Raw genomic sequence first — 72,089 nt, 5'->3', positions numbered from 1 at the left:
TATCTTAAGTCGATAGAAACGATGCACATAAACAATTTGACCTCACAGCTCAAGACCTTAGAAAAGGATCAACAGAAAGAGCCTAAATCAGGCAGAAGGAAAGAGATCATAAAACTTAGAGCAGAAATCAACGACATGGAAAACAAAGAAACAATCCGAAAGATCAATGAAACCAAGAGCTGGTTCTTTGAGAAAATAAATAAGATAGATAAACCACTAGCAACACTCACAAAGAAACAGAGAGAGAGAACCCTAATAAATCGAATCAGAAATAAGAATGGGGATACACAACAGAAACTAAAGAAATTCAAGAGATCATCAGAGACTACTTTGAAAGTCTGTATGCCACAAAACACGAGAACCTGGAAGAAATGGATAAATTCCTGGATTCCTACCATCTCCCAAAGCTGAATCAAGAAGATATAGAGTACCTGAATAGACCTATTCACATCAAGGAAATTGAAACTGTAATCAAAAGTCTTCCCAAAAACAAAAGCCCAGGCCCAGACGGATTTACTAGCGAATTTTTCCAAACATTTAAAGAGGACCTATTGCCAATTCTTCTCAAGCTTTTCCAGGAAATTGAAAAAACAGAAACTCTCCCAAACAGCTTCTATGAAGCCCATATCTCTCTAATACCAAAAGGAAACAAAGACACCACAAGAAAAGAAAACTACAGGTCAATATCCCTGATGAACACGGATGCGAAGATTCTCAACAAAATACTAGCCAATAGAATACAACAACTCATCAAAAAGATCATACATCATGACCAAGTGGGATTCATCCCAGGGATGCAAGGATGGTTCAACATTCGGAAATCAATCAACATAATCCATCATATCAACAAAAGAAAAGATAAAAATCATATGATCATATCAATAGACGCAGAGAAAGCTTTTGACAAGATCCAGCACCTATTCATGATGAAAACCCTTGCCAAAATGGGGATAGAGGGGACTTTCCTCAATATAGTTAAAGCCATCTACCACAAACCTACAGCAAACATCATCCTCAATGGGGAAAAACTGAGACCCTTCCCCCTAAGGTCAGGGACGAGACAAGGATGCCCACTCTCTCCACTACTGTTCAATATAGTACTGGAAGTACTTGCAATAGCGATTAGGTAAGAAAAAGATATTAAGGGCATCCAGATAGGGAAAGAAGAAATTAAGCTCTCACTATTCGCAGATGACATGATACTATACTTAGAGAACCCTAAAACCTCTACCAAGAAACTCCTAGAAACAATAGGCTTGTATAGTAAAGTGGCAGGCTATAAAATCAATACCCAAAAATCCATGGCATTCCTATACGCAAATAGTGAAAGAGAAGCAAGTGACATCAAGAAAACAATCCCATTCACAATTGTGCCCCAGAAAATCAAGTATCTAGGAATCAGCTTAACTAAGGAAGTAAAGGACCTGTACAAAGAAAACTACAAAACGCTACTTCAGGAAATAAAAGAGGACACGAGGAAATGGAAAAATATCCCCTGTTCATGGATGGGGAGAATCAACATCATCAAAATGGCAATACTCCCCAAAGCACTGTACAAATTCAATGCAATCCCTATAAGGATACCCATGACATTCTTCAAAGAAATGGAGCAAACACTCCTGAAATTTATATGGAACAATAAGCCCCCACGAATAGCTAAAGCAATTCTTGGGAAAAAGAAAATGGGAGGAATCAACCTCCCTAACTTCAAACTCTACTACAAGGCAGTAATAATTAAAACAGCATGGTACTGGAACAAAAGCAGAGCTGCAGACCAATGGAACAGAGTTGAATATACTGACATTTCCTCCCAAACATATAATCATCTAATTTTTGATAAGGGGGCAAGAAAAGTGAAATGGAGCAGGGAAAGCCTCTTCAATAAACTGTGCTGGCAAAATTGGACGGCTACATGCAAAAAAGTGGGCTCAGATCTCTGCCTAACACCATGCACAAAAGTAAGATCAAAATGGATTTATGACCTCAACATCAGACCAGAATCCATAATGTTTATTGAAGACAAAGTCGGCAAAACTCTCCATGATATTGAAGCTAATGGTATCTTCAAAGATGTCACGCCACTGGCCGAGCAAGTGAAAACAGAGATAGACAAATGGGACTATCTTAAACTAAGAAGCTTCTGCACCTCAAAAGAAACATTGACCAAAATACAAAGACAGCCTACAGAATGGGAAAGGATATTCACCAAGTACACATCCGACAAGGGGTTGATATCAAGGATATACAAGGTACTGGTTAAACTCCACAAGAAGAAATCACCCAACCCCATCAAAAAATGGGGTGAGGAAATGAACAGAAACTTTCGCAAAGAAGAAATTCGAATGGCAAAAAGGCACATGAGAAAATGCTCTACATCACTAATCATCAGAGAGATGCAGATCAAAACAACAATGAGATATCATTTCACACCACAGAGACTGGCCCACATCCACAAGAACAAAAGCAACAGGTGCTGGCGCGGATGTGGCGAGAAAGGGACCCTCCTTCACTGCTGGTGGGAATGCTGGCTGGTCCAACCCTTTTGGAAAACAGTATGGACGACTCTCAAAAAATTAGAATTTGATCTGCCATTTGACCCAGCTATAGCACTCCTGGGAATATATCCCAGAGAGGCAAAAAGGTATAGTCGAAGTGACATCTGCAATTGTTTGTTCACTGCAGCACTCTTTACAATAGCCAGAATCTGGAAAAAACCTGAGTGCCCAAGAACAGATGACTGGTTAAAGAAACTTTGGTACATTTACACAATGGAGTACTATGTAGCTGTTAGAAAAGATGAAGTTATGAAGTTTACATACAAGTGGTACTACATGGAAAGTATCACGTTAAGCGAAATGAGTCAGAAAGAGCGGGATAGACACAGAAAGATTGCATTCATCTGGGGAACATAAAGCAACAAAAAGGGAGAGTAACACCCAGGAATGGCTGAGATTAGTACCAGGAATTTTGCTCCATGAATGGAAGGCCAGCCACAGGCTCTAGGTGAAAAGGAAGCTCAGATAGAGAAGAGAGTACCAAATGAAGGGTGTTGTGAGGGCCCTCCCAGGGTGGGAGAAGCATGCTAAAAGTAGTCGATAGACCAAACATGATTGCCACTCAAAGCCTCTGTTGCAAAACACAGTACCCAAAAGAAGAGAGAGAGAACAAGGGGGAATACCCTGCCACAGAGGCAGGATGGGACGGGGGGGGGGGATTAGGGTTGGGGGGGGGATGCTGGGACCCGTGGGGATGGATGACGGGCACTGGTGGAGGGATGGGCACTTGATCATTGTATAACTGAAACCCAAGCACAAAATTTGTAAGCCTATAACTGTACCTCATGGTTTTTCACTAATAAAAAAAGAAAAATAAATAAAAAAAGAAAAAAAAGAAAAAGAAAAAAAATAAAGGCACCATTAGGCTGCTGATGCACTTGCCCCACTGGTACAGGTTGACCTGCTGGTGGCACCATACTCCCTTCAACCTACATTTTCTATGAAAGTGACTTCAAATATAAGAAGTTTATTGATCCTCTCTTTCTTTATCTTTCATATCAAAGTGAGAATGAACTAGATAAATTCCAAAGTCATTGCCCATTCCACATGAAAAAAAAATTGTATACTTAGAGAAACATATCTGAGAATCAGGTTGCCAATTCTCCATTAAGTACTTATATTGACTATATATCAAATCATTTTAAAGGTTATTTTAGTTTTGATAATGTAATTTTATGTGTTAAAATATTTTTATTGTGGAATATTGGTTTCTAGAGTATAAATGTATCTTTGGGGGGTCTATGTAGGCCTTTGAGAAAAGTGTGGCTAAGTGTCTGTATCCATTAAGAATATAAATAAACACTTACAAAGGAGCTCCACAAGAAAGTGTATATTCCAGCACAAAAACATACAGAAGCTTTGCCACGAGGTCACCTTTCGCTTATCTCTGCCAAGTCGGTAGAATATACACATGTCAGAATTTTTCTCTCAGAACTCCATGAGTCAGCCAGAAGTCAAGTAATAACTAGGTTCACAATTAACCCAAGACCTAGGTGCCTTTGCTTTCTTATCTCCCAATGACTTCATTTTTCTGTTGATGTGAAAGTGAATATTTACTGTGAAAAGTAAAAACCTCTAAAGGAGGTTCTACCAAGAGCAGAATGAATAAAAATGAACCAATTTCTTTCTTTCTGGTGGAGAAAAAGGAAGAAGTTACAACCTTTGTGTGAACTGCCAAATAGAGAAGTGACAGCACCCCATCATGACACTTACTAAGTAAAAGTAATTTCCAGGATGTTCCTTAAAAATATTCTAGAATTTTATTTTCAGAGACCATTATGAAGCTCATAGACTTCAGAATCCCATTTTTTGGTGGACTTTCATTGCCAGTAGATAGAGTTATTGTGTGCCAATCCTATTGGGATTGGGCTTAGGGAAAATTATTTTATTTTATTTTATTTTGAATGGATATTAGGAGCATTCCTTGGGAACTCTTTGCTGAAGCCAGTCAGCCAAGATTTTAAAATTGTGTATCTCAGATTATAATCCACCATCATTGTTCACTTAGAAGTATATAAAAATAAGCTTGATCATTTTTAGCTTGTGGAAACAGAACGGTAAAATGATTTTTCTGACAAAAGATCAAAGATGGCCCAAGATTTTCAGTAAAGAGAGTGGGGTTTCTTGTCTTTGATTAGTAATGATATTTGTTGACATTTATTTTCCTTACAAATTGGTGTGCAATGAGTGATTCAAATACTTCATATTTGTTTTAATATTTTAATCTTCTTAGAACATCTATAAAGTAGGGGCTTTCATTCTTCTTACTTGACAAAAGAGTGAACTTGGGCCTGGAGAGGATAAGTAACTTTCTGACATAAAAAGTAAGTGGCAAAACCGAGGTTCAAATAAAGGTGGGCCAACTTCACCATTCAGACTTAAAACCACCAAATTGACCTGTGCTTTGAGAAGCAGACAGGAGGCAGAACAAACTGTGGAATACTCACAAGACTAACAAATTCCCTGAAGTCTATAATCTAGGGAGAACTAATCCCCCAGCCCCCACCCAACACATCTCTGATAAAATGTGCAAATAGATATGCAAAGCACTTTCAATTTTGTCAATTATGAAAGATTCCAAGAACCTTTAATTTATAAGAACCTGGCCAGGACAATGAGATTGTTCTCCCTGCTCTAGCTCTTCAAACTTCGTGACTTTCTGTGTCGCTAGACCAATGCAGCCAAAAACATTTGCTCAAATCAAAGTATTTAAGAATATCCACCGCATATAAATATATGTCTATACATAAGCACACAGAGCAAAAAGAAGTTCAAAGTACATTAAATTGTTTTTAAAATTGTCTCCTTAGTCTCTCATTTTCCCCATTTTTACCGAGGTACCATGATTTACAATACTGCTAATGATAGTGTCTCTCATGCATATATTATTCCAACATTATTCCCATCATGAGAGCCTGTTTCCTTCTACTCATGCTCCCACAAATCTCTCCCATCCACCACCAGGTAAACTCAGTTCTCCAGACCAACTGTCCAGTTGCTTTTGGCCATTTGTTACTCCTTTACTCTGTATTGTTATATCCCACATATGAGAGAGATCATTCTTTTATCACAGAATCTGCTTCAATATAAAGGCAATCTAAAGTTCACTTAGGGGGTATGGTGCTGCCAGCAGGTCAATCTGTACCTGTGAGGTGAGTGCATCAGCAGCCTGATGGCACCGTCAGACTTCCAGATACCCCAAAATTGTTGCTGTGCCTTTCCCAGACCCCAAAAACTTGGGGCAATGTTTACCAAGAAAGTAAATGGCCAAAAGTTAGGTGTCTGGGAGACACATCCACAAACCACCTTGGGCTCAGCTATATAATTGGAGGCATGGCCTCTCTGGATCCTGATCAAACTGCTTGATGGCCATGATCACAGAGACTCAGAAACAAATCTCGAAACCCAACGGCTTTTGGCAAAAATGCTTCTGGTCCCTGCAGCAGATTACTGGCTCTGGGCCTCCCCAGGTGGGAATAGGTTTTGTGCCTTGATCTGTACTCCCTGGCAGCCCAGTGGTCACCATCCTTCAGAGGCCACTGGACAGTCAGGTTTTGGCCCCCAGTGACAAGACATGCGGGACCTCACAGGATGGGAGTGGAGCCGGCCCTTTCCTCCCTACCCCAACAAGACCCCGAGTCGCTGCCCACAAATGGCCTCTCTGGCTCCTGATCCACCTGCTTAATGGCCATGATCCCAGAGACTCAGAAACAAATCTTAAAACTCAGCAGCTTTTGGCAGAAATGTGTCTGGACCCTGCAGTAGGTTACTGTCGCTGGGCCATCCCAGGGGGGAAAGGGTGCTGTCCCTCTGCCTGCTTCCCCTTGGTGACTTGGTGGCTGCCATCTGCAAGAGACCATTGGACAGTGAGGTTTGGGCCCCCAGTGACGAGACACACGGGGCTTCACAGAATGGGGTTGGAGACGGCCCTTTCCTCCCCACCCCAACAAGACCCCGAGTCACCCCCATGAGCTCCTGATCAAGCTGCTTAATGGCCATGATCCCAGGGACTCAGAAACAAATCTCAAAACCCAGTGGCTTCGTCCTTCATGCCCTACCAAGGTCATGAGTTGCCCCCCACAAGAGACTCTCTGGCAAGGCCATGGCTCCAGAGGCAAAAGGACTTAGTCCAGAGCCCAGCTGCTTGCAGAAGAAAAGTGAATGAACCATGCGTTAAGCTACGGCACCATGCTTCCCCAGGAGGGAAAGGGTGTTGCTCCCTTCCGCCTCCCCCCCCCCCGCCCCCGGCAGCAAGGTGGGGCCACCTCAGAGCTTATAGGAAAGCCAGGTACGAGCTGGCAGTGACGGGGCAACTGCAGCCTCATGAGAAGGGGGTTGGTACCGGCACGTCCTTCACTCCCTACCGAGGTCATGAGTTACCCCCCCATGAGCAGCTATCTGGCACGGCCATAACACTAGACACACAGAAACCAATCTCGTAATTATCTGGCTCTTTGCAGAAATCCAAAATCGTGGCCGCATGACATTATATGATTCTCATAACCAGCTATAGAAAACAAAGTATTTCAACATGCCTTTTCAGCCATTCTGATTGTTTGGGGGGAAATTCTAAACAATAATGGTGCATCTTTTATCAAAATAATGAATGTAATCAATGTAGAGAAGAGTTAAGTCGAAATCATCTGCCTCACAGGCATTTGGAGGGGTGGGAAGGGGGTATACTGGGGTTCTTGGGGGTGAAAAATGAGTACTGGTGAAGGGAAAGATGTTTGATCATTGTATGACTGAGACTTAAACCTGAAAACTTAGTAACTTTTCCCACAGTGATTCAATAAATAAATATAAAAAGAAAATAAATTTAAAAAATTAAGATGGAGTTCATGCCCAATTCAATCAGCTAATCAGTGGCTGAATAAATAGCAGTACTCCTACATAAAAATAAATAAATAAAAATTAAAAAAAATAAAGTTCACTTAGCCCAACTGGTCTCAAGTGAGGTAATGTCACCATTGAAAAGATTCTCTTGAGAACAAAAATAAATGCCCTGCCACAGAGGCAGGGTGGGATGGAGGGGATGGGGGGTGGGAGGGATACTGGGATCCATGGTGGTGGGAATGGTCACTGGTGGAGGAATGGGTATTTGATCATTGTATAATTGAAACCCAAGCACAAAAATTTGTAAGTCTACAACTGTAGATGTCTCACTAATAAAAATTAAAAAAAAAAACTTTCATGAAAAACACACAAGAAAGAAAAAAAAAACAGATTCTCTTAAGAGCTCTGGGTGGTGGAGCTGAGGTGCAGCTCCTCTCTGTGGTGAAGTAAGGAACATTTTAAATCCTTTGCTCTATCTATAATGCCCAAAAGGGGAGGAGAGAGAGAGAGAGAGAGAGAGAGAGAGAGAGAGAGAGAGAGAGAGAGAATAAAAGTGCCTGCCATATAGAGGCAGGCAGGGGGTGGGAAAGGAGGGTGATGAGAGGGAACCTGGGGACACTGGTGCTGGGAAATGTACACTGGTGGAGGGATGGGTGTTGGAACACTGTATGACTGAAATTCAATCATGAACAGCTTTATAATGGTCTATCTCACAGTGATTCAATAAAAAAAGTAAAAAAAAATCCTGTGCTCTGAGGGACAGTCTCTCACAAAAACACGTTTTTTTTCTGCCTTCATTGCTGATGGTGACCCATTGATAAACACTGGTTTGAGTCCCAAACTTCTATTTTGTAGTTGAGAAACTGAGCCACTGAAAAGTGAGGAAACTTCCTTAAGGTCACATACCTAGTTAGTAGCCCAGTCAGAGGTGTATTTCAAATAGATATATATGTAGGAAAAGGCTTTTTTGTGCTAAATCGGGGAATCCATGAAAATTAAAGCTATTTTCATATAATGTAAGATATTGGCTTTTATTGCTTTCATTTTCTCAGGGGAGTATAATGAAGTTTTTCAAAAGCTGTAAGATATATGATACTGTTTAGTGAAATGTGCCAACATTCACAACTGTGAACAAATATTTTTAAGATAAAAATGTCTTTCATTCTTGGGTGAAAGATCTAATAAATGATTAGGGTATAAATGGAAATAAGTGTAAGAATGTATTAATATGATTTAAGATTTCACCTTGTAACATTTAAAGACCTATAGCTTTTTTTATGTTGGAGTATTGCTATTTATTCAGCCACTGATTAGCTGATTGAATTGGGCATGAACTCCACCTTACTTTTTTTTCATAATTTTATTTATTTATTTATTTCTTCTTATATTTATTTATTGAATCACTGTGGGAAAAGTTACTACGCTTTCAGACTTAAGTCTTGGCCATACAATGATCAAACACCTCTCCCTTAACTAGTACTTATTTTTCACCACCAAGAACCCCAATATGCCCCCCCTCCCACCTCTCCCAATGCATGTGAGGCAGATGATTTCCACTTAACTCCTCTCTACATTGATTACATTCATTATTTCAACAAAAGATGCATCATTATTGTTTAGAATTTCCCCCTAAACAATCAGAATTGCTGAAAAGGCATTGTGAAATACTTTGTTTTCTATAGCTGGTTATGAGAATCATATAATCTCGCGTGGTTGCAATAGCGGCCTCACGATTTTGGATTTCTGCAAAGAGCCAGATAATTACGAGATTGGTGTCTGTGCATCTGGTGTTATGGCTGTGCCGGAGAGCCGCTCGTGGCTCGTGGGGGGCAACCCGTGGCCTTGGTAGGGCGTCAAGGACGAGCCAGTACCACCTCCCTTCCCATGAGATTGCAGTTGCCCCGTCACCGCCAGCTCAAACCTGGCTTTCCTATAAGCCCTGAGGTTGCAGCCATCTTGCTGCGGGGTAGGGGGGAGGCTGAAGGGAGCAACACCCTTTCCCTCCCAGGGAGACAGAGCGCTGTAATTTAACTCATGGTCCATTCACTTTTCTGCCAAAAGCTGCTGGGCTCTGGACTAAGTCCTTTTGCCTCTTGAGCCATGGCCATGCCGAAGAGCCACTCATGGGGGACAACTCATGACCTCGGTAGGGCATGAAGGACGAGCCAGTACCACTTCCCTTCCCATGAGACTGCAGTTGCCCCGTTACCGCCAGCTCATACCTGGCTTTCCAATAAGCGCTGAGGTGGTGGCCACCTTGTATGCGGTCCAGATGCATTTCTGTCAAAAGCCGCTGGGTTTCAAGATTTGTTTCTGAGTCTCTGGGATCATGGCCGTTAATTAGTTTGATCAGGAGCCAGTGAGGCCATTTGTAGGCAGCGACTCGGGTTCTCTCTGGGATGGGGAGGAAAGGGTTGGTTCCACCCCCATTTGGTGAGGCCCCGCGTGACTCGTCACTGCAGGCCCAAACCTGACTGCCCAGTGTCCTCTGGAGGATGGTGGTCACTGGGTCACCAAGGGGAACAGGCCAAGACACGAAACCTATTCCCACCTGGAGTGGCCCAGCACCAGTAACCTACTGCAGGAACAGGATGCATTTCTGCCAAAAGCCTTTGGGTTCCAAGATTCATTTCTGAGTCTCTGGGATCATGGTCATTAAGCAGTTTGATCAGGAACCAGAGAGGCCATGCCTCCAATTATATAGCTGATCTGGAGGTGGTTTGTGGATGTGTTTCCCACATACCTAACTTTTGGCCTTTTACTTTCTTGGTAAACTTTGCCCCAAGTTTTTGGGGTCCGGCCAAGGGCACAGCAGCAATTTTGGGGTATATGAAAGTCTGACGGTGCCATCAGGCTGCTGATGCACTGGCCTCACAGGTACAGATTGACCTGCTGGTGGCACCATACCCCCAAGGCCTATAGCTTTTTGAGGCTTCAGATATGGCTCAAATAATAAAACACCTGTCTTTCATATTTGGGGTGCTGGTTTTGGTACCCCTGGATGATGACAAACTGAGCTCAGAAAAGTACAAATTGAAAATTTCTCAAAATGTGACCATTATCCAGAACCAGATGAAATTAAATGGGAAATTTTTAAAAGTTCAAGTTCAGATTTCTAATTTCTTTTAAAAATGGGAGTATTTGACACAGAATCTTCACAGATTCTGCTGCCAATAGTCAAAGTATGAGCTCTCCAGTGGTCCAGACTACAGGCCCTCACTTTTTTGTTACTTGCCTGGTCCCCTGATCTTCCATCCTTATTCCAGATGGCACACAGAGAATGGTGGATCCCTTAACGGTTTAAGGAGATGACAGGAACTAGGGTTGTGTGAGTGGATCAGAGGGCCTTGCAGGTTCAGAATGGCATGACAGAGACTATAATATGAAAATAGGATTTCAGGTTGGTCTAATCAGCCTTAAACTCAAGGGTCGAATCAAAGAACTTGATCTACAAATTATCTTTTCAATTTTTGTACTACTAACAGTTCTAGTAATAGCTTTAAAGGGCTCAGATTTGCAGAGTTCAGATAAACTAGTATTACCCATTTAGAGACTTTGATTTCATGTGTGATATCATGAAAACAATAATTATAACAACGCCTTTATTTTCCTCCACATAGAAATATTTTGTGTCATTGCTAAATTTTCATATTTGTTCTTTATTTGTCAAGTCAGTTAAGGAAAGTCACTTCCTCAAGCGTCAGCTGTGGATCTAAAAACATCTACCAAAGATAATCAGTTGTCATGACAAAAACAACAAACCGAAAGGTGATGGATCATGGGACTTGGTTACTGTACTTGCCGTGTGAATCCACACTGCTTTCAACCTTTACTTAACTCCACACGTAACTTTTCAACACCATGTCCTGGGTTGTCTCAAAAGCACTTTACTTCTCACTTTGCATGTCCTCAAGCCAGCAGTATTCAACCACATTATATAGATCTCTACTTGCTAAATAATGGCTTAGCAGATTTTATTATTAAAATGAGTCTTTTGTTCAAATAAATTCATGAAAGTTTGGAAAAATTCAGAATGCAGTCTTGGAGGATCTGAACTTTTTGGTTTGTTTTCTTGTTTGCTTACTGGTCATAAAAAATAAAAATAGCATGAAAGCAAATTTTCAGATAAAACTTCACTAAAAACATCATGGTCTTATAAGGTTGGATCCTAATACAGAAAACTGTGGTATCTGTGCTTGTGGTTAATTCCTTCACTGGCTAAATGAATGACTTTTGAGAATTTTCTCCGATTCATTTTTGCAGAACATGAAACTCAAATTAAACCTTAAAATCAAATGAATTAGGTAAGGTGAAGATGGCAGAGAAGAAAGCCTTGTGAGATAGTGCCAAGTCCAAACTGCAACAGAACATAAAGGTGGAAGAGGGAAAATAGATTAGAAAACTGAACCCAACTTTTTGCTGCTTACAAGAGACACAACTGAGCTGTCATGATAAATACAGGCTCAAAATAAAAGACTGGGAAATGATCTTACAGGCAGAATGCTAAGATGCTCAGGACAGTAAAATAGAATTGAGAGCTCAGAGGAAAATGCTGAGGTGTATGAAAATAAATCTGTGACAGAGATGTTGGATGTGTGAAGTTCAGCAAGGAAAACCTCTTCTACAAATGGAGTTGGGAAAAGTGATTAACCAAAGGCAAAAAGTAAATCTGAACCCTAACTCACAGCATACACAAAACTTAACTCAAAATAGGTCAAAGACATTTATATTAGACTTGAATTTATAAAGTGCATCAAGAAAAATATAGTTAGGATTCACCATATTATTGACATAAGAGGTGTCTTCAATGATTTGATTGGCATAAAAATAGAAGGGAAAATTAACAAATGGGGATTGCATCAAACTAGAAAGTATCTGCACCATGAAAGAGAAGATAACTAAAATTTTTAAAGGTGACTGAGTGGGAAGAAATATACGCTCATTATATATCTTACATAAAACTAATACCCAAGATATATAAAGCACTTGAAAAACTTAACAATAAATAATCTCATTTTTAAAAACTGAAGATGAATAAATACTTCTCCAAAAAAGACATAAAGAGAAAGTGTCCCTTATCATGATTATAAGAGCCATTATATGTTTCCTATATTAGTGGTGGCATCAAGGCATCAAGTCTGAGCACCCCCTTCCACAAGAAACCTAAGTGTAAGAAAGTGGCTAGTACCTAGCTCTAGTGGAAGAATAAAGAAGAGTGATTACTCTTGAGCAGGGACCAGTTTGCACTTTCAGATTTTAGGAAGAGCAAGCAATGCATTTATAATTCAGTGATCTCAAGTGAGAATCACCTTGCAGATTTTTTAGATACTCTCTACAAAGATTTAAAGAGATACTTGAAATTTCATCAGCGCTACTCCCTTTGAAAGAACAGAGTCTAATTCCTATATGTTTGGTTATGAACTGGCATTAATGACTCATACCTACCAAACAGAACATAACAGGGACTCTCCATGACTTTGGAGGTTATCTAACAGTCTTGCTCTTGAAACAGGCACTTTGGATCCCTTCTGCTTCCATATAACAAGACTGATTCCTCCAACTTAGCCACCTAAGAGCACAGAGAAAAAGTGGAAGACCTAAGGAACTGCATGGTCTTTAGACCAGTAGTTCCACTGCAACAAGGAAGCCTTAAAGATAACACAACCCTTCTACCATCTGATGTTAAATATCAAGGGAGAATCTCCTTTCTGAGTCAAATCAACTTCAAGATTAATAAAATTAAATGAATGTTGGTGGCTCCAGCATGATCAGGACATGGCTTGTTACATGGGAATCGACAATGGGAGTACCCAGGAAGACTGTCTGAAATCTTGACAGAACACAGTAGCCCAGACGAATCCAGGGGACTCCTAGCTCCCAGGACATTGCATGAAACTAGAGGAAGTTGAAGCAATTAGTCCTCAGGTCACAGACTGTGAGGCAATTATAAATTTGGAGTTTTATTGTTATAGAACTCACAAAAGAAAATGAAGCTTTACATGTATTCCAGACCTAGATCCTAGATGCTATGAAATTAGCTTCAGGTACATTTCTCTCTCTTTTTATCTTTTTTTTCTTTTTGGATCACACCCTGTGATGCACAAGGGTTATTCCTGGCTCTGTACTCAGGAATTACTCCTGGAAGTGCTCAGGGGAACATATGGGATGTTGAGAATCCAAGCAACCTGGGTCAGCTGCATGCAAGGCAAACTGTCTACTTGCTGTGCTATCGTCCAGCCCTCCCCTTTGTCTGTCTTTTGGGGGAGAGAGAGAGAGAAAGAGAGAGAGAGAGCACACCCAGCTGTGTTTACTCCTAACTTTTATTCCTTACTGACAAACTTATTCCTTACTGACGGACTTATTCCTTACTGACTGACCTTCTCCTGACTGAGTGCTCAGGAATTACTTCTGGTGGTGCTTAGGGAACTGTATGTGGTGCCAGGAATTGAACCCCAGTCATCTGTGTGCAAAACAAGTACCTTATCTGCTTTACTATCTCTATGGTTCAGCAAAAATCTCTCCTATTACTTTTACCTCCTTTTCTTCCAAAACTGTTAAACATTTATTTGATCACATTTCTTTTTCATTTTGGGTCACACCTAGCGGTGCTTAAGAGACTAGAGATCTAACATAAGACCTCTATATGCAAAGCAAGTGCTCTACTGTAGAAATGGAGAGCCTTAATTTAATAATTTTGAGATGGAGAAACTATTCATAAGCATGATGCTCAAAATCAAGAGAACATACACCAAGATGACTGACAGATGTTACTAAAAATGTACTTTGAAAAGCAAATACAAGGGGAAGGGTGTCTGTCCCTCCTCCTGTCCCTCCTTGTGGCAGCAGCATGGTGGCCTGCATCTTTTAGTGCCTAATGAACAGCCAGGTATGAGACTGCATTGACGAGGCACATGGGGCCTCATGGGATTGGGGGTAGAATTGGCCCTGCTCCTTGCCATAAGAATGCCCCAGGTTGCCACCCTCAAATGCCTCCTCTGGCTTCTGAATGACCATGATCCCAGAGGCACACAAACCAATCTCGGAATCCAGGAGCTTTTGGCAATAATCCCTCTAGGCTTATTACTAAAATATCAGAAATCCAAATTCGCATGGCTGCTATTGGGGCCACACGACATCATATGCTCTTTATAATCAGCAATAGAAAACAAATTATCTAATGATGTCCTTTTGGCAGGTCTGAATGTTGGGGAAAATTCCAAATAATAATATTGGGTCTTTTGTTGTAATATTGAATGTGACTAATGTAGAGAGTGAGAGTATAGTGGAAATCTACCACACAGGCAGAGGGGTGGGTGGGAGGGGATATACTGGGGTTCTTGGTGGTAGAAAATGTGCACTGGTGAAGGGACGGATATTTGATCATTGTATGACCGACCAAGACTTGAACTGAAAGGCTTTGTGACTGTTCTCACAGTGATTCAATAAATAAAAAAAATAAATAAAAAAAAGAAAATACAATACTTTTGAGAAGCTCAAAGATAAGAAACAAGCTGGAGAAAATTATTGATAGTGTAAGTCGAAACATTAATTGCACATATACATAAAGTCATTAATCATTAAATAAATCAATGTAAATACATTTAATTACTCTTTTTGAAGACTCTCAAAGAATCTGTTTCTGCCTCTTTTGTAGACACTGGTGGTTTGCTGGTAACTTAAATTTCCTTGTCTGGAAGAATCATGCTGACTGACTTCTTCATTTATATTCCCTTGGTGTTCTCCCTCTGTGTACATCTGCCTCTGTGCAACTTCCCCTTTTTATGAAGACCTCAAATATATTGGATTGGGGCTCACCACAATGACCTCATTTTAACCTGACTACATGGCTGCCAGTCCTATTTCCAGGCAAGGTTACATATTCTGAGGACTGGGGGTAAGGGCTTAAATATGCATTTTTCAGGTAACATAATTTACTGTTGTATCCAGTGAGAAAAGTAGTAGCATTGAAAATTGGAAACTGTATGAAAATAGCACTCTTTTACACAGCTGGTAGTAGAGTCTTTATAACTTGATACAACATTTTGGAAACTAAGTAGCAACTCTTGCAATGACATTTTAAAATGCACATATCCTTATCTCCAGCAGTGACTTTTTAAGTTACAAGAACAAAATCTACAGTAGACAAAGTCAATATGAAGAAAAGAATATTGGAATAAGATTTCTAGGGGAAAAAAAGTGGACCAATGGCTAGCAGGTAACAAGGTCAAGTGGATTCAGTCTCAAGTCTCAAAACTTTTCTGCTTACTTGAACCCTGTAACCCTCTGGTTGATTTCTGAGAAGGGAGAATTATTTCATTTTATACAGTTTCTTTCCACTCATGTAAGCTTCTGAACAACATCTGATTATTAAGTCTGCCAGGTGTAATAAATAAAGACAAAAAAACCCAATTAAATTCAGATTTCAGGAAAATGAGCCCTTTTTATTTATTTAAAACATTTTTTTCTTATTGGGTCACACTCAGCGATGCTCAGGGGTTACTCCTGACTCTGCAGTCAGGAGTTACTCCTGGCCGTGCTCAGGGGTATGGGATGCTGGGAACTGAACCTAGGTCAGCCGCGTGCAAGACAAACACCCTACCTGCTGTACTACTGCTACAGCCGCGCCAAATGAGCCCTTTTTAGTGCAAGCACATCTCCTACCCACTTTGAGACATACTTAGACAAACTACCAATTACTTATTGTTTATCTACTATTCAAATTAACTGGACATCCTGTGCTATATCTAGTAGACTGATACCTGACTCCCAACCGCAGAAAGCAGATGGAACTGGCATTTGGGAACCAGAATGCTATGATGTGAATCCATTGTATTAACTTCATTCAAGAAAATTCTCAATTGTGTTTTTGTAAGAATTAAAACCAAAACAAAACAAAACCCCAGAAAGTTAGAACAAAACATGTAAGAGCTGCAGGAAAAGATGTAACAGGAGTTGATCTCATGTAAATATTATGTTAATTAAAACAGACGGGTCTGGAGCATAAACAAAATAACTGCGAGGGCTGGTTTCTGTTCTGGCTGGGTTTCTTAATATAGTAACTCAGTTCCCATCCTGTTAGCACTCTCTTCTTATCAAACATTGAACTGGGGTATAAGGAAGTTTAAATTACCAGTGATTGGAGATCTGTTTTCTAAACACTTGAAACAGATGGTCTATTGCCTGAAAAGCATGCTTCTTTTCAGGGAATGGAGTATTAAGCTTGGTTATTTCAGGAACATGTTTTACTGAATCTTATGCATTACCATCAATTCACCACACTGATGAAACAGAGTTCCCCATTGTTTCTCTTCCTTCTGTTGAGTCTGCTTTCTGGACAAGGATCTCATCTTTCATGTTGCCTACTTCCTTGGTCGTCATTGCATTGGGCAAAAACCTAGACCCTACTCCATGTAACTACTCATAGTTTCAGAAAAAGAAAAGTAATTCCACATAAAAACATTTTAAATGTGGTTGTCATGTGAGAGTGTTCACTTGATAAAGCTAAATGAACTACATGGTGAAATAGTCAAGTTATAGAAAAGATATTATTTCTGCCCATTTTTAGGTAACTTGGGGCCAATCCAGGATTTCACATACCATTTAATGTCTTATGGCCTTAGTGCCTTTTAATCCATAATAGTGCTTAATTCTTTCTTTACATTTCACTCATGTTTTTAGAGTAATGTCTAGTTATTTTGTAAGATGTTCCTCAAACTCGATGTTTCATTATGCTATTAGGCGGTTATTTTAGGAAGGAATACCAGTGAAGAGTAAGAACAGGATTTTCTAAAAACCATTCTCATACCATGCAAGAAAGCAGGTACTGTGCCCCCGAGTGAAGATTTTCTGCTGTATCCTGATTTGACAGTGCTGCTGTCATGGTGTCTACCAAAGAATTGTCCTTTGGCCTGAACAGGCTAAATTTGTTATAAGATTTTCAAAAACATGCTTAAGTGTAAGCTTGAAATAAGGCATTGTACATTTCTGAATTTTCGCCTTGGAAGAGATGAGCACTTTGGAACTGTGTAGCTGCTCTGAGGAAGGTTAAGAGAGGGCAGGAACTGGTTCTTGTAAACTGACAGTTCAGGAGAGTGAATCAGAGATAATCACATAATCCATTTATAACCACCCAAGTTAACAAGCTCTCACCTTCTCCAAATAGGTCCCTTATTTACAAATACTCACTTCTGTATGAAAGTAGGTCTGATCCATGTGATCAGAGTCACATGCAGCCTTATTCATGAATTATTTTCTCACAAATTCACCAAGATCAGCAATCCCAAGCACAGCCAGAAGTAGTCCCTGAGCACTGTCAGGGGTGGCCCCCAAACCAAAAATGATATGTAATCTTAGCTTTAAATTTTTTTGTTTTACTTCATCTTTACTTTTTCATTTACTATGCTCTCTCCTCCCAATAACAAGTAGCTACACATCTCCAGACTCATCCCACGCTAAATAATTGACAAGAAACTCCCAGAATAAGACTGATCCCCATTTACCTTGTTGGGGCTAGACTACATGTGGGAAAATATATTCAATTACTCCACCAAAAGATGACAGAAATGCAGTAATTTGCAGAATAAACTGGTTGCTAAAAGATTCAGCATCAAGACCTAAGAAAGGTTCTTGGCTCTTTTTAACCATCCCAGTCTAAAACTCATCTTTGATTCTTAACTCCCTTTCCTCCCTAAGCACAGCCTTTGCACCACCTATAAGAATGGTGCAAGAGCTCTGCTTTCTGCTGTCATAATTGCCAGCTATGGCTGGTCAGCTGAGACACTAGAGGATTCTCTCAACAGTGGCAAAAAATAATTTTTAGGGGAGCATTTTTACCTACCTGGAACTGTCTCTATGCTCTATGCTCTTCATCATGATAAAATGAACATATTGGCACAACAGGCAGCAGGATTTGTCTGTCAATCCATCTGTTGTCCCCTTGGGATATAAGTCTGGACCATGTGCAGGACTTCCATCTATTTCCATGAAGCTAAGGGAAACCCTGTGCCTGGCCACATGTTCAAATACACAGGAACATACAGGAGTGGAAAATAGTGGGTGCACTCAGGAGAGCTATTTGCTATTTGCAACCCAGAAGGGCTCTCAAGATTATAGGTCAGATGGTATGGTGCAGTCCCAAGAGTTACAAACTGAGAGTTTAGGAGAGACTTGAGTTCTAAGTAGAAAAGAGCTCTCTTTGTCTTTCCTGCAGTGACTTGAGTGCATAAAGACCAAAAGTAATAGGTAAACTGAGTATAATTGAGTCCATGTTCTAAAAATATAACAGGTACCCAGAGAAGTTAGTGCAGTGCCTTCTTGTTTCTAATAGCAGAGAAAAATATGGAAGTGTTTTGGTGAATTACCAGGGAATGTCCAGCACATTCTTAACTTGCAATAGTCTCTTCTAAGCCTGGGACTCAATGAGGATCAATAATCAATGGGTGGGATTTAGCCTAAATGGTTCCCCAAAGTTGCTCGAGGCCCTCCCGTTCATCGATTTACTCGAGCGGGCCCAGGAACGTCTCCATTGGAGACTTTGTTGTTACTTTGTTTGGCATATCGAATACGTCACGGGGAACTTGCCAGGCTCTGCCGTGCGGGCGAGATACTCTCGGTAGCTTGCCGGGCTCTCCGAGAGGGGCGGAGATTATTGTTCTTTATTCTTCTTCATTCTAAATTCAAAGAAGAAAAATTTCTCAGTTATTGACAGAAAGGAACTGATTTTATCTTCTGTGTGTTTCTGCCTGGTATTAGTGGAATTTAAACACAGTTGTATAAAATAAGAACCATGTAGCAATAGAATCTCCCTTTCTTGTAAGACCACTCCGTAGCTAAACCCAATGGATGTCTCTTCAAACCACTTACATGCCAGGGAATTTTATCTCATCTGAATATGCTATGAAATGTAAGTATAAAGAAAATGTAAAACTTGTGAAAGAATGAAAACAATGTGATTTTATCTCCAGAAAAAAATTAACTGTGAATACTTATTGTCAAAATATTTTTTCCATTTTATTTAACAAGATAAATCTGAATGTCCACATTTAGTTTTTGAACACAATGTAAAATATTTTTTCCATCTTCCCTTGCATATGCGTGAATTTAGACATAGATAATTAGCAGTTTCTATAGAAATGCAATTGAGTCCTGACAGAAGGTGATATTCACTGTTTCCCCAGGTTTATGAAATTCATGAAGTGGACAGGCATGTCTTTCTCCCATGGCCATCAGGCCAGCTTCCACGGAATATGATAGAAACAAGCTCATCATAGTCATTCTTTGATGAGGTTTTTAGCTTCCAGTTCTACTCCATATCCAGAAACTCCCTTTCCTTGCTGCTGTTGTGCAGTATGATCAACTTTTCTTCCATCTAATGTGCGAAATCAAATGTCCTTGTCAAGGACCAAAAAACATAGCAGCAAGTCATAGTCCAGCTCATTTTTCATCACCATCACAAATGACTAAGCACTTATTTGAAAATATCTGTTGCTTGAAAGATACAGATTACAAAGAATACCAAATACATGTACTAACAGTTCTGATAAAAATATTTACCTTTAAATTTGGCAGGCCAACAATTAGGTATAGAGAAAGAATTGGGTATTTCTCTTTGAGTTGGATTCTTCCTAGAATCACTTGGTTAACATATTTTACTTGGATAGTATATTTATTTGGTCCAATGTCAGAGATTTGTTGAATACAGTCTCTGAACTGGTAGGTCTGTGAAGCCAATAGATTAAGGTCAGAGGGTAAGCACCTACTTTAGGGAATGAAAAGAACCCATCAAGTACTGTCTCCACTCACTGAGCAGCAGCCCTTAGTTCCTCACTGCATCACAACATTTGCTTTTCCAAGTAAAATGGCAATGTCATTTCATGGAATAACATGATACTTTATTGGTTACATATTTTCTGGAACTCCTACAAGTTAGTGAAAACTGTACTATTTACAAATCAGCAAGTATGCTAACGGGCTCCCAATATGTCCGCAAGACAAAAATATACAAGTTATGGTAAGCTTGTGGCAAGAAGCCTTAAAAAAATAACAGGAAGTTTGGATGCAAATTGAGAGATGAAAATATAGGTCATATATTGTAAAGGAACCATACAAGGGAAAATATTTTTGAGAAACACATACAACCATATTATCCATGAGGGAATTGAATACATAAAAATAAAATATTTGATAATCTACACTGTAGTACAAAAATAAATACATCCATCAATAAATAGTAGGTAGCCTAGAAATGCTTAAGTGGATATTCTGATTCGGGTTCCCAAGTCTCTCTTCTATAATTCTCCTTTAGTCTTAAAGGCTTGTCAACTTCAGCAGTAAGGATACTGCCATGAAGTATAAAAAAGACTGGCATGGGGTGTTCGAATCTTTATGCAGAGAAGCTATTAAGTAGGCATTCTGAATTCAAGAATATAACTATTTCAGGACTTCTGTGAAGGTGATATGGATAAGATGTGCTGCAAGAGAACTGATAGAAACTGGTTTATGTCCTTTTTTTAATGAAAAGCAAACAAAGAAATGCAACTAGCAATACTTGAGTATCCATTATATGGTCCTTTCCTTAAGGAAGAAAATCATGTTAGCCCTCATGAACAGGCTTCTTCAGAAACCTGCAAAGTGACAGAGAGCATGGTGGGGAACATGGCGTGACATGATCAGTAATATATGTCAGCAGCTATGAATGGCAGGGAGGGGAAGCCAGATCTAGCACACAAGGCTCCTCAGATCCCACTGTTGTTGGAATTTTGTAGGCTGTTTGACATCACCTTGGTACCATGATGGGAGTAATTGCACCATTAAAATCCACAAAGCAGCCCTAATCTCCCAGATTTCAAACTGTAAAACATTTATCAGCAACCACTGTCATACATTTTACATATAAAGATAACTTTGCTTGATTTTTATCTAGCCAGAACTACCTTGCTCAGTGGAGGTTCTGTTCTATGGGATGTTAAAGTCCATTATGGAGGATGAGAAGGACCATACAGTGTGCACCATGGGTAGGAAGGACATGCTTCATACCCCAGGGGACACTAAGTGTCACTAACAAGAGCCAGTGAAACACATACATGTACACACATCTGCACAGCATTTTATATGGAAGTTAGTCCATGAATGATTCTGAGTTTCCAGGCCATCTCCAATGGTCAATCACTACATACTCACTAATGCTCAAGATACACTCTTCTAGGGCAATGGATTCTCCAGGATTTGCCTCCTGGAGACTGTGGGCAAATAACACATAGAACAAAGGTCCAAAATAGGCAAAATATTCTTCAAATTTATCTCTCTTGCCTCTATGCTCTAGTGCAGTACGAATTCATAACTTTGAGAGATGTGTGAAAGGGAGACAAATGGTGTCCCAGGGTGAATAAATAGTACAAACACTCCAAGGAAAGCTTTCCCCGGGGTGAGAAGGGGACAATGCCCTGGGAACTCCAGTTTTGATCCTAGTGTGAACCATCTGTGTTGCCTGCTGGGAGGTATCAAAACAGTTTGATAACTTCACTGGTTCTTCCCGTGAAAATGTATGGGTGAAGGGAGGAGGTGCAGAAACCAAAGCCAGAACCTCCATGTCCTTCCAACCTGTGCTGGCATATTCACAAGACCACTCCTGTCCCTTAGTCCTGCCTGTTTCAAAGGGGAGGACTGCAGAAAGGGGAGAGTCAGGGAAACTGCAGGTTGTTACTGGGGTAAACTTGGTTGTAAAATGCAGATTTGGCTTACAAGTCATTTGTCTGTGTAGTTATTGATCTTTGTATTTAAATGTATCCATTCAAAACTTGGTTTTATTTTTCTTATAAATAAATATCCTTCATGAGCAAAATCATACGTAGGGGATGTTGCAGTAAAATCTAATTAAGAATCAGAGAGTTCGAGATGACTAAAAGCTAGAGCACTAACTCCTTTCACTCTGAGAGCTCATGATGCCACACGGTCCCTTTCAGACTGCAGCAGGAGCAAGGCAAACCCACTAGCTCTGGGGACACAGGCTAGGAAGAGGACAGTTGGCACCGGGGCAAAGAAGAAAGAGGGAAAAGATGGAAAAGAACAAAGGCAGAGATGCAGACACCAGGTAGAAAAGTTAAGAACTGAAGGGAAAAAAACACTAAGAAACAACAAATACAAAAAACAGATTCCTTCTGATTTTCCTCCTCTAATCCTTGTCAATTTTATTTTTTCTAAAAGATTTAATTTTTCAATTAGAACTGCTTGTTGTTTTCCAAACACATCCAAGAATACCATCTATGTTCCTTCCCCCTCATTCCCCAGACCCACTTCCACCTCCTCTACCCTCTGCAGCACTAAAGCCAACACAAGTGGCCTTATTTTCCTAGTATCTCAGGAATAGATGTCATCCTGCCATCCTCTCTGTTTTCCCTTCTTGACCAGGAGCTGTCCTCTAGAGCACATTAATCTCTCAAGGGTTCATTGTCTGCCATTGTGCCTTAAGGTGACTGCCTCTTGAAGTCATTTGGGTTAACAAAATAACCCCTCCCCTCAGACATGCAGCATCCTTTCCCAGGCCCTCTGGCTCTGAGCTAAGGCAGAAGCTCAGTAGATAAAAGTTACACTTATATTTCCGATAGTATTTGGAAATCTAACACTTTCTTCGATGTTTACATTCCTGGTGTTAATGGTCTTGAACATAAAACATAAATCCTACTTTGAGAAGAGGTGACTAAGAACATATTATTGGCTTTTTATATATACACACTTGATCGAGTATGTGTGAGTATAATCTCTAGAACCAAGTTCATCTATGTACACATATACAACATAAATATCTATCTCCTGACACTGCATTTCTGCCTTTGGGTCATTGTATTCAAATGGACATAAAAGACAAGTAGTAAGAGTTTGCTTGCCACTTCTGTTAGAGATAACACTTTCTAGAAGTGGCAACTCTGAATTAAAAACAGATTGAGAAGGAAGGGACAAGACTGTAGAGTATGTGTTTCCTATAACTGACCTGTCAGATTCCCGAAGGCAGCAAGCATCTATGATCTGTACATCTCATTAAATAATCTCATTAAATAGAAACACAAAATATACACATTTAAAGTTATTAAATATGTCACAGGACTCTTTTTCTATCTACAGCCACATTCAGACACGGCCATCCCTTCATATTTAAACTTGTAGGTAACAACACCTTTGTCTAAATAGAGGATAGAGATGGGCTCTAGCTTGGTGGGCACACAGCAGACTTTGGAAGCCTTCTGGGAATTCTTGAGGTGGACCAAGGCCTGGATAATTGCATGCTTTGTGGGTGTGAGATGCTCTGCAAGTGGATAGTTGCAAACACCGCGACATTCATAGGCTTCATATCCAGGCGGAGCAATGATCCAAGAGTCCCAACCAATCTCTTTGAAGTCAATGTAGAGTGGGGTTCTCTTGCAATAATTTCCCTTGGCATTCCTTCTGATGCGGGCAGTGGAGTCATAAATGATGTTTGACCTCATCTGCAGAAGAGCCTCTTCACCAGGTCCATTGGAAAAATCATCCAGCCCCACATTGTCTAACTCCAAAAGTTGCTCATGTGAGATCATTTCATTCAGTTCCTCTTTCTTCTCCTTGTCACTGCTTTGGTCATCTGAGAACACTACAATCAAAGGAACATGCTTATTCTGGGCACTGGTGTCTATTTCCAGTTGTCCTTTGATGGTGTCTTCAGCTTCATCATGTCTGCTCTGAATGTGGACCTCCAGCTGATGGGTGGATGGGCCTGACTTTTGCCAACGTTTGATGGCCTCAGTAACATCAAAAGTCTCCCACTCACTGTTAGTTCCATAGATTTCCCCAGACACCAAAGCAAGCATGCTTCTTTCCTCCTCATTGTCCTCTTTGCCTTCTAGTACTTCAAAAATGGTAACTTTCCGGTCCACTCCTTCAAATATCATGCGATCTCTTTGCACCAGTGTGTACAACCTGAGTTCAGCCATGATTACCTCTTCATGGTGAGGGATAGACACATTGAAGAGCAGAGGATATTTTCGGAGCCCATTAAAACTATCTGGTTGGGAAAACAAATCTGAGAGGGAAATGCAAAAGTTAGATATTCAATATGTATCAGAGAAAAACAGATGCTTATTTGTAAGACAAGAGGATCTTTTCATATAGGATCTTTGATAGCATGAATGAGGGGAGAAGAACAATGTAAAAAATCAACTCAAAGTCAGCATTCTCTGATACAAATGTACCTGATGAAATGCAAAACTGAATTAAAGATTCAAGGCTAAAATGAAGAATGGCTGCCTTATGAAAGCTTTGAGTAGAATATCGATCACCTGGTAATAGACTTGGAAGAACCTTAGAGATTATGCAGGAAATGCCTCCAAATTATCTAACCTCTGATTAGCTATCCAATGGGATGTGTGGTGGTGGTTCTTTTCTAGAAACATTTCAAAGATACAGACTTATTACTTTTCACATTTACATTTATAATAGCGTGATATTAGTAGATAGTTAGCTGGACACTGTTCTTCCTGAAAAACCTCCATGTAGACCAGGAATTGGTAAACACTATAGCTCATAGACCACCTGCATGGGAAATAATATTTCTATGGGAAATAAGGTATTATTGAAGCCTAGATTCTCTCAGTTGTTTTTGTATTGTTTGTGGGTACTACTATGCTACAATTTCAAAGATTAAATAGTCACAAAGAAAACATATTTACTATGTATCTGACCTTTTGCTGAAATAGGTTGATGACCTTAGGGCCAAAGATATGGCATAGGGTAAAGTACTTGTCTTGAATGTCAGCAAGCCCAGTTTGCTCCCTAGCACCACAGCACCCCTGAGTACAAAACAAGGAGGAATCCCTGAGCACTGCTGGGAGTGACGCAAAAATGAAAGGTTACTAATCTCTGATTTATACACTAACATCTGATGAAGCCAACAAGATAACCAAATACCAATGAAATCATAAGAACTTAATTCTGTTTGTATTGTCTGCTACAAGGGGAAATGCTTGAAAATTATACCCTGAAGTTAGATTGCTTTAGTTATAAAACTTAGAACTCTTCATTTCTGGTGGAGAGTTTGACATAGATGGGTGATTAAAAAATATTTATAAAATAAAATTGTAAAAAGACATTCAACCTTGAAAGCATGCCTCCAAATGTCATCAAAGCAGTATGGGGAAACTTTAAGGGCATTGAGCATCAATGGGTTTCATGACACCAAGGATGCTAGATATTAGCCAGCCAAGGGTTATTAGAATCTTTGACAGCACTTTTCTAACAGTACACATGTATATAAGTTCATTATTTCAATGGGGTATTTTCTATAGATAGTCCGCTTTGATATTTTTCTTATCTAAGAAAATTATTTGTATAATATACAAATAATTTTATTTGTACTTGTCCCAAATAACAGAATTTTTGTTTATTTATTTATTTTGGTTTAGAGGGCACACCCAGTGGTGCTCGACTCTTACTCCTGACTCTGTTCTTAGGGATCACTTCTAGCAGGCTCAAGAGACCATATGAGGTGCCGGGAATCAAACCCAGATCATCCACTTGCTAGGCAAATGCCCAAGTCACTGTACCATCGTTCAGGCTCTAGTAGAAGCATTTATGAAATGTAGTTAATGGAGTTGAAAGTTCTGTGGATTTTTACCTAATACACATGAACAAAAATATATCCACATTTTCAAAACAGACATTTCATATGATTCAAAGCTTCCTCTGGGTACCACCAACAATCATCTCTAAAACTGGCAGAGGAAAACGCTGCTCAGCTGAATGAAGTTAAATTCTCTGGCATGGATCTCAAAACCAGCTGTTGTCACACTTTTTCCTATAGGGAGGTGAGGAAGGGAGAGTCCACAGGGAAGGGTCACAGCTAACTATACTAACAGTGAGAGCTCCCATTCGTCCTTTGCAGTGCAATGCAATTGCTCAATAGATACTAGTTGAGAGATTAAATAAGTTCTACACCCTCTAGTTTATTTTTCTTTATTTGGGGTTGGGGAACTTGCAAACAGTGCTGAAGATATTTAGGGACCACATGGGAGATTCTGGGTCAACAGGGCTGTAGATTCAATATAACAGCCAGAGGATGTGATGCTGCTTGGAAACCCCTGGGGCACCTGGGAGGTGTTGGGGAGCTTTCAGAGGTGCATCAGGTTCATGCTAGGTATGCATACTAACAGCCGTACTATCTCTTGGTGCCTATATTCCCCCATTGAAGGTAAACTACTGTCTTTGCAATTTGCCAAACAACTTTTGCTTTATGGTACATTGCACCTTGGGTGTATTCTTCTGATCTGTAGAAACCCTTTCCCCTTAATTGCTACCATTCTAGCTGTGACCCTTCCCTGTGGACTCTCCCTTCTTCACCTCCCTATAAGGAAGTTTATTCCTTTTAGGATCACTAGAATGCTTACCCTGTGTATCCCTCCTTTGCTATTTATATCTTTGTATTTCAGTTGCTTTTTTTTATGGTGGTAGGAATTGAATCCAGGTCTACTGCATGCAAGGGAAGAAGTTTACTGTTGAGCAACATCTTCCACCCTTCATTTGTCTCTTTTTCTTTGCAGGGATTCAGCCATATTCAGCACTGCAGGGTGGTGGGATCATTCCTGGTAGTGCCAGGGACCCCGGCTGCATGCAAGTCAACATCAATTGACTTACTAAGACTGGATCTTCCCAACTAGATTATCACTATACTGAACTGTATCACATTTAAATTCCTTTTTATGCCTTTAAACTACCATGATGACTTTAAGTAACACTTAAAAATATTGATTAACTGATGATTCTGGACACCAGACCAAATTGACTTCTGAACATAACAAATGTCCTTAATAACAAGTGGCTTGGCAGCTGTCATCCCCCTCCTACAAATAAACAATATTTGACTCCCCTTGAACAGAGAACAAGAAAAGGCAAGAAATTTGGGAGTAATATGATATTGCTTAATCCATGGGAAAATGAAGAAAAAGTAAAAGAAGGAAGTAATTACAATGAACAAAAGTTTGGGTGGTATAAGAGAAGTTTCATATTTTGATGGTAGTGATGTTTTCAGTGGATGCTTACAAGCATTATTTCCTATCATATTAACACTTCAATTTGAATGTGTACTTTATTGTATGTTGATTATATTTCAATAAAATTGTTAAAAAAAATAAGTTCAATGTGCATGGTGCCTATGCACTCAGAGCAATGAATACAGGTGCAACATTTCAGAGCAAGGCAATTAATACTTGTTGATATAATTTCATGTGCCAGGCACTTTGCAATATTTCCTTATTTAATTATTACAATTAAAAATAAAAGTATTACTATTCTGTTTAATTTATAGCATAAGAAATTGAGCCTCTGGAGCAGGAACAGCCTCTAGGGCACTTGTCTTACAGACAACCTGGGTTCAATTCCCAGCACCCCATATGGTCCCCTGAACCCATCAGGAGTGGTCCCTGAGCACAGAACCAGGAGTAAATTCTAGCAACACCAAGTGTGGCCAAAAACCAAAAGGAAAAAAAACTTTAAAAGTTTAAAACAAAAACTGAGCTTCAATCAGTCAGAATAGTGGTAGTAGCTCGTCAAGCATTTTCAACCATGAATGTGGCTTATTTTCACATTAGTTATTTTGAGGATCTTTCTATTTTTTGAGTTAATTTTTTATTTTTTTTATTTCACATTAGTTATTTTGAGGATCTTTCTTTTTTAAGTTAATTTTTTTATTTTAATTTTTTAATTTTTATTAGTGAAACATCATGAGGTACAGTTGTAGACTTACAAATTTTTGTGCTTGGGTTTCAGTTATACCAAGGATCTTTCTTATTAGGGAGCTGCAGTAACCAAGCAGCTGAACAGAGAGGGAGAAACAGCCAAGAGGGTGAGCCCAGTGCAGAATTCTGATCTTGAGGTTTCACATTTCCACCCACACACTGTGAGAGGTGTGGGCATCTGGATTGTCCAGTAAGAGATCTGCCCTGACTTTCCTGAAACAAGTTCTGTTAAGCTCCACTTCCTGACCTGAATCCTCCTAGTCCTCCCACAACAGAAGAGAGAAGTGTGTGTGTGTGTAGGGGGATACTCCTTCTTTCCCTGGAGGATATAAACATGTTTCCCACCCATTCTCAGAGGCAGGCCCTTAGGGCTCAGAAACATGAGGACATCTCTCTGGAAGAAAGCTGTTCATTTTCAATTTTCAAACTTACCTCCAGAAGAAATCTGTAATTTCAGATTGCCATTTCCGTTATATTACTAAGTGCTGCTAAATAACATATCCAATGTTACTAAATATTACCAATTTGATTAGTCAACTAAAGTTTAGAGGTAAGTAGCGGTATCTCAAGGTCTGGGGAATTTAAAATTTAAAGGTAAATAATATCTCAAGGTCTAGAGGACTCAGCATTTCCTCAAATGCCTGCAGTTCAAAAATTAATTAGTAGTAATTAGTAGTTTTGTTAAGCACTTATTAGAAAATGGAGTGCTTTCTAATGTTTACCTCTTTTGAATCTCTTAGTTGGGTAATATAAGTATATTATCTGAAATTCATGGATGAGAAAATTTAGGTTCAACTAAATCTAATCATCTATAAGCTAATGCACTGTCAAAACTCAAAATCCTGAGCTATTATTTATTTTCCACTACTTTCTACTTTAAGAACTACTGGTCAACATTGATCTAAAATTTCTTTTGTGCCTAATTAAAGACTATAATAACATAAGTAGTAAATACTAAAATTTTTCAGTTATTCATATCTACAGTTGTTATTGTGGATATTAGAAATAGAAAAGTTTAGTCTGTTAACATTAAACAGAAAGTCGATCTGTGTTTTTATATTTAATTACTGAATTTAAAGATGTGGGGAGAGTTGTGGAGGAGAAAACACACTTTTAACACCACCAATAAGGCTTATTAAAAAGCTTATAAATTACTTTTCATATACACACAAAAATAAATTGGATTATTAATTAGACCGTGTGAACTTTCTGGAAACTAAAATCAGTGTACCAAGGATATGAGTCAGATCAATCACGCAACCACTTTAGAATCTCTAAAATGTTACCATCCTATTCCACATCTCCTAAATATGATTTGAAAAGAGAAATCTATCCGAAGTTTGAGGGGAAACTCAATCACAGCTCTCTGTGGCTTTTTTGGTCAGTTTTTATTCTAAGTGAAGTGAACAAAATTTGTAGTTTGGAAAGTAGCAAACGTGTAGTAGGAATACAATATTAATTTCTCCTTTTTTGCAAAAGTTTGGACCACACCTAATAGTGCTAAGGGTCATTCCTAGCTCTGCACTCAGGAATTATTCCTGACAGTGCTCTGGGGATCATATGGGACTGCCAGGAATTGAACCTATGTTGACCCTGTGAAAAGTAAATGCCCAATAAATCGCTCTGGCCCCACACTATTAATTTTGAGTATAGTATTAATCCAAATTAAAAAATGCTAATGAGCTACTTATGATGTAAAAATGATAAACACTTTGTGACTTTGGATTGAATGGTATTCTTTGATGCCTTTTAATAACATTTAGAAATGATGAAAACAATATAAAACATCCATTGCTTTTGTGTATCTGTGTACACACAGCCTTATGAAAATATCTCTAGTATCTCCATATGTTATTACTTTACTTACTACTTTTGGGAAAACATCTAAGCCATAAGGCAGCAGTGAAAAGGTGATCTTACCTTCATTCTTGAAACTTCTGATGATGTTGGCAGATGGCATGGAGGAACGGTCTGTTGTGAATTTGTTGTAGAGTTCCAACATGTACTCTGGTGGGTCAACCTTGCCTGAATCCTGCATGGGGATGTCAGACAGGTTCAATGTCTTGAGAAACTCATTCTTCATGCTCTGCAGCAGAGTGCTAAAGTCGACTCCATCTTGTTCTGAGAAGACATCGTCGAAGAGAGGCATGTCTTCTTCCAGAGGAGACTGCTCCAGGCTCATGATGGGGCTGCCAGAAACCCAGTGAGCCCCCAGGCATAGAAGAGCACACAGCTGCAGGATCAGAGCGCCCATGACTGTGCTCAAGCCCCCAGGCCAACCGGGGCAGCTTTAACTCTCCTGAGCTCCAAGTGGCAGTTTTATCTTGTGGAACGTAGATGTCTCATGTCACTACAGACAAGTTTGGAAACTCTTCTTGGTTTCCCTCCCCCTACCACTCTTCCTCTCCCCGCAAAAGTCAGGTTGCAGTAATTGGATAGCAGAATCCTCTATAGGGGCCCAGCCTTTCTTATCTTCCTAGTGTAAACTTGTGCACCAGATTTTGTTTCTATCTTGCAATCCTTTTTTCTTTTAATGAGCATTTTGTAAACATTTTCACATTCTGACACTGACTTGAATTGGAGACAGGACAATTTTCTCCTAGCAAAGGCTCTGTTTCTCTTCCTTTTAATTCACTTCCTTTTGGCAGGATTGCCTAAATTCTGCTTTTATGTGGTCCAATTTCACACATATAGAGCATAGATATTAAGAATCAACACAATACACATCAACAGCTATATGCATTAATTCAAATGATGGACTTCTCTCCTGCCATAAGTGTTTCTGAAGACTAAATATCCAGCATTTTTAAGTTAATTTGTTAATAGATAGTAACAAAGTTTTATGTGAAGACAAATTTACATACTGAATGATCTATTAAACAAAAGGACAATTTTGGAGTAGAATAGTCTTTCAATATACTTTCTGTGTATGGTAGCCCAAAATTTTTCTGTAAACTTTGCATTTAAGGAGGAGCATGAATCATAAAATGACCATGCCCATTGCTATGATCATTTTATGACCCTGTTAACCTTCATGACAAGAGCTCTTTTTTCCTATAGATTTGATCTGACTAGAATTAATTCCAAAAACTAAGCTGAGTGCATAATTAATATAACAAATAAAATTGAGTAGGTGTTTTTCTACCAACAGGCATCACACTAAAAAGTTTATATTTACCACTGAATATGCTCCTTATAAAAGTAAATTTCTAATTAGCTTTCACAAATAAGGTCACTAAAGTCCAATTATTTGGCAGAGGTCACAGAGATATGCATTGAGAGAATCAGGACTTCACCTCGGTAGTTTGAATCTGGGGCATGGACAGTGAGGCCATAAGAGAGGTCAGACCCAACCCTTCCCCGGGAATCTATAGGCAGCAGGCAGGCAACTATTTACAGCTGAAAGTGGAATTCTGGCCTGTCACCCTTCAAAATAGTATTTGATTGTCCAATATCCAAATCCATCATTTGGGGATAAATGAACCGGATCAGTGAATGTCTCCAGTAAAAGTTTGGTAATCATTATGAGGCAGATGAAAATATCAAATGCCTTGATCTGGAAACCAATGGGGGTATTAATGGTGTGTCTGGTTTAGGAAAATCAAGTCCAATTCATCCCAATTTCTGATCCTAATTAGTAAAGTCAACAACGTGGTGAAGTAAAGGAGTCATGTAGACAGCCTCAGAGGCTGCTTTATCCCTGACTTGCACCAGGCACACCCTAGACTGTGCTCAAGGGCCGATGCCCAGATATCTACTACCTTTGAATACCCTCTGTTTCTGAGTTAAGTTATCCTATACTTCTCCTAAGGGATTAGTGACAGCATCTCCTTTCCTTCTTTCTTTGGTGTCCTTAAGGTGTATGGTCATTTTATGATTCATGCCCCTCCTCAAATGCAAATTTTACAGAAAAATTTTGAGCTACCATATACAGAAAGTATGTTGAAGGACTATCCTACTCCAAAATTGTCCTTTTGTTTAATAGATCTCTTTCACTTAAAGTCTTGTGCCGCTATGAAAAAGCAAATCATAGACTGAAAATAGATTTATACCTGGAATGCTTACGTGAATGAGTCCAAGGGCCATCGGTCATTCTGCAGGTAGTAACATTTGAAGGGAGGGTTCAGACAGCATACCAGCAGGGTCTTTGTATCACGTCCTGCATCAAAACCAGCACCCGTTTATCTTTACACACATACAGATGTCAACGCACACTCCAAAACTCTGAATGGCAGGCATGTGCGTGTAACTGTTACAGGACAGCAGAGTAAGTGGCAGTACTTAGAACCCTGACGCGATGCTTCCAAAGCTCAGAAGGATAGATGACCCCTGCACCTTGCAGAGATAGATTTTTGATATTCTTAGGACCAAGGCATGCACCTGAGACTTCATAGGCTTTTGGGTGAGTTCTCAGTATTAGAGAAACCATAGGGTTAAATATTTGGAACAGTCTATCCCATATAAATGCACATCTAGCAGATTGATAGAAAAGAAACAGAAACATGACCATAAGAAGATACTAATGTGCCAATGTGAGTAGGGGTGGGGGGATGGGTGGTGCCCTCCCCCTCCCCCTTCCCCTTTCTCGTCGTCCCGCTGATCTCTAGCTTTCTCTTTTTGATTTTTGGGGTCACCCTCAGTGATGGGCTGGAGTGATAGCTCAGTGGGCAGGGCGTTTGCCTTGCACGCGGCTGACCTGGGTTCGATTCCTCCATCCCTCTCGGAGAGCCCGGCAAGTGACTGAGAGTATCCCACCTGCATGGCAGAGCCCGGCAAGCTCCCCGTGACGTATTTATATGCCAAAAGCAGTAACAACAAGTCTCAGAATGGTGCCCACTTGAGCAAATTGATGAACAACAGGAGGACAGTGCTACAGTGCTAATGTGCCAATATCCCAATACCCAATACCTCTTGAAATGCAAGGTTCTGAATCTCATACCTATATTGGTGGGGTGAGGAAGGAGAATGGAATTCTTACCTGGAAACAGGAGAAATAAAAATTCCTCCCCCTTCTATGCCAGGCTTTAGTTACAGTCTCTTGATCAACAAGATTTTCTCTATAACTTTCCTGAAAGACTCTCATCTGTCTCTAAATGGTTCAGACATCCCTGTATTCCTTGCTCTGTTTTGATTTTTCAGGGTACAGCATATCTTTTTGATTTCCACTAACATAACTAAGTTGGATCTCAGTCATTTGGAATTGCTATTTGTTTAAAGTAAAAATTATTATTTTTCTGAGCCAAAGGTATGAAAGGTATGTCCAGACAGTTTAAGGGAAGCCACACAAGTAGAAAACATTTTTTAAAAACGTAGATTGCACACTATTCTTTTCAATCTTACTGAAAAAAATCCTCCCAACTTTTCTTTAAACACAGTTTTAGGTCACTTTTTAAGAAAGTTCCAATAACTGTACAAATATGACGTAAGATAAAACTCTGGTTTCTCAAAGGCATCTGTGATCTAGATCAGGTTAAACCCACAGCACCATATCCATACAATTTCTGGTATTCTCTGTGATCAATTGATAGATCTTGAATAAATGTGATGAATACAGTTCTGCTGAACAAAGGTCGATGAATGTTTGAGGTTTCTGAGCAAGTCTCCAGATCCTTAGAGTCCCCATTGCCATAGATCCTAGTATGATCCTAGTATCACCTAGTATGATACTACTCTTTCTACCTGGTTAATAATTTTCAGGATTTGGGGACGTACCTTCTAAAATGTGATAAGAAAAAACATTAGCTTTATCAAAGGTTACATTCAATCTAAATGTAGAAGCTGCAGTGCTTGAGCAGATCACAGATGTCGTAAGCTTTACCTCTTTGGGATCTCAACCCTAGGGAAATCTGGGAATATCCTGGGAGAGGGCCAGGGACTGCAGCTAGTACCAGTCTATATCAGAATGTTTAAATATCTTATTGTCACAGAGTACTGTGGTATTATATGTAACAGATGGACCTAAGTTCTGCTAAAATTGTTAAGCCAACACTCTTCCGTCTACAAGCTGTTAGAATTTGCAGCTGTAGCACCAAGAGAGATGGTCTACACTGATGACTATCTTGTGTGCCTTCAGAACGCATTTTGCAACTACTCTCTCATTCTCCAGTCCAGATTTTGTCCTTTGTTCCCAATTCTAGAAGAGAATTTGAAGGTGCTTTAATCCCTGGGAAGTGTCAGGGAGGAAAATCTGCCCCAGCACCTTTCTCTAGGATTAGAAGTTGCCTTGACAGTAGTATTTATAGTAAATTCCATATTCCAGAAATGACCATTTCAGTGGAGTGACTGTTCCTTTGCCACTGCTTCTCCACCATTGCTATTGGTTGCTACTTATCAGAGGCTTCTCATATTGTAAAGAGTACTTGCCTTTAGATTGCTCACAGTAATGTTATAAGTCTAAAGTGTAAAGGCCATTTAAATTGAAGTACATTACTAACATATTCATAAATTTTCTGAAATCTACTCTCTGTCTAGATTAGTTTGAAAACATTATAAACTAATCCCCTGCTATTTTGCAAAGGATTGTTTTTTTTTATTTTACACACTGTAATTTACAATACTGTTATTGATAGCATTTATGCATAAAATGTTGCAGCATCTTATCTTCTGTAAGAGCTTCCTTCCACCCTAGTCCTAGTGTCCCCTTCCTTAACTGAAAGAGAATATAAACTTATGAATGAAGACATAGTATGGGTAGCACTATATTAACATATTATATTGGACTCCCACACTTTATAAGTGATTTGACCCATATCAAGCAGGAAACCTAGGAGGAAAAACATAACTGTAGGGTTAAAAAAAAAGAGAGACTGAAGTTTAATCTACTTCAATCTACATGAAGTCTCCCCTTATACATTAAAGAGAGATATTTAGTATAACTATGCAATATCATAAAATTAATATATGAACTAATATAATTTCAATTAAAACCATAATAGAGCTTTTAATAGTTTTTTAAAAAGATGATCCTAAAATTTATACACAGATGTACAGTGCTAAGAATAGTTATTATGGACTTAGAGAATAATTAGATGGAAGATTTTACTGATGAAATATTTAGATATATTAAATATGAGTAATAATCAAGATAGTGTTATATTTATATGGCTACATAAACAGAAGAAAATGCCTTCGGAAAAGACCCACATTCAAAAATGTAAAATATAATTCTTGGAATTATAACCATGGAGTAAAGATAGGTGATTTTATAAATGGTACTAGTATCATTTATTGGAAATATAGATTACCTACTTCACTGCTATGCTAAGATAAAACACAGGAGATTAAGGGCTCAGTATGAGGAAACTGTTGAGAGAGAAATCCGCAAATGTGCTCAGAAACCTGGAGGGGGAGAACGCTGGTACTAGGGGGCACTCTGATACTCTGGTACTCGAGTACCATTTCTGGAACTAGGTCCAGAAATGTGCTAGGGTTATGGGGTCATGAGAGTTACTCCTACTCTCCTTGGGAGGCATAGATGGCCAGGGATAGAAACTTGCACATGCTTTACTCCTTTGAGTTATCACCCCAGATCAATGAAAAAAAAACTTAACAAATCTGAAACCTTGTCTTGATGACAGAGATGTCCTCTGCTGAGGGCAATGTGGTAGGGGGACCGTATTCCTTTAATCTTAAAGAATAGCACCTGTTGTGCCCATCCTGAAAAATAATGATTCTGTTATTTTTGCTAATATATATGTATATTAGGATTTTGTTAATCTATATGTATATTAGAGAAGAATAGATATATTCTCTAAAATTCAATGTTAGAAAAAGCTTATATATTTTACAATTAAATACTAAATTATCAAAATATTATTATTGTTAGTTTAAGGAGAAGCTCACCAAGAATTTCTTGGAATAGTAAATCCCCCCATTATTCCCCTTTATTTTTGAATCTTCCCACCTTTCCCTCTTGTTCTTGTAACCGAGGGACCCATACTTGGTTTTGGTGCTCACAAACTTGATTTTGGTGCTTGTCTGAGATCGCACACTTGGTTGTGGTACCAGGATCATCAATAGCAATGCCACAGGGAATGCACTCAGCATCTGGGGTAGACCTAATAGCCTCCTGCCTGCCCCTAAGCTACATCACTGGGCCTCTCACTCACATTTAAAACTGTTATATTTCCCTCCTCTCAGAAACACATGTATTCACTGGGTAAGATAAGCTTTATGTGCTACAGAAAAATAATTTATCAGAAGTAAGATTTTCCTGAGTACTTGCATGTACTTTTTAAATAGTAAAGTCTAAAAATGAGAACGCTTGCTAACAGAGGATATCCTACGAGTGGAGTAGACTGCCCATCAGCATGCTCTAGAGTCACTAGAGGTGTTTGACAGCTGTGCTAAGCAACCATACAGAGTGCAAAGACAAAGACGCAAACCCAGCCAGGGCACTCTGCCACCACACTGAGATAAGTCAAGCCCTTTAACACCAGAGGCTGCTAAGGGTTTATTCCACACTCTCAGCAAGATAAGCTGCCATTCACGCCTCACAGACACTCAGATCTGGAAAGCAGCTCAGAGGAAAAGTGAAGAGAAGCAAATAAGTGTGATTATTTAGTGAAGGAAATGAACATATTTCAAAGATTTTTTTTAACTCCAGTTTTGCAAGGAGTCAAGAGTTTGTCTCTTGGATTTTCCAAACATATTAATGTGCAATAGGGGAAAAGAAGAACCCCAGTATCCTTCCTGCAGAGAGTTCCACTTGGTGTCAGCCATTTTGCCATCAAATACTGAGCCTAACTCTTACAGATGCATCCCGTCTCATCTTACAGGCGAAATTGGGTTTTAAAGAGTTAAGATAATCACACAACTGTAGAGACTAATTCCTTTTCATTCCATTTTTTCCCCATATTTGCTATGTAGCCATTATAGTTTGATCATCTCTCTAGCATGATTCTAGGAAAGAAGATAGAGTACTATACAAAAACTTTGATTGTAGGATTCCATGACTTAGGCAAAAAGTAGTGCAGTTCTCTGTACTAGCTGTGATTTCCCTGAAGATTGAATCAATATACTGATGTTTTAATATTTCCTAGAATGGTTTCAATCTTAAATGTTCTATCCTATTTCCCTAGCAAAATGGGCAAAACATACTTTTTAATATACAAAGTTTCTTTGTATATTAATAAAATATGGTCAACCTCTCTAATTTGTCAGAGCCTTTTTATACATTTTGAAGGAACAAATAGCATTGCCTCTTAGAGGCACTATCAGTACCTTCTCTAGATTGCTTCAAGGTCAAACCAAACCCTAGACACATGTGGCAGAATTGAACTTGGAAAGTGATGAATACCCAAAAGGAAAATAAAGTTGTATAAAAGAGATTCATCTTAGCTAATTCAGTCTATAAAATCCAACAGAGCCTGAGACTAAATAACCACGCCCAATGTTACAAAAGTAACCCGTTGGTCCCCAGTTTTATGATGCACCAAGCCAAGTCCTGTGGCTGAGAATTTCCAACACTCAAACTTGGAAGGTACACCAGAGATCAGGACGACTGCACTTAGACATTCTGTATGAAGAGAAAAGGAAGGAGAAAGAAATATTGGAGACTCACTTTATCAGTGAGGAGCCACTCTCCTGACTACTTTCACTTGACAAGTTCAAAGGTTGCATGCCAGAAGGGCTTCTTGGAGAAGGTCTTCCGTGTCACAGTGATAGCCTAAGTGTATTATGACAGAACTGTTGCTGAGCATCACACATTTCTTCATGACATCAGAGTCTACACGTGACCCTTCATTAAATGACATGCATAGAACAAAGAAAAATTTATTTGAAGTCATGTCTATTCCTTCACTTTAGGCAATGTTATAATGTGGCAGATCCTTACAGAATCCATACTGTGGCTTCTAAACCGAAAGGGATGGTCAGTGTTGCCTTAAAAGGCTATGTTAGCTCTTAGGATCTTTTTTCTTTATTCCCCTTAATGAGAAAAACTCAGATTACAAAAGTCAGGTTCCGGTCTTATTCTGTGATGTCATAAGGTAGCAATTCTGCTTAAAGAGCCCTTACAAAACCTTCTGAATGCATGAGTGGAAGGTGACAAAGCAAAAAAATTATAAATGCCTCTAAACTAGTTCTGATAAAATTTGTTTGTGTGGAAGTCCAGGAGACTCAGACCATTTATATGGCTCTTCACATGCTCTTTGAAGTATTGCTAGTGATTTTTTATCAAGCTTTTATATGTAGGAATCACTGGTCAATTACATTGAAATATTTTTCTTTCTTTTTTTTTGCAGTGGAATTTAAAGAAAATACCTAAAAGAAATTCCACTGAAGGATAACAACAGAATTCTTCAAATAGTCAACAAAACAGCTAAAGGGAATTTGGATAGCTGAGTAAAGAAAAAGTGAGAGTTGCTTTAAGGAGATTTCTGTCATTGCCTGATTTACCATTCTCATCACACAGCAATCATTGACTGAGCTAAGATGAAACACATGAATGAACTTAATAAAGCCCAAAGACAAAATTTGCAATAAAAAGAACTCCAAAATATGAGTTCCCAAGCTGTTGTTCCGGGCACAAGAATAGTCATTCTTTGTTGCATGGTTGACATACTTGTGAGTTGTATCAGCTTCCTTGAGATAAGGCTAGAATGCCTGTCTTCTGGAATACTGAGGATAACTTGGGGGCAGAGGCTATATTCTATTCACTTCTTCCGGGAACCTAGTGTAATGTTTGGCACATAGTATGTGCTCGATAGCTCTATAAAGGAATATATTTTGACATTATCCTATAAAATATTTATCTGCTTTGGATTTAGTATAGTGCTATCAGAGAATGAGCTTAAAGATGCTCCAAAGACTCCAATTCAGGGATTGAAGAAACAGTTTAACAAGTTGAGTGTATGCAAATCATGTGTTATATGCAGAAGGTCTTGGTTTTTTTCCCCAGAGCACCACTGGGAACAATTCCACAATCCCCATCACCAGGTGTGTTTCACCTCACCCCTCCACACACACACACACACACACACACACACACACACACACAGAGGAATCTAACTTAAACTAAGGATATTAACCTTACCTCCTAAGTGTCCCAATCTTCAAAATTACTGATGTTTCTAATCCTCATCAACTCTCCTCTCCAGGATCTTCTTTGAAAATACTGAGGTCATCTATCTTACTATTTTTCCTGTGAATTAAATGTTTTGGTAGTACTAATTAGGGTCTTAGTCATGGAAAGCCTACTCCTCTTAGTACCTGATGAAATGAGATAAGGAGGGGCTGGGCAGCCTCCAATTAGAAAACATGTTCCTCCCAACCTCTCCCTCCCTAGGTCTACAGGAGAAGAGTCATTGCATCGTTTCTTTTTCTTACTGTTTTCTTTCAAGTTGTTTGAAATATTATATAGTGTGGCCCTTGGAGAAATGGACGAGACCAATGCTACTCCAGGTTCTGAGGCTGGCAACTGCCTATAGACAAATAAAATAATATTACTTTTCTTGAGCCAGTCCAGTTCTTCAGTAAACTTCATTTCTTGCATAGAAATAAAATTACTTTTTCCTATAGTACGTCCCTTTGGTATAAATGTTTCTCTCTGGAACTTGTGGTTGTGATATCAGGCAGTTCTTTCAGGAATCTTGATCTCCAGCCAGAGGCAAGTTATCATGGTGAATAATTCATCATTCACCACCACCACTAGAACAAATGTTTATTAAGCACCTACACTGTGTAGTGCACAGTGGCACTATTCTGGCCAGAAAATTAACATGATGGCAGTGCTAATATTAATAATAAAAGTAGCAATTTATTTAAGTCTATTCTGTACCAGACATTGTGCTATCTGGTCATTGTCCCATTGAATTATTTTCAAACACTGTGACCTAAAGGCTAACATCATCACCAATTAACACATGAAAATTCTGGTCATAGAGCCAGGAAAAAGATCCAGATTGACCCAAGTTCAATTACAAAGCCCAGTTGTTCACTACATTCACTATGGCACTGATTTCCTTCCTAAGAGGGGCAGCTTTGGTGGAATAAGGGGGTGGTAGGAAAACACAACTAGGAGGAGGAGAAAGATACAGCACAGAATGGAACACCTTTGTATGGAGGAAGAGAAGAATACATGGGTAGAACAGTCCTGTTTGAGGTGTTAGAAGAAGATACGAAACCTCATACTTAATATCCTCAATTAACCTCAAGAGTTGAAAGGCTAAATGACTTGAAGAGTAAAAGGAATGCAGACATCAGGCAACCTCTGATTCTGGAAGTCACACCCACAACCCACCCCCCAGCGCCATCTTACAGCATACAGCAGTGAAGAAAACTGGCTGGTGGGCTCCACAACTCCCAGAGAATTCTCCGGACCCCATATTGAGCCCATATCACTGGGAGGTCCTAGATGGGGTAGGTGCTATCTCCCCACCTTCTCCTGATGGAATCCCGGTGACCATGAGCTTCTAGAAGCATGGCTCTGGTACGCGGGCACCAGGACTATTTTCCAAACCATGTGGGGACCGCTCCCGTTCTCAGGAAACCTCTGATTCCGGAAGTCACGCCCACAACCCGCCCCCAGCACCATCTTACAGCACACAGCAGCTAAGAAAACTGGCTGGTGGGCTCCACAACTCCCAGAGAATTCTCCGGGCCCTGACTGAGCTCATATCACTGGGAGGTCCCAGATGGGGTAGGTGCTGTCTCCCTGGCTTCTTCCAGTGGAATCCTGGTGACCATGATCTTCTACAAGCATGGTTCGGTACCTGCGTACCAGGACTATTTTCCAAAACCCGGTGGCCGCTTAAGCCGCTTAAGAGATTTCCTGATATGCAAAGTTATCAATGGAAAGTAAATAATCTAGCGTTTGTCCCTGAAAAAACAGGCTTGAATGGTGGTGGAAAAATCTGAGCAAAATATAATGCCCAACCGAAATGCATTTGGACTGTGCATTTAACTATGGTGCTATGCCTCCCTGGGAGGGGAAGGGTATCTGTCCCTCTGCCTGTCCCCCCTTGCAGCAGCAACACGGAGGCCTGCATCTTTTAGAGCCTAATGAACAGCCAGGTACGAGACTGAATTGACAAGGCACATGGGGCCTCGTGGAATGGGAAGTGGAATCAGTCCAGCTCCCCACGAGGACAGTGCTCTGGGTTACCACCCTCAAATGCCTCCTCCAGCTTTTGAACAACCATGGCACGCAAACCAATCTCAAAACCCAGGAACTTTTGGCAATAATCCCTCTAGGTTAACTACTAAAATATTAAAAATCCAAATTCTCGTGGCCGCTATTCTGGCCACACGACATCATATGCTCTTCATAATCAGCAATAGAAAACAAATTATCTAATAATGTCTTATTGGCAGGTCTGAATGTTGGGGGAAATTCCAAATAATAATGTTGGGTCTTTTGTCGTAATATTGAATGTGATCGAGAGAGAGAGAGAGAGAGAGAGAGAGAGAGAGAGTAAAGTGGAAATCTGCCACACAGGTAGCGGGTGGGTGGGAGGGGGATATACTGGGGTTATTGGTGGTGGAAAATTTGCACTGGTGAAGGGATGGGTGTTTGATCATTGTATAACCAATTGAGACTTGAACTGAAAGGCTTTGTGACTGTTCTCATGGCGATTCAATAAATAAATTTTTTAAAAAAGGAATGCAGACATAAGGTGGGAATGATGATTATAATGGTCATGGTGATGTTTTGGTGATGGTGATTGTTGTTCTGATTAGCAATTTAGCTTCATATTTGAATAATAAGTCTTAGCACTTGTTCTCATTATGTGAATGTAGCAATTTATTCAGTTTAAGACTTTGAAACTAATTGTTCTTTCTTTTTGGTATAATTTTAGTTTAAAAGTTAATATGTTCTCTATCTTCTATTATGCTCAACTTTTTATTCTACCTATTTTACAATCTACCTAAAATATTTTAAATGATTAAAGTAATATATAGCTAACTGTAACTTAATGAGAAGATTTTGTTCATTAAAACGACCACTTTCTGTAACTGGTTAGTATAGCTATTAAAATATTCTGTGCAAGAGGTCAAATCCAATATTCCAACTCAAACTCCATTAGCTGTATCTGAAAAAAGTTAAATTAAATTAAGGAAAAGTTGCAATCAGCCAATTCCAAAGAAATATGAGGTACCTTCCTCTGCCCTCACATGGACACATGTGTGGATAAAACAAACAGGTCATTAGAGATAAAATTAAGGAGAAAGAAACTGAGAAACTGACAACTGCTATGATGTAGGCTAAGAAATGACTTATTCATGGTCCTCTCTCTCCTCCCTCCTTCCTATCTTTTCTTCTTTCCTTCTTCTATCTTTTATCTTCTTCCTTATATCTTCTCCTTTAACCTTCCTAAATTTATGCTTTGAGTGTTTAAGTTATTGATTTTTAAATATTCATCTACATAAGCAAAGAAAACATGACTCTAACTTACTCTCAGTTCACATCTCTGTCATCAGTAAGCAGGGCAGAGAAAAATTATCCTTTTGTATAAATTGGAAAACCAACTTGAAGAACTCCCCAGAGAATCAAAGATTTCCTTAAAGCACTGAGAAAGACAGCACAAAGGTCAGGAGAACGTGCTTTGCTTGGTGGAACTCTCATTCTATCCCTGGCACTATATATCTTTCTGTTGCCAGCACTGCCTGGTGTGGCTTTGGAGGCCTCCAAGCACCTTCTGATGTGGCCCTGCTACCACAGGGCATGAGCAGAAGCTGAATCCTCTGGCACTGAGCCATTGAGTCTGGCTAGTAAGAATGACCCCCATCAACTGAATCCTCCTTGAGAGCACCCCACAAAGTTCTCTTCGAAGGTGATGAAAATCAAGAGTGAGCTCTAAATTAGAGCCAACCTCAAAGAACTAGAAAACAAGCAACTACTTTTGAAATAGACAATGAGCTGGGTTGTTTCAGAAAAACAGTTCTAAAGTTAATTAGTTTAGTTGGATCAACAATTTTAATAATTTCAGACACTAGCAATAGCACAGCGGGGCTGGAGCGATAGCACAGCGGGGCTGGAGCGATAGCACAGCGGGTAGGGCGTTCGCCTTACAAGCGGCCAACATGGCCAACCCGAGTTCGATTCCTCCGCTCCTCTCGGAGAGCCCGGCAAGCTACCGAGAGTATTCGATATGCCAGACACAGTAACAACAAAGTCTCCAATGGAGACGCTACTGGGCCCGCTCGAGCAAATCGACGATCAACGGGAAGGCCTTTACCTTTACCTTACTGATTTTAGTAGTTTATAGGACATTTGCTGACATTTAACACAAGAATTGGATGGAGCTATAGCTATAGGGCTTTTGCTATGCACGTGGCTGACCCAGGTTCGATTCCTCCATCCCTCTCGGAGAGCCCAGCAAGCTACCAAAAGTATCCTGCTAGCACAGCAGAGCCTGGCAAGCTCCCTGTGGCGTATTCGATATGCCAAAAACAATAACAACAAGTCTCACAATGGAGATAATATTGGTGACCGTTTGAGCAAATTGATGAACACCAGGAATACAGTGACAGTGCCATCTCAAGAACTAGTTTTAGCAAAACTAGGCAAAGACATCCAATGTCTTGTATATTTGACTCCTGACTTATCTCTATGTTAACCTAAAAATATTTTTTGTTTCTACAAGAATGTTCAAATATAATGTAGTGCCACACATTCTCAGTAAAATTTTCATGAATATATACATTTCAAGAATGTAGATAAAATATTCAAATGATTATATTATTTCATCTAATACTTTTAATTCACATGTTTAAAATACTGCTAGTGACAAAAATATCCAACATAAAATATGAATTTATAAAAAGCAAAAGCATTTGAATTTATGATAATTTCTACTTCACATTTCATAAAATTTTGTGAGTTAGAATCTTTAACACCAGTATCATAACTTAAGCCACTTTAGTGAACTAACACTTCTAGATGTCTGCAAAGTCAGTCTTTTTGTTTTTTTTTAAATTTTGGGAGGCCACACCCAGAGATGCTCAAAGTTTACTTCTGGCTCTGGAATTACTCCTGGCAGTGCTCAGGGACTATATGGGATGCTGGGGACGGAACCTGGGTTAGCCACATGCAAGGAAAATGCCCCACCTACTGTACTGTTACTCCAGCCCAAAAGTCAGTCTTTCACTTGTTAACCATCTCAGGCACAAATATTAATTTGAATAATTTAACTGTTAGCTTTAAAAAATAGGCCTGGAGCATATAAATATAACCCACTAAAGATAGATACTTATTTTTATCGCTTTTCAAACTGATCTTTGAATTTTTTTTCCTCTCTCTCTTGCCATTGTGGTTGAAATTTGGAAACATACTTCCACAAATAATCAAACTTCTTTGCCTCTTTTCCAACTGAGTCCTTTAGGCTGATGTTTTCCCCTATGCAGTATTTTACTGGTTAAAAGAAGGTAATTGATGCAGTCACTGTAGTATGTGTTTTTTATAAGGCTTCAAATACAATGCCGCTAGCACACCTCCCACAGCCAACACCAAGTTGACTCTCCACTAGCCCTGCTCTACCAATTCCTGACTCAATCTCCCAGCAGAGGCATACCAAGCAGCTAAAATTTATGGAATGATCAGTCCTCATAACTGAAAACTCCAGACCACCCATGGGAAGTTGGGAGGCCAAATGCATGCCTAGCTGAATCTCCAGCAGGTGCACCCACACCCCACCACTGTAGCCACACTAACAGATCAACTCTACCACTTCACAAATATCCTCTGCAGAGAAGCCAAAGTGCAAATAATTTCAGGGATTCAGCGCCCAGGCTGAGAACTCTGGTGTTTTCTGGAATCGCAGTGGGTAGCCTTCCCCAATCCCCCCTGGAATCACTGGCAGCCAAGCCCACCTCTTACAGCCACCACCCAGACCAAGGATCCTGAAGTCTCTGGACCTAGAGGCCTTGAGACACCTTCTAATTCCTCAATATTAAAATACAATAGGAGCACACCAAAACAGATGGGAAAGTAACATAGAAGCTAACTAAATTCAACAAACAAAAACAATTATATGGATGCCTCAACTAACAACAAACTACTTAACAAATTTCTAGCCAAGGACTTAACCCCACAACAATTTATTGATTTTAATGTTTTAGTTTTGTTATAAAATCTATTTTAATTCTAGAATAGTAGCAACAAGAGTGACTTTTCTCTACTTAAATTTAAAAATATACAAAGCAGCCTCCTCTCAGAGGGATAACTTGGGGGAGAAGCCTTGCCTTTCACTTGAACCTGTGCAAGTGGCTAGTTTCTGAATGGGACTAGACTGTCCGAGGTTTTCCATTTGCCTTTTTGCAGCCTGATCTCTGACCTCCATGGTGAGAAGGAGGTCAGAGATCAGGCCGCATAGTGCAACACAGAGAAGGGTGGAGAGCTCCAACTCAAGATGGAAATACGTACGTGGAATGAGATATCAACTTGAAAATATGCTCCTGTATATTTGAAATTTGTCTTTACAAGGCTAGAAATGCAGTCATTCATCAATATATAACTGGTCTCTCCCAAGGTGCTTTTCTGGCAGTGCGATAAGATTCCACAGAGTATCTGTTTGAAATGTTACATATTCATTCATCATCAGAATTTCAATACCTTTTTCAGAGCAGTTGACATTTAGACCTCTGAACAGGGATTATTTCAGAATGGACCATATATGGGGAAAAATGTAGATAATGACAGTCATCCCAGAGAAAGCATAAATGACGATCTCAGATTGGAAACTAATTTTAGTTATCCTGCACATGCTCATCCCATGGTCACACTCTTCTGTATCTATCCTCTTACTGAATGTTTCGTTCATGCCACAAGCAGTGTCTGATAGCTTTTATGGGCATCTTCACGATGCTCTTCCCAGAATGCTTTGGAAGAAGTTGGCATTATCCTTTGGTACCAAGGATTTATGAGAACGACTTGTATCATTCCATTGCACAGAGTGCATTGATAGATGTCAGTATTCTGAAATAGCTGCAGGGCCCTTGCCAGCACACATTTTGAAAGTCAAAAATTATAGGGTGGTGGATTACAGTGACAGAACATTGGGAAAGTGTATTCATCACAAGATGAAGTCAAGTGGTTCACACATTGATGTTTTATCACTTGGTGATTGTTGTGAGTAAACTCAGAGGTATTCTACCAGGCAGCTTGCATCTGACCAAATACAGACCGAATCAAGATGCAATAGAATTCTAACTGGAATTTATTAGACAGTACAGAATGCATTCATAGCTTATATATGTCATCCACTGGCGTCTACTATTGCTACTCAATAAGTTCATTTTCATGATCATATCTCATGTCTTACATGTATTATGGTTAGATACTAGATCTATTTGGGTATTTTGGTTGCTCTTTTTTTTGTCTTGAGCCACACCCAGTAATTCTCAGTGCTTAATCCTGGCTCTGCACTCAGGGATCACTCCTGATAAGCTCGAGAAATTATATGAGATTTAAATCTGGGTTGGCTGTGTAAAAAGCAAACACCCTATCTTCTGTACTATCTATCACTCTGGCCCCTGGATACTGGATTTATTTGGAACTCATGAGAAAGATTAAGATTTACTGTGTAAACAAAATGTGTCTAACATGTTGAAGATTTTTTTTACTATGATCAGAGATAACTAATTTAAAAGGTATTGTGGAATGTCTATTAGAACCCTTGGAGCAAAATCTCCATTTGGGGTTCAATGGGGCAAAGTTAAAGAATGAGAGAGTTCATTTTGTTATTATTTGTAATATACTTTGGCTATTTTTTAAATGAACACCCTGGACAAGAACTGAGTCCTGAAAGGAGACAGTGATATATATAACCTTTCAGTAACAGTATTGCAAGGAGGAGGAAGAGAAGGAGAAGGAGAAGAAAGAAGGAGAAAGAGGATGAGGAGGAAGTGGAGGAGGAGGAGGAGGAGAAGGAGGAGGAGGAGGAGGGGCTCTTCTCACTTCATTTAACACACTAACCAACCTTATTGACATGTCTCTGAACCATCCACAGTTACAGACACATCTTTGGTCCTTGGTTTTTGTCCAGAGAAAACAGGTAGTGGTTTTGATGTATGATCATTCCCACATGTATTTTTATGTTGCCCTCTCCAAGAAAACAATACGTATACATGTGGATTTAAGACATAAATCTTAAGGATATTAGTAAATTTAAAGAGATAACATTAGCAGATGCAAGGGAATCTGCAGCACTGACTTGGGGACTAAGTGGTGATGGACAAAGGCATAAGATTTCTCTTTCTGTAATGTTGAAAAAGTTCTGAACTTGACTGAGTTGATAGTTATATGACTGAAAACATACCCAAAAAATCATTGAATCATAAACTTTAAATGGGAAAGGTCACTATGTAGATTATGCATTAATTGGACATTTTAAGTACAAAAGAGAAAAAGGAAGAAATTTATTTTACAAATGTTTGATCTTACCACAAAGATAATAACTTCTGTAACCATTTTGGTATGCTAATCTTTTGGACTTTTTTCTCAAGTTATGAGAGCTATTTAGTAACATATCTTTTAAAACCTAGCAGCATAACTTGAGTATCTTTTTATGTACACTTAAACAACCTTTATTAAGTAACTTCATAACACTCCACCTATTTGCATGTGCTTGCATTCGCTTAGTCTATTTCTTATTAAATAGATTGTTTCCTTTTTCACTATTTAAATACTTCTTCACGTGCTTGAGAGATAATACAGTGGGTGAGGTGTTCACCTTGCACACAACCCACCCAGGTTCAATGTGGAAACTTGGGATCCCATATAGCCCCCCGAACTCTTCAGAAGTTATCCCTGAGAGCAGAGCCAGGGGTAAGCCCTGAGCACCACCTGGTAGGGCCCCCAAACCAAAAATAAATGTATAAACATTTTTTCATCCCTCAAAAAATAAAAGGGAAAATATCTGATAAGGAAGCTAGATGAATTCTTAGCATTATCAGTGGTAGACACAGAGAAATGGGTTTGACATGAAAATAATGCTTACACTGTGTATATAAGCACATCTCTGTAGCACATCAACACCTGAGTACCAGGACTATTCTGGAGATGCAACAGATGACAGTAGTGATCTATCCTTAGTTGAGGACTGAGTCACCACTTCATAGGCAATATTTCTCATTAACTTATGGTAATATTGCAAGATAATAACATGTTGTGCCCCAACAGAAGTTGGTTCTCTCAGATGTATTTTACTACCATAACCCAAACCACAGAATCCCAGAATGTTAGTGCCGTAAATCATCTAGTGAAACCCTATATTATCATAATGCAGGTGTGAAATCTTGGATTTCGGAATGTTCAATGCTTCTTCCCCAGGTTATGTGATCTCTATGGAACTGAGATTTGATCGCAGTTCTCCATAAATCCAGCATTCCCACCAAATCCCATTCTCTTGCCCCTGCTAATACCCCCTCTATAATATCTGCTGCAATTGATCACTTCCCAAATCCCTTTCTTGTCCACTGGTGATGAAAGGGTAGAGAGCTTGATCTGAATGGACATTCCTTTTCCTTCCTAATTATAGTTAGAGGCTAGGAGAATGATATCAGCTAATGCAATAATTGCACCGAGATGTGAATGATGATGGGTTTACCTCTCAAGGAAATAGGGGCATTTTAGGAGAAGTCATCCACAGTACTTTTTGCATATTGCAGCTGTTTTGTCTTTTCCCAAGAATCTTCATATGGAAAATGCACAATAGTAGAGTTCTGTGGTATAGATGGAGAGTGCTAATGGCAGGTAATGGCAGGGACAATACTCTTTTCTCTGAACAGAACCAGACAACAAAGCTAGGCCAAAACCCCCATCACCAGTTGTTTAATCCCAGACTCTTTACATTTAGACCATCCTTAAGAAGTGTTCTTGTGTGTGTTGGGGGGCAGGGGGAGGATAGAGCTGTCAAGATACTTTTGAATAGTGTAAGTTCCATGGGTTCTGTTCCTCCTCCCAAGACTAGCATTGACTTTTTATTTCTGAAAAATAGCTCTCTCAACCTCCTCGCTCACCACGGATCTGAGAATTTTGGAATCCTTTGACAGCTGTTTTACAGACTAAGATGTCAGGTGCTATATCCTCATCCCCTGGGAGGATGCTCTTTATAATGTTTAGAATGAACCGCAGAGAAACTGCTAACTTCAAACTGATTTAAAAGTCAGTCCTCAGAAATGTGATTGAAAGATGAAGGTGAAATAGACATGAACTGTTTAAAATAAAAGTTTTCTATTTACTAAAAACTAAACCTTAAAATCAGGGCCGGACAGAGTAAAGTGGGTAAGGTGCTCACCTTTCACAGGGCTGACACGGGTTCTATCCCCAACACTCCACATAATCCTTCATGCCCACTAGACGCGAACCCTGAGTGCAGGGGCAGGAGTAAACCCTGAGCACCCCGTCAGGTGTGATTCCCCCCCCCACCCCCGCAAAAAAAAAATTAAAATCGATCAGCGGAAGCAAGACTTCGCAAACAACTTACAGACTTCCACCACGACCCCACCCCCTACTCCCTGCCCACCGGAGGATCGTGCCCCTTCCATCACCCGGAATCATCCTCCCTGACACGTCCTGAGTTCTGCTTCTCTTCCAGCCTTCAGCACCAAATATTGGACACACATTCCTTTAGAAGTTGCAGCGGCTGCTGCCTCGTGCGACAAGCGGTTATACGCTGCAGATGCACGCCACAGTCCACAGAGAGTGGTGGAACGGGTTATCACAGATCAAATTCCTGCGGCAGTCACTTCCTCTCCTTATCGGAGAATCGGGGCTTTTTATGAGGGACGGGGTGGATGGAAATGCTTTCAGTGCAGTCCTTAATAAGCATGACTTCTCGGCAGTGCAATCCGAGCGCGGCTCCTCGCTGAGCGAATAGTGTGGGTGCTTGCAAAGAGGGGGGTCTGAGCAGCTCTGAGCCCAGCAACCATACACCCCCTTCACCCACGAAGGCTATCTGAATGCCGGCATGTGTCAGACCCCTGGGCGGGGGGCAGATAGACGACAAGAACTAGGTGCAGGGATGTGAGCTGCTGCACGTCTGACTAGGAAGAATTAAGGGTGATCGGGTTTTACTTCCAGCACATTCAGCGGGGCATGAAGGAAAGAAGGAAGGAAGGAAGGAAGGAAGGGAGGGAGGGAGGGAGGGAGGGAGGGAGGGAGGGAGGGAAGGAAGGAAGGAAGGAAGGAAGGAAGAAAGAAAGAAAGAAAGAAAGAAAGAAAGAAAGAAAGAAAGAAAGAAAGAAAGAAAGAAAGAAAGACATTTACAATGCCTGGCATACAGAACCAAACCAAACAGGAAAATAGTTTCCTCGGAATTTGAGATCATAGAAAATCTGAGACTTGGAATTCGTTGATAGGAAATCAGAAAATATCTGTGAAATGAAGATATTGAAGCTGAATTCTGCAAAGATTAGAAAGGAATGATTCCACCAAGAAAATGAATTTTATAGAAAATCCCTAGCATGATTACAGTTTGATCCCATGCAATACATGTCCCCATAGAGCCACCAGATTTGATCTGGGAGCCCAAGGAACTGTAGCCCCTTAGCTGCACAGGACCAAACAACCTTAGCCCTGAACCTTCCAGCAGCCTAGTGTAGAGTAGTCCAGGGGTTTTTTGAGCATTGCTTAGGAAACAACTTCTCCAAAAGAATTTATTAATGATATATTAATGATTAACAGAGGTTCTTCCAGTGGTGGATAAATAGAAGATACAAGCCTCCGGTTATGCCACAATGAGTATACCTATATTGACAAGAAATTAAATGATAGATATGTGTATATATATGTCACATAAATCAAGGGTCCTATCACTAATTGCCAGATACAATTCACAGATATTAAGTTTGATCAAGCACTTGATGTTGATTTCTTAATGAAACAATGATCACGATCACAATCATCCTGTTGTTCGTCAATTGCCTCAAGCAGGCACCAGTAATGTCTCCTTAGTCCTAGCCCTGAGATTCTAAAAAGTGCCACAATCAAGCCTCTTTCAGGGCTAGGAGAATGAGACCATCATTGTTACTGGTATTTGGCATATTGGGCACGCCACGAGGAATTTACCAGAGTCTGCCGTGAGGGCAGGTTACATTCAGTTAGCCTGCCAAGTTGTCCAAAGCAAGAATGAGATAATAAGATGTCGCGTGGCTGCAAATGCAGCTGCGCGCTTCTGGGAGCTGAGTTTTATAGTCTCTGGGTCTTGGCCATTGATGGGATTACACAGTGCTGGGGGGCAGTTGGTGGTTGTGACCCCCGCCTACTGAAAGATGGAGGATCTGGGTGGAGGATGCTCAGCCCCAATCTGAGCAGGCTTGGAGATCTCAGTCCTGGGACCTGCATGCCTTTGTTCCTCTGCCATTACCTTCATGAGTGTGTAGAGTGAAACAACATAGCCTAAAAATAAACTTTAGGTTAAATGTAAAATGTAAAATTTTCACTCCCAAGAGGGTCATTTGCATCACCGTGCATAGGATGAAATTATTTTTCTAGCCAAAAAATAAGCAATGTTGTGAATTAGTGAGGCTATACTTTTTATTACTCTTCACTGTGTTTTCTTTCTGCAGATAGAAATGAACTAGAAACTAAAGAGTATATGCTCATAAAAACTTCTGAGAAATTATTGGAATAGAATAGAGACCCCAGAGCTAAACTTTCAGATTTATGGATCTTTAATCTATAAGAAATGAGATGGGAATATGAAATGTAGAGGTAAGCTTCTTTAAGAAGTAGTGCTAAAATAACTGGATAGTCACATGCAAAAAATAAAAAACCAACAAATTTGGATCTACAGATCAACCCATACAGAAAAATTAACAAGGTAATACAAAGTGCATTAAAGTTCTTTATATTACATCAGAATCTATATAATATAGGAAATTCATATGTACTTCTGAGGTGTTTTCAATGATGTCAGTCATTGGAAAAGATATCAAAAACAAACAAATCTGTATACATCAAATTAAAATCTGAAAATATCTATGAAGAAACTCAAACTCAAATTAAAATACACTCTACTTAATGGAAGAAAATTAATCAGATAAAGGGCTAACATTTAGGTACTTTGTACTTTTACAAAGTACAGTCACAAAGCTCAGCAACAGAAGAACTAAATAACTCAATCCTAAGAGAGAAAATGAACAGACTCCTCTATGAAGAGAACTGATTGGTGTCCAATTCACATATGAAAAGATGTATAGCATATTAGGGAAAAGTGAATAAGAACAAAATGATGTAACGCCTCACACTGGTAAGAATGAATCATATCAAAAAACTGGAAACAACCTATAATCTCACTGTTAGTGGGGATGTTGTCTGGTCCAGTTTCTCTGGAAAACACAATAAAAATTTCTGAAAAAAGTAAGCAAGCTTTACATGACTCAGAGATTCCACTGCTTGACATCTACCACAAAAACAGTAATTCAAATATATATATAGTTTCATTGTAATAATGAGTACAATAACTAGGACACATAAAGAGCCAAAATATCCAACAATAGATGAATGGATAATGAAGTTGTGGCAAATATCACAGTGGGATACTATTCTTCCTATAGAAAAGATAAAATGCAGTTTGATGCAACTTGAGTGGAACTGGAATATATCATATTAAGTGAAATAAATCAGAGAAAGGAAGAAGGATGTTCTCATTCATCTATGGTATATAGAGAAACAAAGCAAAGGAATATACAGTTTTAAAAGGTGATAAATTCTTGGCCCTATGTCACAGATCTGAAATTACCAAGGTAAGAAGGAAGTAGGTGCAGAGGAATGAATGATGAGATGAAGTGGAAGCAACATAAGGAATTTCATAGAAATTCTTGGGAACTTTGGCGATACTGACATGAAGAAGCAGCATACACAAAAACAGAAACATTAATATTTTTGTAAACGTGTGCCCTAAACTATAATTAATAAATTTTACAACATATCTATAAATCAAAAATATATTTTACAGTTTTAAAATTGAAAAAAACTTAAAATGCATGTCTACTTTATTTATAAAATGTTCAAAATTTTTCTCCCATTTTTACTGAGATACTGTCGTTTACAAAACTGTTAATGATGTATGCATGTATTTCATGTATGCTTCTTTCCAACACCATCCCTACCACCAGAGTGCGAGCTTCCCTCCACCATTTTCCCAAATGCCCCATCAGTTTACCCCTCCCCCCTCAGATAAGCTTAGTTCTGACATCAACTCTTCAGTTCTTCTGCCTTTGGTAATTTGGTGTCCCCTTTACTGTGCACCTTTATCTTGTTTTGTTTTTTTTAGAGATCTTGTTTTTAATCATCATTTTTTTTTAAATTCAGGAAATCCTTTTTCTTTTATGTTTGTGTTATCCTGAATATTTGGATATAGACAAAAGATAGCTGGCTCTTCTGATCCATCCTATCATTCTGTGGTGAGTTCAAGTCGTTGATGTTAAGTGAAATCCTTGAAATTAGGAGCCAGAGCAATAGTAGAGCAGGCAGGGCTTTTGCCTTGCACGTGGCAAACCTGTGTTCGATCCCTGGCATCCCATATAGTCCCCCAAGAACCGCCAGGAGTAACTCCTGAGTGCAGAACCAGAATGAACCCCTGAGTATCGCCGGGAATAATGAAAAAAAAAAGCGATCATTGAGATTGAAAAGTTTGTTGTCATCATTTTATAGAAATTATTCATGTTAGTGAAGTTTGACTTGTGTTTTTTTTTTCTTTTTGTGGTTGTTGTTGTTGTTGTTTGGTAGGTGTATGTGAGAGCAACACTTGGTGGTGCTCAAGTCTTACTCTTGGTTTTGTGCTCAGGAATTACCCCTAGTGGCTTGGGGGGACCATATAGCATACTGGGGATTAAACCTTGTGTTGACTACAGGTAAGGAAAATGCCTTACCAACTCTATTAGCTCCCTGACTCCTGTCTTGTCTTTTAAAGAAGATTCTTTAATGCTTCTTGCAAAACTGGCTTGGTTTTGAGACCTGGAAAAACAGGGAGATGGGGGAGGTAGCCCATTCCCGACTCCATGAAAGCCTAAAGATCGGTCACAAATCTTGTATATCTGGGTTTTTCAGAAGATTCATTTTCATGCATGAGGCTCCAGCACCATCAAAAATGGCCAGCACCGGTGGGAATGCCAAATGGTTCAGCCCTTTTGGAAAACAGCCCTTATGGACGATTCTCAAAAAATTAGAAATTGAGCTCCCATTTGACCCAGCAATACCACTTCTGGGAATATATCCCAGTGAAGCAAAAAAGTATAGTTGAAGTGACATCTGCACTTGCTTGTTCATTGCAGCACTGTTTACAATAGCCAATCTGGAAAAAAAACCTGACTGCCTGAGAACAGATGACTGTTTTAAGAAACTTTGGTGCATCTACACAATGGAGTACTGTGTAGCTGTTAGAAAGGATGAAGTCATGAAATTTACATACAAGAGGTACTACATGGAAAGTATCATGCTAAGAAAAATGAGTCAGAAAGAGAGGGACAGACAGAGAAAGATTGCATTCATCTGGAGAACATAAAGTAACAAAATAGGAGACAACACCCAAGTATAGCGGAGATAAATACCAGGATTACTCTATGACTTGCAGGCCAGCAGCACACGCTAGGGGAAAAGGCAGCTCAGATATAAGGGAGCACCAAATAAAGGGTGTTAGAAGGATCCTCCCAGGATGGGAGATGTGTGCCGAGAGTAGACTATAGACAGAACATGACTGCCACTCAATGCCTCTTTTGCAAACCACAGCACCCAAAAGGAGTAAGAGAACAAAAGGGAATTCCCTACCACAGAGGCAGGGTGGGATGGGGGGTACAGGGGGTGGGAGGGATACTGGGATCAATGGTGGTGGAAAATGGGCATTGGTGAAGGGATGGGTTCTCGATCATTGTATAACTGAAACCCAATCACAAAAAATTGTAAATCTACAACTGTACCTCATGGTGTTTCACTAATAAAAATTAAAACACAAATAAATAAATAAAAAAGAACAAATTTAAACATCTCCAAACTTGGAATAAATAAGAAATTAATATAGATTCATTTAAAATGTCTTCTCAACTGTAATATCTCTTTTGTTAATTTTCTGTTCTTTATTGTTTTGAAACATAAGTAGGTATATATGCAGTTGAACAACATAAATTAATTAGGCATTAGTATTAACTTTTTTGTTAAATTTAGATTTACTTTGCTTTTTTCACTTTTACACATATTATAAATTATACATGCTTCATTTGGTATTTTTCCAGACTATGTCACTGAAAACAATTATAAGGATAACTGACTTTAGGCATATGCTGTATCCTATGTTTGAAACAATTAATCTGTAAATATATGTATAGAAAAAATGACAAAAAACACATCTCTTAGAATTTGTGTTTTCGTGTATTTTTTCACTAGAAGTTAAGCTTTCTACTAAAAAAAATGGCCAGCACCATTTTTTGAAGAAGTTTTCCTTTACATTTCATATACCCCGCTCTTTTCTTTTCCTGATTGAAGATCAGGAAAGATGAAAGTAAGTATAAATTGAGGGCTGTTCTACAAAATTACTGTCCTGTAGACTTCAAATGTGTTGATATTCATTAAAATAAGTGCAGAGCTGTGGAACTGTTCTAAATTGAAGAGAACTAAATAGACATGACAACCAAACATCACTCAGGATTCCAAGCTGGATCTCTAGAAGGAACCATTAATGGGAAACTTGACAAAAGGAGATTGGATGGCACCTGCTCGGTATTGGGAAAAGTGTTACCATCTACAGATCAAATGGGAACAATGTTCCAACATTCATTTCCTGATTCTGTTGTGGTATAGAATGAATTAGACTCTAGGATAAACAACTAAAGTAAATGGCATCAGCATAACAATACATATGCACATGGCCCTGAAAAATGACATTCTTCTCTCTCTTATTTTGCAGCTTTTGTTTAAGTTGCAATTGTGTCCAAGTAGAAATAAATTTTATTAAGTAACAACTGGTGTTTCTCTTTCGACAAAATTACACAGCATTCTATTTAATTCATTTTTCCTTACTCCCATTAAGCATGTAGGCACATCATTCCCACAAAATGAGACCACCAAAATGGTCAGTTAATATATTTGATCAATTTTATAGTTTACGTTGAATAATAGAATACCCTAAGTAGTGAATGTGTTCTTCATTTACATTTTAAACAAAAACATGAGAGATAATAATATTTTCCATTGCTCAATTAATATTTAATGATTTTCATTAGATGCTCCAGTCAATGGTAACTAGATTTAGGGCTCAGTTTCTGTCTCAATACAATGAGAATAAGTCTCTGGGTCTGATAATTAGGAAGAATAGGGTGAAGCTGAAGGCTCTGTCTGTGTGTCTGTGTGTGTCTGTCTCTGTGTGTGTGTGTGCTTGCACAGCAAGCATTTCCCATGCTCCCCTTCAGGCAGCCTTTAGTCACAGCCCCACCTTCCAAAAAAGATTGCCTTCTTTAACCTCCCTAACTTCAAACTCTACTACAAAACAGTAATAATTAAAACAGCATGGTACTGGAACAAACGCAGAGCTGTAGACCAATGAAACAGGGTTGAATATACTGACATCTTCCCTCAAGCATATGATCACCTAATCTTCGATAAGGGGGCAAGAAAAGTGAAGTGGAGCAAGGAAAGCCTCTTTAACAAATTGTGCTGGCAAAACTGGATGGCAACATGCAAAAAAGTGGGCTCAGATCTCTGCCTAACGCCATGTACAAAAGTAAGATCAAAATGGATTAAAGACCTCAACATCAGACCGGAATTCATAAGGTACATTGAAGACAAAGTTGGCAAAACCCTCCACGATGTTGAAGCTATTGGTATCTTCAAAGATGTCACGCCATTGGCCAAGCAAGTGAAAACAGAGATAGACAACTGGGACTATCTTAAATTAAGAAGCTTCTGCACCTCAAAAGAAACTGTGACCAAAATACAAATACAGTCTACAGAATGGGAAAGGATATTCACCGAATATACATCTGACAAGGGGTTGATACCAAGGATATACAAGGATTAACCAGGAATTTTGTTTCATGGCTTGAAGGCCAGCCACACATGCTAGGGAAAAGGGAGCTCAGATAGAGAAGGGAGCACCAAATAAAGGATGTTGGGAGGATCCTCCCAGGATGGGAGAAGCATGCTGAAAGTAGACTATAGACCAAACGTAATTGTCACTCAATGCAATTACGAACCACAACACCCAAAAGGAGAGAGAGAACAAAAGGGAATGCCCTGCCACAGAGGCAGGGTGGGATGGGGGGGGGGGCGATGGGGAGGTGGGAGGGATACTGGTACCCGTGGTGGTGGAAAATGGGCACTGGTGGAGGGATGGGTATTTGATCATTGCATAATTGAAACCCAAGCACAAAAATTTGTAAGTCTACAACTGTACCTCATGGTGTTTCACTAATAAAAATTAAAAAATAAAAAAAAGGGCTGGAGCGATAGCACAGCTGGTAGGGCATTTGCCTTGCACGCAGCCAACTATGGCCAACCCGAGTTCAATTCCTCTGCCCCTCTCGGAGAGCCCGGCAAGCTATCGAGAGTATCTCGCCCACACAGCAAAGCCTGTATTCGATATGCCTAGCACAGTAACAAGAAGTCTCAAAATGGAGACGTTACTGGGACTGCTGGATCAAATTGATGAACAATGGGAGAACAGTGACAGTGAAAAAAAAAAGATTGCCTTCTTTGCCTTATAAGGCAAAACTGTGGCTTCTAGTTTCTCTTTGAAAGGCTATAGGAAGTAGTAACAGCAGTAACAGGCAGAGCAGGGTCTCATTTCCACAATGACTCTGCAAGTTTTAGAAAGCAAGTCCCAGGTGAGGGGTGCTTTTTCTACAGCAAGTTCTTGGGGAATAGACAACAGATGGAGTTTTTGGTGCTACCAATTGTCCCAACAGTTGCTCACTGTCTATTCTCCAGTGTCTGCAGACAAAGTGCTGCAGACCTTGGAGGTAGTTTGAGAAACTCTCTGTGGGTGACCAAGTAGGAACTGAGTAAGGCCCATGTGCAGAGGTGTGGGAGGGGACGGATCCCAGGATGGGCAGGGCAGGTATTCAGGAAGGGATCACATGGTGAGGTGCCCTCATTGTGAGCAAAGTTACAAAGCAGACAGACTACAGGAAGAAAAGATATAGAGGTCTGGGGGGGTGGATATCTGAATCCTGGGATACCTGTATATATGACTAGGATCACTTTAGGTCTTTTAGCCCTGAAAGAACCGTGAAACAGGACCCTGAAACTAGAATAACTGGGGTGCTGAACTGGCAACCAAGTCAGCTGCTCAGGTACAAGGCTATTATTGGTCCTGAACATCACTTAAAGCCTCTACCATGAGAAACACGAAAGTGCATAGTAACCAGAAGCCAGAAACACTGTCAAACCTACACAGATTTTGAGCTACCAAACTACTGGTTCAAGGTTGCAGGAGTTAACCAGACTATAGCCAGACAGCGTTAAGCATGGCTGGGATTCTACTGCCCCATGAAGTCTTCTGAGACCACAAGGTTTCTGCCTGCCTGACATTTGGATAGCGCCACCTCTGTTTTCTGCCACCCCTTCTATTCACAGTCCCCACCAGGTTCTCAGAGAAAGATGATAACCAGAACCCTGTCCCAGCTTCTCATGCACCCACAATCTGGTGCATTAACCCTCCCAAAGGTAGGATTGAGGGTCCTGCATGCTTTGGAAATCAATTAGATTATTAGATTGTTAGGATTGGTAAAGGGAGTAGATTTCTGAGGAATTCTGAAATCGTGGATGCTATACAGAGGTGAAAAGCAAGTGATAATATTGAGAACAGAAAAAGATGGATGTGAAATATGCCAAACATGAGATGGGGTTGTGGGCATGTGGTGCACAGTATAAGTGATTACATAAATTGATGCATAGAAATGAGAGCCAAAGAGCTAGACATGAGATATTGCCAAATTTTTTAACATGGCGATTATAATGGTCTTGCCACCATCCTCCTGCAGTTGTTTTGCATTTTAGTTTCCATCTACTTTTTATTTCTTTAAGATAATGTGGAGAAAGAAAGTGTAAAATCTGCAGTAGACTTCTGTAGAAAGAGTATTTAACTTAACACAGGAGTTGTGGACTCTGTGTCCATATATATATATATATATATATATATATATATATATATATACATATATATATTCTGGAGGAGGAGCTGTACCTAGGCTCTAGGCTCAGGGTTCGTCCTTTTCCTCTTTAAAATAGCAGATCATCTTCTCTTATTCAAAGAGAGTTTTGAAATCATTGTAAACAAAATCATTGTAAGATCTGCCATATAACTGTAAGGTAAGATGTGCAGATAACTGCAGCCTCACTCTGCCCAGCACCCTTGACCTCTCTGCCTCATACCAGGTCTCTGGAAGCACCAGGCAGGCCTGAATTTCGCCTTCTTTGCTCTTACAGCCACCTTGTGGCAGCTTTGTGAACCACAGACTGCCAGGAACAAGGACCAGCAGGGAAAATAACGACAAACACAAAAATGAAATTGTTAATGCCCGCATATTATTTAAAAAATTTAAGTCATTTCCAATCAAAAGCTCTTGGTAGACTGTTTCTTAATTTATATGAAAGACTGGCTGTACAAGAGTAGCCAAAACAAATTTGAAAAGTAAAAATTAAGAGAAGAGCAAAGCTAAATAAGCAGTGATATTGTGTAGCACAATAGAAAATCTAGAAGCATATCTACATATATAGTAAATTAGCATAAAATACTGCTTCAAATAATTTTTATAAAGTATTGAAACCACTGAATGTCCATTAAAATCTAAGTTATACCATCATAAATCTTACCCCTATATTACATATGAGTCTTAACTTCCAAAATGTAATTAAATAGTATTGGGAATCAAAATTCATTCTAAGAGAAATTTTGTAAAAGCTAAATGTATGGCCTCAGATACATCGGTGGTGTAGGGGTGTGGTATATGTATATATTTAAACCACAGAGTCAAAAATACTATAAGCATGAAATTCAAACTACGACACTGTCACTGTCACTGTCCTCCCGTTGTTCATCGATTTGCTCAACCAGGCACAAGTAACGTCTCACAACAAATTGTGAGACTTGCTGTTACTGTTTTTGGCATATTGAATACATCATGGGTAGCTTGCCAGTCTTTGCCAGAAGGCAAGATACTCTCAGTAGCTTGCAGGGCTCTCTGAGAGGGGCAGAAGAATAGTTTGCAAGGCAAACACTCTACCCTCTGTGCTATTGCTCCAGTCCCAAACTACAACAACCAAACTTAAATATTCGCCTGTCAAGGAGGCAGGCTGGGATCTGGGGTGGTGGGAGGGAATCTGGAACATTGGTGAGCAGAGCTGACACTATGGTAGGTTTGCTGTTTGGATGTTGTATGCCTTAAACTCTATTATGAACAACTTTGTAAACCTCAGCACCTTATTGAATTAAAAACAAGAAACAAAGATATCCCTTCCCCCCCCCCCACACACACACCAGAATAAAACTAGACTCTAGGTACCTGAGAGATAGGGCTAACGCACATGCCTTGGATGCAGCTAACTCCACCTTCTCCAAGTAGCCCTGTAGCCCACTGAGTATCACTGAGTATGACTTCAGAGGTCTTTGAGCACGGCAGTGGTGACCTGGGTAACCGCTGCACTACAGAAGGCCCTGAACAGCCTTTTGGCAGTCAAAAAAATGGGAAAGAAAGAAAGAAAGAAAGAAAGAAAGGAAGGATGAAAGAAAGAAAGGAAGGAAGGAAGGAAGCAAGCTAAGCCTTAACTACACAATCAATAAATTGATTGCATCAAAATAATAAAATTGTGTGCATTTGGAAAAAGTTAAAGACAAGTAAAAATAGAGAAGAAAAATTTTGCAAGAAAGGAATAATATCTAAAGAAATTTAAACTTGATTTTTTTTAATAAGCACTTTTTTTTTTTGCTTTTTGGGTCACGCCCCACAATCAATGCTCAGGGGTTATTCCTGGATTTGCACTCAGGAATCACTCCTGGCGGTGCTCAGGAGACCATATGGGATACCAGGGATCGAACCCAGGTCGTCCACGTGCAAGACAAATGCCCTACCTGCTGTGCTATAGCTCCGCCCCAAAACTTGATTTTTTAAGGCAACCAAATTGGCTAAATTAAAAAGAGAAAAGTATAAAATAAGTAATTTTTATTTAAAGAATAAAAACAAAAAATAAAAATAAAAAACTCACGGCTGCTTCTCCCAGAAGGGAGCAGAAAATGAGGCTCCCATAGCCATGCCACTGGACTCTGTGCCAGACTGTTTTTACTCTGGAAGCCTCAGAGGGGGATGGGTGAGAGCCCTCCCTGACCCAAGGAACCCAGCCCCTGCAGCTGACCTCTGCTACCCAATAGCCGCCATGCTCCAGGCTGCTTCCAGACACTCAGGCTGAGCCTCACGCATGAATGAACATATTCCTAGACATATCATAAGACACTTCCTACCCATTTTTCATAATTACCACACCATGTTTGATGGGGTTCAGACAGTAGGCAACAAATCATAGATAGAAATATATATGTGCCTCTCAGAGAGCCTGGCAAGCTACCAAGAGTATCCTGGCCGCATGGGCAGAGCCTGGCAAGTTCCCTGTAGCATATTTGATATGCCAAAAACAGTAACTATAACAGGTCTCATTCCTCTAACCCTGAAAGAGCCTCCAATCATTGGGAAAGACGAGTAAGGAGAGGCTGCTAAAATCTCAGGGCTGGGACAAATAGAGATGTTACTGGCACCCGCTTGAGTAAATTGACGAACAACGGGATGACAGTGATGACAGTGACAGTAATATTAAAGAAAAATAAAATTTTCTCATTTGAAGAAAAATAAATGACCAGTAAGCTCAAGAAAAGATGTAAATACTCATTAATGATCGGAAAACAAAGCTTAATTTGATTAGCATTAAATATTAGCACTAAGTATCCACTGTATCACTGTATCACTGTCATCTCATTGTTCATCGATTTGCTTGAGTGGGCACCAGTAACATCTCCATTTGTCCTAGCCCTGAGTTTTTAGCAGCCTCTCTTTACTCGTCCTTCCCAACAGTGCTGCAGTGGAGGCTAAGCTTGGAACCACTCTCCAACCCAACCCTTCTCTGATTGATGAGCCCTTAAAACACTCAATGAGGTAATCCTGAAGTTATTCTTACTTTTTGGGTTCCCATTTTACAGAAGAGAAAGCTAAGGGTCATAAAGTTATAAATAGTTAAAAGAAACAATCTTATCAAAACATATTCAACCTCATCAATAATCAAAGAAAACAAAATTTATATGGTGTTGTAGCTATTCAGCTAAAAGACTGAAAAGAAATATATAATTATTGATATAAAATAGGGGAGGTCCAAATTAGCACAATGCTTTAGAAAAAAGCTTGAGAGATTTGTTTTCAAATATGTGTATTATAAATTATAATGTGTTTCAAATGTTTTGATTTTGATCAGCTTCTGGAAGCCTCTCATATAAAAGATGCCCCCCCCCCGACTCCAAAATGTATTTTGACATAAGATAGATGTTCCTTGTCACATTACTCACCTAATTAGAAAGCAAACCCTTTGTTTCCTGAATTTGTCTATTTCCCTACCTCCTTCCTTAACCTCTCGGGAAAATTCTTTGAAATACATAATTATGGAAACTCAGGGCACGCATTTATTTATAGGAATTATGTTAATAGATAAAGTCCCATGAGAAAATAGCAGGAGGAAATGCACAAGAATAATCATAACTTGGTGAGTGTGTTAGGGTCAACTTTATTTTCAAGATGCTTGCTCATGTTCTCATCCTGTTTAAAAATGTATTTTTAGAAGGACAACACAGTGGTGCTGTGTGTCTGCCAACCTCGCTCCTCAGATCCCAGTTTCTGCCTGAAGGAGCAGGCACAAGCCCTCGCTCCTGCCTGCAGCAGTACATCTCTACCCCTGTGGAGGGGGGAATGAGGTGGGCAAGGCCACCCAGGAGTTCCTGAGCACTGCTCCGTGTGCCCTCATGGGAGCCGGGGCTGGAATGTCCCCGCGTGTCTGGCATTCTTCTTCACTCGGCATGTCGGCTGGCAGCTGGGGCCCTTGACAGTTGGTTAATCGGCAGTGAGGTTTGAAGCCAAAGTCTGTAATTGAATGATTCTGCTATCTAGATTGAGGATTAACACCTCCATTGATCCCATGTAGAAAACGGCTCCCAAATCCCCCTTGACAAGCTCTCTCTGTATCAAGAAGCCACTCCGATCTCACCCACTTAGTCCTTCGCACTAAGTGCTCGTATTAACAGGAATTAGGCAGGTCCCAGTCTTCCCACTCTGTCCACCCCCAGCTCACAAGGCAGCAATCAATTGAACCAGCCCCTTCCCGGCCTCCCCAACCCTGGAAAATATTCGACTTGAAGCTCATAAAATCCTGACCCCCTTCCTGAAATCCTGATTACAAGAGAGGGCAGCCCCAACGTTCAGTTTTCTTTGTTCTTTTAATTGAATCTCCCTGAGAGATATACAGTTACAAAGCTGTTCACGGTCTGGTCTCAGTCATACAATGTTCCAACACCTATTCCCCCACCAATAGACATTTCCCACTACCATGTCCCCTTTTTCTCTCCTGCTACCTACCCACTGTCTCTATAGCAGGCACTTTCTCTCTCTCTCTCCTCTCTCTCTTCCTCTCTCTCTCCTTTCTCTCTTTATCTCTCTCTCTTTTTCCCTCCTCTGTCTCTCTCTCCTCTGTCCTCTCTCTCTTTCTATCTCTCCTCTCTGTCTCTTCTCTCTCTCTCTCTCTCTCTCTTTCTCTCTCTGTTAGTTTGCAATACTGAGAGAACTTGCCTTAAACTCATTCTCCTCACAAAGTTAGAAGTGGTTTGTAGACACCCTCTTGTTGCTTTTGTCGTGGAAAGCAATGACTCCGCCCACAACAAAAGCTCTGCCCCCAGTCTGGTTCTACCCCAGGCTAGGAACACTGTCCCTAGTGACCAAGCCTCCTGGTTTACCTGGCCCTGTCCCTTCAATACGAGGAAACTTCTCAGTCCCGGGTAACCTTCCTACCCAATCCACATTCCCAGCCCCTGCTGCCTCTGCTTTAGTCCCAAAATCTCTTCTTCTCAGAGGCCTCACTCCTCCCTGTCTCTCATTCAGAGTCTCACTGTTCTTGTCTCTCTCCTGACTATTCTCACTGCCTTCAGAGCATTTACAATAGTTATTAACAGAATTCATCCTGGTGGGAGAGTCAAGTCTGATCAGAGCTAAGCTAGATGCCCAGAGAAAGCCCAACAGAAGCTTTATCCTGGAAGATGGAGGAACAAAACAAGGATTCCTTGGAGGAACTGTTCCAAACAGATGAAATAAATCGTAGCATGATCATGAATAAAGAATATGAATCTAAGTGAAAAAACTCAGATACAGAAAGTTCAATATGATTCGATCTAAGTGAAATATGCAGAATAAGACACTCTTTAGAGACAGACAACAAATCAGTGCCATACAAGGACTAAGGGCAGAGGAACTAGGGAAAACCTGCTTAGTGGTATGATGGAAATACTTTGGAACTAGATGTAAGTGGTAGTTTTGCAACTACATCTTGCACGGTTAAATGCCAAATGGTTTATTTTTATGTTGTATAATTTTCAACTTAGTAAATATATGCTCTCACTCATGGCATTCCAAATAACTCTAAACATAAACATGATAAACAGTACTTTGCAGAAATTTTCAAGGATGGGAGTCCAGGAGCATTTATTTGAATGGTTCTGACTCAGGGTGTCTCCTGAGGCATGGTTCAATGGGGCTGGAGGATCCACTTCGAAGATGGTTTCCTCAAAGGTTGATAGTGAAGAAGACAGCCTCCATTTCCTCTTGCCACTGAGAGAGGAAGCCACAGTTCTCATTGCCAAATGCTTCATGTACTCTCTCCCCTATCCACCTAACAAACTTCATCCCCAAGGTTCTGACTTAACATTCCAGGAATTTCCCAGGACCATAAAAATCTGCCCTGGAGCTATGGCTCAAGAGAGTCCACAATGCTTAGGGAAATGGCTAGAGAGTCAAACCAGTAATTTCTTTACATCCTCTGTAACACTTGTTAATTGATAAAAAAATATATAAAGATCCTAATTTCCACCTATAAGGATCAATTTCCACCTAACAGAACGAACCTTTACCTGTAACTTCCTTGCATCCTCTGGAAAATTTGTCAGTTATTCAGAAAGTCAATTGATCAGAGAGCCTTTAAAAAGACACAATTGGAGGGATGGGTACTCGATCATTGTATGATTGAAACATAAGCAGGAAAGTTTGTAAGTCTGTAACTGTAGCTTACGGTGGTTCATTTAAAAATTAAAAAAGTTAAAAAATATATAAAATAAAATAAAAAGACACAGTTGTCATGGAGGCAGGGAGAGGGTTGGAAAGGGGGGCTACTGGGGACATTGGTGGTGGAGAATGTGCACTGGTGGAGGGATGGGTGTTTGATCAATGTATGATTGAAACTCAAACACGAGAGCTTGTAACTGTATCTCATGGTGATTTAATAAAATAAATAAATAAATAAATAAATAAAGGACTTTCACAAAACCCCCTTACTTTTAACTTAGTCCTATACTAAGTTTTCTCCCCACTTGGGCAACTCCTTTTTTTCTCTTCTATTTTCCAATAAACTTTTCTACTTTCCAACTCTGAGTCTGAGCATCTTTATTACTCAATATTTTCATTCATTCATTCATTCATTCATCATCCTGTTAATCGTCGATTGCCTCGAGCAGGCCCCAGTAACGTCTCTTTCATCCTAGCCCTGAGATTATATTCAAGGCTTTTTAGGAGAATGAGACCCATCATTGTTACTGGTATTTGGCATATTTGGTGCGCCACGGGGAGTTTGCCAGACTCTGCCCTGTGGGCAGGCTATATTCGATAGCCTGCAAGTTTGTTCAGAGTAGGAATGAGATAATGAGATATCATAAAAAGATGTTCAGATAAGATGTCGCGCGGCCGCGAACGCTGCCGCGCGGTTCCGGGAGCTGCATTTTGTAGTCTCTGAGTCTTGGCCGCTGATGGGATTACACGGCGCCAGGGGGCCAGGTGGTGGGTGTGACCCCCGCCTACTGGAATTTGGAGGATCTGGGTGGAGGATGCTCGACTCCAATTTGAGTAGGCTTGGAGATCTCGGCCCCGGAACCCGCGTGGCTTTGTCCCTCTGCCAGTACCTTCATGTGTGCGGAGAGTGGTCTCAGCATGGTGGTGGCTGGTCCTGGAGGTCTTCGCGGTCTACGCGGGTTCCGGGGCCGAGATCTCCAAGCCTACTCGAATTGGAGTTGAGCATCCTCCACCCAGATCCTCCAAATTCCAGTAGGCGGGGGTCACACCCACCACCTGGCCCCCTGGCGCCGTGTAATCCCATCAGCGGCCAAGACTCAGAGACTACAAAATGCAGCTCCCGGCCGAGACCAGTGCAGTCAGTCTCCTGCCCCTGCGCCTGGCTGTTCCTCGCCGGGGTCCCTTGGAGGGGAGCGGGTTGAGCTTTTCTCCCCACCCCGACCAGGGCTCCGGCAACCGAAGACCTCCAGGACCAGCCACCACCATGCTGAGACCACTCTCCGCACACATGAAGGTACTGGCAGAGGGACAAAGCCACGCGGGTTCCGGGGCCGAGATCTCCAAGCCTACTCGAATTGGAGTTGAGCATCCTCCACCCAGATCCTCCAAATTCCAGTAGGCGGGGGTCACACCCACCACCTGGCCCCCTGGCGCCGTGTAATCCCAATATTTTCATTCTTGAAAAAATTGAAGAACCTGGGAACCATGAATGAACAGAGACCCGCCATCACAGCTTCAGCGTCATCTGCATCAATAGGAAGCCTCAGTGTCTTGCTACATCCAGATCTCCTTAATACTGCTTGAATGTACTCACAATAGAGAACTGGATCTTCCCAGACTGAATGATCCTCAAGAGAGTTGGGTAGAAGTCACAATGTCCTTCATGAACTAACCTAAAAAGTTTGACAATGACATTTCTAAACTATTTTATTGGTTGCAAAGTCAGCCATACTTGATGCAGGAGGGGCCAGAACAAGAATGTGAAGATCAGAAAGGATTACTGGGGGCTACCATCTTGAATACCAGTTACCACAGCCTCTTCTCTGTTACACAGGAGTAGTAGTGAATTCTGGTATCAGCCAACCAGCTTAAACTTGACAGCAAAATGTGGAGAGCAGAAGGAAGCCCTGACAAAGCATGGAAATGCTACATGTGAAGAGCCTGAATGTGGAACACTGTGAAGCTTATATTCAAGAATGTGTACAAATTGCTTCATGCACATGCGTCGTGTTGAAAAATGGTACCTAGCAACAATTTCATAGAAATCCAAATCTTATTTGAGGTAAACTTTCTTAAGCAATAAAAACATTTGTCCTTAAAAATCAGCCACCTAATTCTTAGCGCAAAGCAAGAATGTAGTAAGAGAAATTAGAGACAAGTGTCATTTCTTTACTCCTGTCGCCAAGTTTCTTTTGGTGGGTTATTACATGTCAGCACACGATATCACCCTCCAGGTCTTGCTACCCCCCCCCCAACTCTCCCTTCTTGGAAATAGCAGCTCTGCCAAGATCATGGCTCTCAGTGTCCAGAATCAAGTAGCATTGCTGGTGCTGCTGTATCATTTTATGAGTCAGATCTTCCAAGATTTTTCCCCAACAAATTGTTGATTTGTTCATTTCTGATGAATAAAACTGTACCAAATTTTAACATTGAGTATAACATTCCTTGAATACATTTGTGGAGGTAAGTGATCCATCTGCTGGATATTTGTCATTTGTAGAGAAAGGCTAGTCATATGTTTGAGGATTTCACGTGCAGTTTACTCTTCTATGACATGTTAATCTTTACTCTTGTCTTGTTCAAGCAACAACTTGTGGTAGATCACAGAAATCAAGCGTACCATATAGAAGCTTGTGCATTTTACAGTGTCAATAAAAGAATTCCTCATATTCGCTCTACCTCAAATAAAATAATTATATTTACAAAATAATTCTTTCATCATTTGTGAGTAGGTGGAAAGTAGATATGGGCGAAATTGATCCCCACTACTTAATACCACCTGAACTCACTTTCTTGCAGCCCATTAAATGAGAAAGCCAAACATCACAATCCTCATCGTTCTGAGACCAGAAGGCAGCCTTAACGGTATAGAAAATGGAAAACCAAGTTGAGACTAAAACCCTGGATTCTAGACTCAAGTTTGATGCTTTTTCCAGTATCCATATCTCTTCTGGAAATTTTAAAATAAACATAAAAACTTAAGTGCACAATTGTAGTAACTTACCACAATTAAGCCAAGCAGATTGTCACTTTTGCTCTTTGTCCAGGTGGGTCAATGGCAGAGAATGAGACAAACTTGCAAGAACTGCCCAAGCTATAAGGTCCCAAGGACATTCATGAATGAGCTCATAGATTGACCTTTTATTCAATACAGTGAGACTCCCTCACCCTGGCGCCCAATACATAAGTCATTGCTTAAGTTGACAGAGACATTAAAGACATTAAGCACATCAAAATCCAATGGGTACATTAAGAGCATAGGATATTTTATATAGGCAATCAGCAGGTACATTTAAAGTAGAGTCATAACAATTTCCTATCCCATTTTTGTCTTTTTTGCCCTCTCCATCTAAAAGACCCTAACTCTTTTTCCTTAGAGGGACAATACAAAAGAATACACTGGAGAATCAAGGAATAAAAATTACTCTGAATAGAGTTGATATCCTATTCTTCTAGCAGTTTCTTTCTGAATGAAGACAAATTACAGCAAGGCCTAGTGGTATATATTGAAGAACTTCAAGTTTTCCCATACCTAATACCCTCTATTTCTCCCTCCTCTCTCTCATTCGCTCTCTCATTTCCCTCCCTTTCCTCCCTCCCTCTCTATCCTTTTTATCTCCATCTCCTCTCTTCCTCCCTCTTCTCTCTCCTTCCTTTCTCTCTTCTCTCCCTTTCACCCACTCTCCCCTCCACTCTTCTTTCCTCTCTCCCTCTCTCTTTCTCCTCTTTCATGTCTCTTCCTCTTTCTCCCTCATCTCTTCTTCTCACTCTTTTTCTCTTGTTTTCCCTCCACTCTCTCCTCTGTCTTCTCTGTTCTTTCTCACTCTCTCCTCTTTTTCTCTCCCTCTTCTCCTTTCTATCTCCCTCTTCTCCCTGCCCATCCCTGTCCCTGTTTTCTCCTCTTCTCTTTTCCTCTCTTTCTTTCTCGCATCCTGCCTCTCTCCTTCCTCATCTTCTGAGCAGGAGAATCAAGGCATTTTTATAATCCCAAGATTAAACATGTCAGCTCTTCAGCACTTTCTTTACTTCCTGCAGATATTGTCCGTGTGAGGATAGAGGCCTGAAGATGAGAAAAGGATAGGTCTGCAGAAGTCCATACTCCACTCCTCTCCTGTTGGAGTTGCATTTGGGGACACAAGCCAGGCCATCTGGAGATGGGAGTGTGGGTGAGATTCTGTCCCTAAGACCCTGACTCTGGCAAACTAAGGGGAAGCACAGTGAGACCCTGAAAAGTCAAGAGCTTGACTCCTTGCCCAGAGTAAGCTGGTCTTTTGCAACCTTTGGTTTGCTATCCTACGTGTTTAGTTCAGGACTCCAGGTGTGATATTCTTGAAGGGGGGTTGTGAGAACCCTTCCTCATGAAGGGTAGTGCAGGGTCCACAGCTTGTGCACATAGGTCCAGCTCTTTTTCTGATCCTGTGTCAGACCCCAGCATTCCTTTTCTTTTTCTAGATGCCAGTTTCCCCAATTGTGAAATGAGTTAAATCACCTTATCTCCAACTCCCCCAAAAGGTTTTCCCACATAAAATCAAATTACTTCCTATCCTTTTCTTTCTGAAATTTTCCCGAGTGAAATAAACTAGGAGCTGAGAAAATACACTAAAAAAGAAAATTAATATTTTCAGTGGGGAAAAGATCTTTGAAACAGTGTCTCAAGATTTCTTTTGATAAAATTACCTTTGGAAAATTTGATAAAATGTATATTTTTCTTCCTGGAGGGAAAATTTGTATGTGCCCACAAATTATGGACCTAGATAAGCAGATAAGCTTAAATAAAAGCTCTGTTGTAAAAACTAACTTGGTAAAATATGATGTCAACCGCCTAAAAAGAGGGCTCCTGGGGGAACCTAGCCGAAAATTGTCCTGGAACGAATTTCAGGGGAAAATGAGGGTAATCAAAGAATCGTGCATTGAGCAGGCATAGTAATAAGTAGATCTCCTACAACTGTCACTGTCACTGTCCTCCCGTTGTTCATCGATTTGCTCGAGCGGGCCCAGTAGCGTCTCCATCGGAGACTTTGTTGTTACTGTGTTTGGCATATCGAATACATCACGGATAGCTTGCCAGGCTCTGCCGTGCAGGCAAAATACTCTCGGTAGCTTGCCAGGCTCTCCGAGAAGGGCAGAGGAATCGAACTCGGGTCGGCTATGTTGGCTGCGTGCAAGGCAAACGCCCTACCGCTGTGCTATCGCTCCAGCCCATCTCCTACAAAAATAAATACAAATGGCCAAAAGGCACATAAAAAAATGATCCACAATGCTAATCATCAAGGAGATGCAAATCAAAACAACAATGAGATATCATCTCACACCACAGAGACTGGCACACATTCAAAAGAACAAAAACAACCAGTGCTGGCGTGGATGTGGGGAAAAAGGGACACTCTTTCAATGTTGGTAGGAATGACAACTGGTTTCTGGAAAACAATATGGACATTTCTTCAAAAACTAGAAATTGAGCTTCCATATGACCCAGCAATACCATTTCTGGGACTATATCCCAAGGGTGTAAAAAAGCACAGTAGAAATGACATCTGTACCTATATGTTCATTGCAGCACTGTTCACAATAGCCAGAATCTGGAAACAACCCGAGTGCCCAAGGACAGATGAAACTTTGGCACACCTACACAATGGAATACCATGCAGCTATTAGGAGAGATGAAGTCATCAAATTTGTTTATAAGTGGATAGACATGGAGAGTATCATGCTAAGTGAAATGGGTCAGAAAGAGAGAACAGATATAGAAGGACTGCACTCATTTGTGGAGTATAAAATAGCTGAGACTGACACCCAAGGACAGTAGAGACAAGGGCCAGGAAGATTGCTCCATAGTTGGAAGCCTGCCTCATGAGCAGTGGGGAGAAGGCAGCTGGAATAGAAATGGGATCACTAAGGAAATGCTGGTTAGAGGGATCAGTCGGGATGGGAGACGTGTGATGAAAGTAGATAAAGGACCAAACATGATAACCTCTCAATAACTGTATTGCAAACCATAATGCCCCAAAGTAGAGAGAAAGTATGGGAGAAATTGTCTGCCATGGAGGCAGGGGGAGGATGGGAAAGGGCGTTATACTGGGGATATTGGTGGTGGGGAATGTGCACTGGTGGAGGGATGGGTGTTTGATTATTGTGTGATTGTAACTTAAACATGAAAGCTTGTAGCTATATCTCACAGTGATTCAATAATATAAAATTTAAAAAATAAAATAAGTATCTCAGGGGAGATAGAAAAATAAGATACAAGAAAATATTTGGTACAAAGTTGTACCTGGTCAGGAATTGCAATGGCATCTGCTTTTAAGAAAATATGGGTCTAGAGAAGACAAAAAAATGATGGATATACCATTTAGGAAAACTGAGGAAGAAAGTGAAGAGATAAGCAGAATAAAGAAAGACAAGAGCATTCTTCCTTAGGAAAGCATATCCTGGGTCCCAGAATGTCTGGAGGAAGGAGAGTTGTGATGTGACTGAGAGAAAGTGATCCAAAGAAGCCCAGAGAAAGGGTGGAGGGCCTTAAAAACATCCTTGGACAACTAATGAATATAATCACAATTCAGTGCCTGAGTACAAAACATGTGGTGCAAGGACAAAGCAGAGAAGACCCACTGTGTTTTAGAATCCACAGAAAGAAGAACCTATTTCATCAGCCAAAGCAAACCAAATATACTCAAAGCAAACCAAATATACTCAAATATACTCAAAGAAAGTA

At 40.1% G+C, this 72,089-nt stretch overlaps 1 protein-coding gene across 1 annotated transcript; it reads right to left on the bottom strand.

Annotated features, from left to right (window-relative positions):
- Positions 1-23,497: 23,497 nt before the first annotated feature.
- BMP10 (bone morphogenetic protein 10) lies at positions 23,498-30,398 on the bottom strand. Its single transcript, XM_056128758.1, has 2 exons — positions 30,065-30,398; positions 23,498-24,438 (listed from the first exon to the last, which is right to left on the bottom strand). Exons 1-2 carry the CDS (start codon positions 30,396-30,398, stop codon positions 23,498-23,500), a joined length of 1,275 nt encoding a protein of 424 aa, XP_055984733.1.
- Positions 30,399-72,089: the final 41,691 nt, after the last annotated feature.

This window comes from Sorex fumeus, unplaced genomic scaffold (genome assembly GCF_029834395.1).
Source record: "Sorex fumeus unplaced genomic scaffold, SorFum_2.1 ptg000006l, whole genome shotgun sequence".
In the NCBI taxonomy this organism is placed as follows: Eukaryota; Metazoa; Chordata; class Mammalia; order Eulipotyphla; family Soricidae; genus Sorex; species Sorex fumeus.
This window is presented reverse-complemented; position numbering and strand designations above follow the sequence as displayed.

Bases quoted from the DNA above. Each gene is read 5' to 3' on its own strand.
- BMP10 (XM_056128758.1), bottom strand. From the start codon at position 30,398: ATGGGCGCTCTGATCCTGCAGCTGTGTGCTCTTCTATGCCTGGGGGCT. The intron at 24,439-30,064 runs GTAAGATCACCT...TTTCCCTCTCAG, and splicing joins CAGAAGTTTCAAGAATGAAG to ATTTGTTTTCCCAACCAGAT.